This window comes from Echeneis naucrates, chromosome 2, assembly GCF_900963305.1.
Source record: "Echeneis naucrates chromosome 2, fEcheNa1.1, whole genome shotgun sequence".
Taxonomy (NCBI): Eukaryota; Metazoa; Chordata; class Actinopteri; order Carangiformes; family Echeneidae; genus Echeneis; species Echeneis naucrates.
In genome coordinates, this window is record NC_042512.1 from 15225765 (window position 1) to 15283826 (window position 58062).

Consider the following 58062-nt stretch of genomic DNA (forward strand, 5'->3'; position numbering starts at 1 on the left):
CGTGTTCTTACATGTGTGTGTGTGCGTGTCTGTGAGCATCCGTCTGGCAGCCACTGACACATACTGCTGCTGATTTCTCAGTTGGTGTCAGCAGCTCCACTTTTCATCCTAAATGTGTCTCTTGTGGGGGCCGAGAGCCTTTACAAAGATCTGTAAACACTTTAAACGGCCTCCACTGGTGACCTCATCGTCCCAGTTCACATTTCAATACCAGCCGGAGCAATGATCATCTCCAGCAGTCAGTCAATGAGGCCTCTCTATGCTCTAACTGTCCAAAATAATGTTGTCCACATAGATCCACAGCTTTATCTGTTTTTCATTTCACTTAAAATAACAATTAAGTCACATTACAGGCACCTATTGTTCATTTCAGAAGAAAATTTGGACCGGGACAAATATTCGGGGTTAATTTTATTCTGCAAACACAAAATCTGACTGATTCTAAAAATTTTTTAATATATATATTGTCTGCAGGTATTTCTTTGAACTGCAACAGGGCTGGTATGCTGGACGGAGCACAGATTGACCTCTTCCCCCTTTACAAGGTAAATGTGTTTTCAAGAAACCCTTTTCCCATTTTTTTTTTTAACTCATTTTTTTCCATTGTATCAGTTCTGATCTGAAACCTGCATCTGACATTTGTGTATTTGTTGCTGTAGAAATGGTCATTGCTTGTTATCTCTGACAATGCCTGCAGATATTGATACAGTGATTATCTAAGTGGCTCCTTTCAGCCATGTTATAGTCGAGGTATGACAACACAGTTTTTTTTATGAAGAAGTAGTGCATAGCTTCTCTATAAATGCACAAAAACATTTGTGCTGACAGCTGTTTTTGTTTTGAATAACACAGTCCCTTCTGAGGAGGGCCAAGTTAGTTTGTAGAGGACAGAAAAATCAGCCAGCACCTTAATAGAGGTTTATCTAAGCAGACAGACTAATATTTGTTTCCATGATTTCCATTCCATTGGCAGCAGTGGTGTGTAAACAGATGTTTTGTGTGTCCCTGAGGGGATTGAAAGAAAAAAGAAAGCCAAATGCACAAAACAACCATCATCCCTAATGAAAGCTTACAGCAATAGTTGAGGCTGGTAAAGCATTTGCTAATCTCAGTGTAAGCCAATCAGACGAGAAGCTCAGGAGCCGACAGCTTCAGGCTTCCTCCCACTTTAATATCTATGAATATCACAGATGACGTCTCCTTCGTTATTATGTTTTGTCACCATAAAGAATAGACAGTTTACCATCTCCACGCTAACTACACAGCAAGCTCACCATGCTTCAACAAAAAGCATATGAACTGCAGAAATGCTAGTTATAGGAGAGATTGAATATACAATCCATATTACATACATAATTCCAGCATGACAGCTGATTATAATTCAATTCATTCTAGATTTATTTCAGTTTTGTGTTTTTTTTTTAATTAATGTAATGTTTTTAACAATAAAAGGTGAGGACTGTGATGTAAAAAAAATAGTTATGGTAGTACTAAAAAAAAAACAAAAAACGAAACAAACAAAAAATTGCCCAGTTTGACTGGAGAGCAGCATCCAATGCGCACTGACTAAAAATGACTTCAAGCTACGGTGGAGCAAAGGACATTCAGGGAGGCACCTGTTTATAGGCTACAACACAACGCAACACATTCAGACAGGAAATCCTTTTCCAGATAAGTGTGGCCCAAAATACGTAGGTCCAGATTTGCTGCAAGTACATGTAGATTAAAAATACAAATTACAAATGCTCCATCTGCCTCTGCATCTGGAATTAACTTGCTCATGTCTACAAGTTTCAGTACAAGAGATATTCACACAAACAGGCTTTCTGTCAAACAATATTTATTGGCATATATGAGAACAAAATAGAACAGATTCAGAAATAATTGAAGACTTCCTTTTATGAGTTTCATTTGCTGTTGTGTGGAACACTGAATACTACTGAAAGCACCGCATCTCTGTTTGTTATAGCAATCTATCAGTCTCACCTAAGGTAATGCATTTAGACTGTCAGATTTGGCACTTTCCAATAAGGTATGTGACAGACCGGTCACGGGGGATAAAGATGTCTCTCCATTTGCAGTTTCCTTCAGGTAAAATAACAAATAAAATTGAGACTGGGCTTTTCAGACAAGTAATTCCACGTCATTTAGACATGTCTGTGTTTAAGAGGGAACAGGAAAGCTCAGGTCACATCAGAAAGTGGCACAATGAGAGACAGCGTTTGGCACTGAGGGCTTGGTGAGGATGAGCTATAACAACGATAAGGGCTAATTTGTAAATCAGCAGACATGTTAGCACTAGCTGGTCTCAACTGCTTCTTTTTTACTTATCTATCAGGGATAATATGCAGTTTTAAACATCAATGTCTCCGTCTGGTGTTCCACACCACGCTAATTCACATTATAACAAAAAGTTCTGATCGCTTGAAAGCTAATATGGCCTCAAATCACACTTCATTCAGTAGAAGAAGAACCACTGAATTATGTCCAATCATTCTTACATTATGCAGCAGTTTATACTCCAGGAGGATGAATAAAACTGGATGGTACACCACAGTAAAGACACCCTGCTAGCTTCCTCACCACTGTAAAGATAGTTGATTAGTGAAGGATGCAAATTTGTTGACTGAAATTCAGCAGAATTGCGCTTGCTGTTCAATCTGTGAACTTCACCTTGTGTGTCTGTCCACCAATTTGCCAATTCTGTTGAAATGAATACATTTTGCTGCAAAATGTCAGTTTTCAGTGCTGGTGTAATCAAGCTTGAAGGCCAAAAGCTCCTGGCTCATTCATACTCACTGAAACCGCTGATCTGACATTCATCTGAGATCTTGATTTAATTGCGTTTGCTTCAATATATTACGCACTGGACTGTATTGACCTGTGAGTCTGAAGGCAAACAGGAAATCTTCACCTTGATTTAAAGAAACAGAAATGTTACTGATATTACATTTTCACCAATGACGTCAACCTCCAGTTGAACTTAAGTATGAATAAAGAGATGTCTCACAAATTAAAGAGAACAAACAGTTGTGCGTTGGCACCTTTCAAAAGAAGAGAAACATATTTGACCGTATACTTTACTGCAAACAGGTTCAGTGGTGGGTTCTGTCCATGGACATGCTGCGGCGTGTTTAGTCGGGGTATAAGATAAAGCCGGAGAAGGTGCTGTACTTGTTGTTGTTGCCTCCATGAGCTTTGCCACCATCCAGTTTGACATAGACCTCATCTCCTGAGTCCAAGTGCAGCACAGCACTGTTGCTGGCGTAGTCGTAGTTCTGGTCTGCGTCCTGAGCTATGGCACTGGCCCGGACCTGGAAAAATACGGCACATGACTCCCTGCAGTGAGCACTAGTTTACAGGAGAAAGCAGCAGAAATAGAAACTGAGTTGCAAAGATCATGTGTACCTGAGGGGCAAAGTGAAGCAGCACCAGCAGTGGTGCAGTTCAAAAGAGGCACATGTCTAATTCTAAACTACTGAAGGGGAAATTACACAACAGCGTTATTGAAATCAAATAACGTTCCTTGTCAGCATCTTCAATGGACAATGATTAGGCAAGACTCGGTGCTGATCCCCTCCTCCAACTGGAGCTAGAAATGTCTGAGGAAACATTCATTCAAACTGGATTTACGCATGAGCGCCACTGCTAAACAGAGCATATAGGCAGGCTTTCATTTGGCCAGAAGTATCTCTGACGTTACACTGAATTCATTAAAGATACCAACAGTAAGAATATGGAGTTATGTAACTCGCATTATGGCGAGTAAAGGATGGAGCCTTGGGCCATGTTGTGCGCAATTTGTGCGTAAAATGCGCATTTTGCATATTGACTCGAGTTTGATCGCCTTATCTATCATACGATGTGGATATTTTTAATTTGCCTTCACAAGCAAGTGAAAGTGTGAAAATGTGGTGAAAAAATCAGATGAGACACGCGGCTCCTGATGTTAAACTGTGGTATCACGCACCTGTCCGTTTTTGCACAGGTCGGCCCACATGCTGGTCCCGTCTCCCCCCCGCATCAGCACGTGGTAGGTGAAGAAATAGATCCCGGACACATGGCAGGTGAATTTCCCGGTGCTCGGGTCGTAGTGGTTCCCCAAGTTTGTAATCACGTCGTCAAACCTTAACACCTCATATCCCTCATGCGGATTCTTCAGACCGACGTAGAAAGCGGTCCTGAAAGTGCTGCTCGTGGAGTTCCCGCCGTCCGTTTCTCTGTTCTCATCCCCCCCGGCGTGTTTGCTGTAGCCGCGAACTCCCGGTGGCCCCCTCGGACCCGGGGGTCCAGGTTCTCCCGGTGGGCCTCTTGGTCCCGGTTTACCGGGTCGCCCCGGCTCCCCGCGGCTCCCCTGCGCCATCGGCGGCTGCGGAGCGACACCGTTGACGTTCTGGATCACCTCCATGGCGGTGGCGTCTCCCGGTTTGGGAATGTAGGGGTCGCACACCATCCGACAGGTGCCCATCATCTCGTAGTACCGGGCAGAGGTCTCGGAGGTCCGGAGCAGGAGTAACGGGACAGCAACGGCCAGAGCCAGCAGGACCATCGCGACGGCGGTCACCAGAAAGACCACCGACCACTTCCTCTGAACGGGCCGAGGACCGACAGATGAGGGGAAATCCGGGGAGCCGCTCTGGGTGGGAATCGTGACCGAGGGCAGGAGCTTCAAGACGCTGAAAACAAATAGCTAAAGTTGATGAAGCGCATCCCTCAGTCCAGATGTGCTGGCGGAGTCTCTGAGCCCCTTGGGCAGCGGCTGTGACGGCGGCGGGGGCGCGTCTGGGCTGGATGGATGAGAGCGCGCAAACAGCTGCGGCCAGATGTCAAAGTAAGCAAAGTCTGGACCGGAAGAGGGGTTGTTTGGACTACAAATTAAAAATGCATTAAAAGGACTTTTAAAGCAGTTTTCTCCTCCTGCATCTCTGCATCAATAATAACGACTCTGCTATGTCAGCATCAGCATAGACTAATACTGCAAAGTGCATTTAAATGCAGATCTGTTTCAAATATAATTGGCTTCCCCTTCTGTCTCAGACCTAATAAGCAGATTTGCAGTATCTTTATCAAAAAGGGTTTTATTTTTAAAATGTCACCATTATGTAGTCGATTTTATTTTGACTGACTTGATGGGAAGAGCATCAGTCGGCATATAAAGTTGAGATCTACACAATATTTATTCAAAAGGGCAGGAACATGATGGTTGTCCAAAATGTGTTCATTCATTCATTTGCGTTTTGGGAACAGAGCTGTCAATTTTTCAATCACAATGCTCCAATGCTAATACATCTGGATTTAAGTCAGAGCTAAAAAATTATCTTTGACTGAGACCGTGAGGGGTCTTTTCAAAGTCAAGCCCTAATGGCTGAGAGCAGGATCACCACAGTGACATTAAGTGAGCCAGTGCCTTGGTCACTACACACAAACAGCCCGATGGGGGAGAGAGAGCAGGAGACAGGGGGGTGGGAGCACATAATGTATGCAGGAAATTGACCAGAAATGTCTGATGGCTGTCGACACCTCCAGCCCCAAGCTCCCCAGCTGCAGGGACATATTTGATGTCTTGTTTCATGCGGTGGAGAGCCACTGGCCTTGAATTTAGATTCTCCAGCCAATTAAAATTCTTGCTGTGTGCAAGCAATCATTACTCGACTGAATACAGATCTGTCTTAAACGCCTCCTTAGCCTCTTCCAGTTGGGGCACCGTGCACTTGTTGTAACCATCAGCTGCATTAGGCTGTTATTAATATCTGTCATTGGTTATTTTCGAGGAATTCAGGCTTATGAGACACTCAATAGAGAGAGCCAGTGCTCATTGAAAATATAAGCGTCTATTGATTTTGTCCTCAAGCTCAAAAATTCTCTCACAGAACCTAAAATAGTTGAAAACGGTTGGGTGGAAGTTAAGCACCTGGAATTGGAGCACAGGCACCACATCCACAGCGGAGGCTTTAGAGCTCAAGGCAACGTGGAGAAATCTTCAGAGAGCGGACACAAGGCTTAGCTGCAGCCCTTCAGAAGCCCCCCCCCCCCATCTTTCAGTTAGTAATTTCAGTTTGTGCTCAGCTCAGCTTTAACCCCAAGAACATGGCTCCGGCTGGGCTGCTCATGTCTGAAGGTGAGAGCGAGCATGAGAAGTCACGAGAGCTGGGTCAGAAAGAAATTGAGGTTAGAATCTGAGGATCCCACAGCCTTGGCAGAGCCGGAAACATCTTGCCATGTTTTTGACTCTTCATCCACCACCATCTGAAATGGATGAGGCAGTAAGCAAAGCAAAATGCTCCTCTAAAAACAAGCACACAGAAAGGCAACCCAAGCATATTACGCTCCACACTTTGCTACATGACTGCAGAAATGACCTTTACTCGTGATTAGTACAGTGAACTGTACCTTTTGGCGATGCTGAGCCACGCACGACAGACTGTCCACATTATGCACTGGAGCTTCTGGGATTATCCTGCCTGCAGGGCTGCCGTGCTCCTAATGAGGCTACACGTTGGTGCACTGCTGTGTAATAGGAAAAAAAACATATGCCGAGAAAAATGAATCAGACTGTTGCTGGCTGCTGCTCAGGCTTTACTGTATGTGACCAGGTGAACCTGGAAACTTCTGTCCATTAGTTTAGTGCCACAATACCACCACTGGAGAATAAAACATAAATATTCTTTTTTTTTTTTTTTTTTTTTTTTTTTTGCTGGTTCTCTGGAAATTCGGTTTTAAATGGGTTTAAATTGAAATATAGATTTTGATGATGCTTCTTTTAGTTTGCATGGATGTTATTGCTGGTATTTCCTGTACACTCAGCATTGTTTTACTTTTGTTTTTGTCTCATATTTATAGCCTTCTTTTTATTTGTATTGTGTTGAACTGTCATGGCTACCACAAGAAGTGATGAAACCCCTCTAATTACAAAAACAAAAACATGAGCTGTAAAGTCAGCAGAGAAAACACTTGAATCGCTGCGATTCTATTCCTAGATCACATTGTATCACATTAAATCTGTGGAAACCGTAATGGGGCAGCAATGAAAACATGCAGCATCAGCTCCTGTCTCAATTTGTGACCCTAATCCCTGATGAAGGGCACTGAAGACATCTCTGCCCTTGAAAGTGGAGAAACAAATGTCTTCTTCTATGCAACATTTTGACATTGAAGTGCTGTCACTTGTAAACATCGCTGTACCTGTCCGCTTCAGGCTAATCTTTTGTGACCTTGCCTTTACTGCCACAGTGTTTCACATCCAACCCATTTACACAGTAAATACTGATTAAACATACTGTGTCTTCATTTACTTGACTTGTTGCATACTGGTGAAACTTTGATTCATTTGAGGTTTCTTATTTGGAGGGTGAATGTAAAAACAGTCAGACTATAGTCAGATCGCCACTGCATTTTAAGAAGCAGAGTCAGAATCTGAAATCTGTCCCCTGTGTTTCCTTTTAAGATTAATGGGCTGACACTTCAAGTCAAAATCTTTGGATGAAGACTCTTAAAATCAGATATGTATGTTAAGGTCTGTGACTTCCTGCATTGTAAACAAACATGTCTGAGAGAGGCTAGGAGAGCATGCATTTGGTGTGTGTCTTTGCTTGCGTGTGCTGACACTGATGCTGCACTGTGAGCCGGTGGGGGTTCAACCTTTTGCAAGTGGCAAAGGCAGACATGATGAAGTCATGTTGACAGTGTGTAACCTGCAGTCAGACATCTTTTTAACACGATTTCGCTTTTGCTTTTTCATTCGAATCCCAAGGCCAGCCTATCATACACACCAGATCTACAGTAGCAGGGGAAAGAGGGGAATCTACAATTAAAAAATCTACTCACATCGCCATTAGCTGGGGGAGATGCAACTAACACTATTGTTATCATGAAAACATAGACTCAGTAGTCTGCAGCCACGCTGGCAGCACTGTGAGCTTATACTGTGAGCGACAAGCTTATGTCATCATCTTTACAATAAAAATGCTGTCTCCCATCTTATCTTGGCATGCTAATGCTAGTAAAAATTGTATTTACTGTCCTGATGATGGAGCCATAATAAAAGTTAATCCTGAGGGCGGAAACTTATCAATATCTAACTGAACATTTCACAGCATGAGGTCCGCTCTCTATGAAACAGATAGCTTTTGACCGTATAACAAATTGAGTTTCTGACCATGAGCATGTTTCACTCTTGGCATACCAGACAGTTTTGTTCAGCTCATGCAGAAATGCTGAAACGTCTAGTTTTTCTAAAGTAAAAACTAAAAATATCATCAAGCTTCAATTGCTTTTGCCCCTTTTAGTCAGGAAAAGCTTCACACAAAGCAGCACAGTGACTTTGAATAACTTCAACTTAAATTTACTATTTATTTAATATTAAGGTTTCTGCAGTGAATTCTTCCGCACTTCCCTTTATCTTTTCTCCTCCCTGCTCTGATCTTGATGTTATTTTTCTTCCTGCTGTAATCACAGCCCAGTTTGAAGTGCAGCATGCAATATATGTTATATTTGCTCTCACGTTGTTTTCGCTTTATCTACTCTGAACAGGCGGGGGCGTGGTCTGGGTGCGACGGCGGGGCGTGGCCTGGCCCAGAGCGTCATCTTATCAGGAAGAACCGTCCGAGGTTTCTGCAGGAGGCGAAGCGCGGTGAGTGAATTAGCTGTGAAAAAGTCCGAAATTGCGCCGTAGCTGCAAACAGAAGCCACATTTCTCAACAACGGAGCTCACTTCATCGAGGTTTAGCTCTTAGTTTGATGTTATTGTCCCGTGTGTGAACATTATTCATAACTTTATTTCGATGTTAAGTTTCCACGAGTTGGGCCAAGGACAACAAACAAGGTGGTTTGAATTCGCTCTTCTATATCTGAACAGAGTGCTCATGTGAATTTCTGTAAATTTAACGTTTAACCTGCTGTCGGACAGTTTTAATAGGTGATAAAAGGCAACTGAAGTTAGTTTCTGATGGGTGAAGGTTCCGTGTTGTAATCGTAATTAATCTGTGACATTAGAAATACTGCTTTTATAGAGATCTTGCATTTTAGTAAAGAAAAGACCGCTTGTTAACGCGGATTAGTTAATATTGGATCATTGGTTTGTGTTGTGCATATCTTCAGTGTCTGTTTGTGTAAGGTTAGAAACACAGTTGTGCCATTGAGCTATTAACGGACAGTCATTGCTTTGATAATTGACAGTAAAATATCTGGGACATGTCAGTTGAGACTGAGAGATAATAGCAATCCTTGTTCTGTGTTCTTAACAGGATCAGACAAATACCAAAATATCTCTTCCTTTAACCTCTGCCATCTATTTTTAGTTGTTATTATTAGCGTTTGGCTTTATTTTCTGTGCCTCTTTAAAGGCTGTAGGGTTTGCATGCATGTAAGTAAATACGAATTAAAGCCAGGATTCTTTTCTCTGCAGCTTTTTCAGTGCATCATGACTGATGAGATGTCCAGGCCTTTAATGCAAGACCGAGGCGAAAGAGGGGGCTCCAGACATCTTGAGGCCTCTGCGTCTGAGCCCGGGGCTCCTCTGATTGGCATCCTGGGTACAGGCGACCTCTCCCGCTCCCTAGCCAGGAGGCTGGTGGCCTCTGGCTACCAAGTGGTGGTGGGAAGCCGAAGCCCCTCACGCTCTGTTGCTCTGTTCCCCGAAGAGGCTGAGGTGATGTGCACGCACATACAAACGCACACACTGGTACTCACCATGTAATTGGTGTTTTTGTTTCACTCCTCCTGATATTTATATTTTTACTCGGGCTTTCTCCAGTCAGGATAATAACTGTTGTCACTATCCTGAATGCATGTATATATAATCTTCATTCAATTTGAAGTGGGAAAAGTCTAATCCATTCAATCCATCATTTTTAAAGTGCCATCTTGTGTATTATCTGTGTAAGTACCTGTTAATTTCAGCATTTAAAATAATTTCCTCCAACATTTTGTGTGTTTTCCAACATCCAATGAATTGTTGTTGCCCATTAATGCCCATCATGGCCTGACCTTTATATTTCATTTTCTTCCAGGTGACATCCCAGATAGAGGCAGCTAGTCAGGCAGACCTGGTCTTCGTAGCTGTTTTCCCAGAACACCACTCCACACTGGTGGAATTAAAGCCAGCGCTGTCTGGGAAGACGCTGGTGGATGTCAGCAATTCTTTGCAAATCAACCAAAGTGGGCCTTCGAATGCTCAACAGTTGGCAGATCTGTTCCCAGAAAGTTATATAGTCAAAGGGTTTAACACTATATCAGCCTGGACGCTCCAGATGGGCCCTCGGGATGGAAGCAGGCAGGTATGAAGCCTCAGAAGATCGTGATAGTTTGATTTAGGGAGGTCCAGTTGTGTTTTTAAATGTGTTGGGGTAAAAGCTTGTGACCTCTTTCCTCCTCAGGTTTTCCTCTGCAGTGACAGTCAGCATGCAAAGAGCTTAGTGATGCATCTGTGTCGCAGAATGGGCTTTATACCAGTCGATATGGGCGCCCTCTCTTCTTCTCTGGAGATCGAAAACCTCCCACTCTATCTATTGCCCTCGTGGCGCATTCCCATCATCTGCACTCTCTCCCTGTTCTTATTTTTCTACCTGTACAACTTCGTCCGTGATATCCTGCTGCCCTTCATCAAAGAGAAGAAGAATGATTTTTATAAAATGCCCATTGAGACAATCAATGTCACACTTCCCTGCGTGGCCTTGGTGATGTTGGCACTGGTCTACGTTCCTGGTTTGTTGGCCGCTTTCCTCCAGCTTTGGTGGGGCACCAAGTACAATCGTTTTCCCAACTGGCTGGACCTCTGGCTCAGCAGGAGGAAGCAGTTGGGGTTGTGTAGCTTCTTGTGTGCAGCCCTGCATGCTGTCTACAGCCTATGTCTTCCCCTGAGGAAATCTGCTCGCTACAAACTCCTCAATGCCGCTTATAAACAGGTGAGAGGAATCCTGAATTTCTCCACAATACTGAAAATTGATTTTAGATTTATTTATTTTTTATTTTTTTTTTATTTTTTTTTTTCAAATTCTGTTGACAGACTAACTAATTTAGTCTGACACTCTCAAAAGTAATTGGTTTTCTCCTCCTCCTCCTCCCTCTCAGAAAAAGCTATTCCATACTTTCATTCACTCACTTTTATGTTAATCATGTTAAAAAATGAAGTCATTTTATGTAGTTATAAGAGATAATTTATGACATATTAATATGTATAATTATTGTAGATAATTTATACATAGTAAGTTGGGTTGTACCAAATTAGTCGAGTGAGGGAGTTGCAGTTGAACAGATTTCTGGCTTTTTCTTCTTGATAGTAAACAATTTGAACAGTGAAGATGTATTTCAACATCCGTTGTCATTCATCCATCTGTGTGTTTGTGTATCAGCCAAAGATCTTTTGGCACAGCATCGTAAACTTGATTGTTGCACTTAATCAAAAGCGAAACAGAATTACTGGAGCTAAATCCATGAAAATGATTTCCAGGTGCTTGACAAGGTGGAGAACCAGTGGGATGAAGAGCAGGTGTGGAGGATGGAGCTGTACCTCTCCGTGGGGATCATGGCCCTCGGGATGCTCTCTCTGCTGGCTGTCACCTCTCTGCCCTCCGTGGCCAACAACCTCAACTGGAGGGAGTTCAGCTTCATACAGGTCCGCACAGTCACACACACAGAGGCTGCATGTTCATTTATGCTTCTAAAAGGAAAAAGGTCTCTCATTATGACCGCAGGCTTTCATTCATTCATTTATCTTCTACTGTTTATCTGTTTCCGGGGTGGGGGGGCTAATGGAGGCAGTCCATCGCAGGGCCAACACATAGAAGCAGACAAAGACCAACAACCACTCACACTGAGTCACCAGTTAACCTAAACATGATGGAGGAAGCCCACGCAAGCACGGGAGAACATGCAAACTGCACAGAAATGCCCCAGACCTGGGAACCTAACCCACAACTTTCTTGCTGTGGGGCCATAGTGCTAACCACTATGCCACCAAGCTGCCCTCCCACAGGCAGGACAGGGTAAACAACAGAGTTGAAACGCAGACAGGTGTCAGGCTGATGTGTGACAGCTGGAGGCCATGTCTCCCATACTACATGCTCACATAGTCCTGCAGTAACACGCATCCAAACAGTGTGACTCCAAGTGTTTGTCCTCCTGCAGCTAGCCCAGATTTGGTGTTGGACTGTAGCTGAGCCATCAGGAGTGTTGTCACTCCCCTCCCCTCCCGTCTCCCCTTCTCTCTTCTCCTCCTTGACTACCCCTATCTTGGCGCCCCTTTTTCCAGGACTGGATGTCCGTCTGATCTGTTATTTTTCGTGTTTAATCTTTCTATAATCCGGTGGCCGTCAGATTAGTCATGTCCTGACAGCCTGGGTGATGAAAGCCGTCTTTCTGCTCAGCACATCTCCCTTTGCTGCCCATGGCTGCAGGACAGTGTGTTGGCGAGTGCTGTTTACTCCCTGTCCCTGATTGTTGATAAGGGAAGGAGTGCAAAAATAAGTATGTACGCTTGTGTGTGTTTGAGCTTCACTCAGAGTCATGATATAGCAATTACACACTGAGGTTCAGCCTCAGCCCCTGAAGACAGAACATCATCCCCAGTCATGACTGAGACTGCTGAAGAGATCGGACACACACTGGAACACACAGAGTATGGCAAAATTTGAATCAAATGACAATGTAATCCGGAGTCTTTATCAGTGGATGGACATGGAAGTAAAATAGTTCAATTCTATTAGATATTAAAAAATACAGGATGTTAAGATAAAATATATTCAGGGGAGTTTTTAGCCATGTAGTTCCAAGTCTAACTGCGTGGCCATTTCTGCTATTGAAATTCTCACCATTATCCTCAAAGTGGAGAGTTGCAAAGAAAAAAAAAAAAAGAATTGAGATCCATTCAGTCAAGGTTGAACATGGATTTTATTTATTTATTTTATTTATTTTACACACCTGCACCCCTTACCTGAGTTGGCCATGGAAAATGTTGTGCTTCTTGCACCCTGTATGTACATTGTGTACACACACACACACACACACAGATGTACACTGGTGGGGTTCATTGAGTTCATGGGTGGTAGATGAGCTTGTTTCTTCAGTTTGCACTGGAACTGAAGCCGAGCCATTTCAAAATCCTTGTTAATTTCCATTCATATATTTGGAGCACAGACTGAATGTAATAGAGCATTGTTGTCATTTTCAAATACAACCCTTGAAACAACTTCTATCACCTCCTCCAGTCCACAGTGGGATATTGCGCCTTGGCCATGGCCACCCTGCACACACTCTTATTTGGCTGGGACCGTGCCTTCAATCCAACCCAGTACCAAGACTGCCTGCCCCCCACCTTTGTACTGGTCATCATCCTTCCGATTATGGTCCTGCTGGCTCGCCTGGCTCTCTTCCTGCCCTGCATGGCCAGGCAGCTCAGGCAAATCCGCCGCGGCTGGGAAAGGAATCGGCACATACGCTTCTGCCTGCCGCGCAGCGACCTCCACAACGGACTGGAGGATGTCAGCAACGTGTGAAAAACACTTCGCTGGATGTGTGTATGAAGAGCCAGACAGAAAGGTCAACAGCACTCACACAGAGGATAAAATGTATTGAAGTCTGCTCTCTGGTCTGTGGAGAGACTTCAGTGATTGATTTTTTTATTGTTGTTATAAACTAGTAGCTCCTTAGAGGTATATTTGACCTGGACGATGGTCAACCTTTTGCACTATGCTCCCAAATAAGAATATATAGTACTTATTTATTACTTTGACATTCAGTTGGTAACTCTAACCTAGAGCTAAAAGAAAACATTTCATATTTAAAGATACAAAACAGTCACTGGTATAAGTCCAGTGAAGCTGGCAGTTGAGAAGCAGTGCAACTGACATTTGCCTTTAACTGAGTCTTTGGATAAGGCTCCTTGAACTTATTACTGAACAGTATTTTTCTTCCTTTGGCGTATGCTAAACATTTTGAATATGCTGATAAACTGTTGGGCATGTATGATTGATTTTTATTTGGGCTTCATGAAGTACGTTACGTTACATTTAGTTACCCTTAAATAACCTAAAGGAGGAAATTCGTGAAGAATTTCCACTTCAACATTGAATTTCTTCAGATAAATTTTCACCACCTGCCACCCAAATATCATGTGATAGAAATGGAAATAGATATTGCGAAATGTATGGCAAAGAAATGGTCATAATACATTAAAACATGGCATGTAAAATATAGGAGCAAAGCTTTAAATGCCTAATGTCAAATCACTCATGGAAGAATTGAGAAGTGCTGCTGAAGTCCATACCAGACATCCTTCGTTACGTACGTTATTGTCATACAGTTAATAATATATGCTCAGGTGATGAAGCAGTTGGCTGCCTTTCTTTGTAGTTTAAGATTGTTTTATGGTAGTTTGAGTTTTCTTCACATTTCTTTTTGCCAAAGATGATTATTTTACATGACGAATGTGTTTTCCGTCTCAAAATGAAAATATTACAGTAGTTGAGTGAAATTCAAGTGTACGTTGCCATAAATGTACAAATGCTTGTTTCTTCAAATGGAAATTTCTAGAATGTAGAATAAAATCCCTTTTCTACAGCTATTTTCTTCACTACTCTACATATATATTTCTTGACATCACTGTAAAGGCAAGTAAAAGCTAAACTAGCTCTCTGCCTGACAGTTGTGGTCAGCAGTCATGAGCCGATCATATCAGATAAATTGGTGATGCCATCTTGTGGTGGCAAGATAACATTTTATCCCCTTCTCTAAATTGAAAACATTTTCTCATTCAGAATGTGCAGGAGGAGTGATGAGACATCAGTGTACTGCATGAAAGTAGCTTCAATTTTTACCAAAAATATTTTTATTTTATATATTATTACTATATTTTATTTATATATATATATATATATATATATATATATAATATTTTACAAGCCTGCAATTGTAACAAGAAACCTGGCATGTTAACTAAAGGTAGAAGTATGATGAAGTCATGGAAAAACCTTAATATTCAAAACCAGAAAAAAAATAAAAAAATAAATAATAAATAAAAATAAATATATATATATATATATATATACATACATATATATATATATAAAAGGCTGGAATTCATGGTCACGTGTCTTGAGCAACTGTTGGCAATCTGGCAAAGCCTACATCCGGTTTTATTTTCCTCAGCAGCATGCAACGCAGATCAGTCACATATTTGCAAGACAAGTTGGACAAGCCCTGAGCCACAGCTGGGAAGTACATTCAGCAGCAGAAAGGTGTTTCTCACTGCAGCCATGACTGTAAGTATGACCTCCTTTTCTACTATATTGCATAAAAGAATTACAGAAATGTTGAGTGATCTCTTGAGGAAGTTGACCAACCCAAATTCAAAGCTACTATCTCAAACTTGTGACAGAGCAGAACTCGTAATCAGCAAGTTTAAACTTGCTGCTTATTACTGAGCACATTCACAGTGCATTTCATAATTTTGATGGAGAAGTAACTTGGAGCTGTTTCACAGTGATTTCAATACCTTTTCTCACTTTTCACCAGGACTCCTTTAACAAAGCAGCAGAGGAGGTGAAAGTACTGAAACAGAAGCCAAGCAATGAAGAAATGGTTGGACTTTATGGTCTGTATAAACAAGCCACAGTTGGTGATGTTAACATAGGTAAGTTTCTTTCATGTAACAGGTTTTTAATGCTGTAGAATCCATCAGGAAACAGTTAAAATGAGTGTTTGCACAGGAGACGCCCAGATGGGTGGAGTCAAGACTAGAATGTGGTCTGACAAGTCCAGTGTCGTTTTTTTCAATGATTCCAAAACTGATTAGTTGATGTATGTGTTCAAAGCACAGAAAATCTCATGTTCTTTTTTTTTTTAACCAAATTTGATCCAGGATCAGTTTTCTGGCAGAAAGTCTATTAAACACTGTAAGGTACAAACATTTAATAATTATGTGCATGTTTAAAATAATTTTATGAATTAAAATTATGAATAAGTAATGGTTCCATTTCAGCAGTTAAATCATATGGCTCAGGGGTTCAGTGGAGAATTTTTATACTGTGGTATTGCAGACTCAACTTCAGAAATGGATTTGCAGGGAATTGAAAATTCAACAGTGCAACATTTAATGAGAGGATGAATGTGTTGCATAGTAACAATTGTTACACTGTGGTTGATTTTACTTCCACAGAACGTCCAGGGATGTTTGACTTCACAGGAAAAACCAAATGGGACGCATGGGATGCAAAGAAAGGTTTGTTTTATAGACATGAAGGGAAAAAACATTATCACATTTTAAACATAATTACAAAATAGTGTACGTTACAGAAAACCATAACCTCAGTTGTGACATCATTTTGTACATGTTTTTCCTGTTAAAACCAACCGGTTTGTATGTTTGTTTCTAAACCGACAGGACTTTCCAAAGATGAAGCCATGGCTGCCTATGTTGAATTGGTTGAGAAGCTAAAGTCAAAATATGGAATCTAGAGTTGTTGTTTTTTTTTTTGCATATGCTGTTGTATGTTCAGTCTAAGATCTGATATATTTTGGACACCAAACTGATTCTTGATCCCAATTCACACCATGTACAACATTATTGGTTAAAATGCTAAAGAACCATGCAGTGACAATGGAAACACAAATAGACCTTTTTAGTTTCCTGCCAAAACATATTTATATATCTTTATTTGAGAGCCTGCAGGCCATCTGCCTACATTAGCATAAGAAATAAAAGCAGAGGGAAACAGCTACTTTCTGTCAGACTATCCGTTAAGGTACACAGAGATGATTCACTGTCATTAACACAGTCTCAGCTGTCACAAATAAAGATTTGTCCTTCGGGTCTCAGACCTTTTTCTGTCTTCAATTCCACAACCTGCAATGCCAAAATGTCCAACATTCATCTGATCCACGGTAAGAAAGCAAGTCAGTGTTTCTCTTCTCTGAAAAACCAGCTCTAAATTTAATTATTTCATCTATGTGAAGTTTTGTAGTGTCTGATTTTGATAAGTGCCACATATATATAAAATAACTAATCATTACCACATTCATTTTGAAATATTTGTGTAGGTTTTGGGCCTCCACATTGTGACTTGAAATATGACGTTATAAAATGTTTTTTCCTGTACTGTAAGTATTTACTGACAGTCTGCACTAAGACAGGCTCCATCATGTATTGATGAGGAGTGAAAGAAATGAAAGCAAGTCTTAACTGTAATCATATCTCCACAGTATCGATGGGGAGTCCACTGTGGCTCGGGCCGCCTGCAGGGCAAGGAAGGAGGGAGACCTGTGTGTGAGGAGACCCGCTGTGGCTGATGGAGCCGTGGTGCTGCCTGCGCCGGGTGGGCAGGTGCTGGGTGAGCCTCCACCTGCTCCATCTCCTCTGAATCTCTTGCTGCACCTGGAAGAGCCAGGCAAAGATTCACAGCTTCGTCAAAACCCAGTTTACATTCAGAAACCACAGGTTCTGTCTTCAGGGCTTACCTCTCCGTTCATAAAACAGTAAAGGACAGCAACCACGAAACCCTTCAAGGTGCGAAGAGAGAGACGTCAGTGAGTGCAGTAACTTTTAGCGGAGTTAGCTGGATAATCAGGCTCTCTAATGTATACATATATCTACCTGTGTGGATGAAAGAGCCAACTCTGCAAAGGTCCATATCTTAAACACCATGCTGCTGACTTCAACAGGTAAGAAAACAAACAGGGTGTAATGCAGACCAAACAAAGCCACCAGAAAAAATGTGGATTTGATGAGTCGCCTGGTGAAGGAAAAATTAATGTCTCTCATTAATCATGAAGTAAATAAATGAATTGTTTGTCCAGCTGTGATTGTGCATAATGTGCTCAAATATTTTGGACTGTCGGCCACAAACTCCCATCTCAGTCTCTTCAAGAATATCTAAATCCAACATGCCAGACCAACATCATATCATAATGTAAAACTAACCTACTCCCTGTCTCATGTGTAGTGCACAGTCTGTTCCCCAGGGAAAACAGCAGCTGATGTTAACTTTAAACATCAGTTATTGAAACAACAGAACAGTATGATCGCTACTCACTTGTACTGGCTGAATTCGTTCCTCTGTGCCACAGTCATTTTCAGTTTGCCCACCAGAATCCTCAGAATTCCCAAGAAAAAGAGGATATTCATCTGAAATGATAAAGACCTGTCAATGCCATTGTTATGCCATCTTATATATCTTTTTTCTTTTAAATGCGTTCATTCACTTTCTTGTGGAGAGTCAGATGAGAAGATCGGCATCGCTTTTGTTATTCATCATTAAATAGGAAGCTGGTTAGCTTAAACAGGAAACAGACTCTACTGTGACTTTGTTTTTATGTGTACAATGTGTCACCTAACTATTGAAAATTAGGTTCTTCAAAAGTAAAATTAATAATTTTCTTTTTACAGATATAGTCAGAAGAACTGGCACTCGAAGTATCCACCAAATCCATTCATGGCTCCTGGTTTCCCAACAGCTGTGGCAAAGAAATAAGCGTGAGATTGCATCTAAGGATTCTGTTCAAATGGAGGAGAGCAACAGATTTTTACCCTTCATCTTCATAAAAATACTTGGCACATCCCCACGAGATGATAACAAAGAATGGCACACCTGTGTGATGAAATAAAGCTTGTTTTTTAAAAGTTTCAGAGTCACTATATCGACTGTGAACATGTGGATGACTGAAGAGAGAGAAAATGTGAGCTGCACTTTTTTGTGTGTTATTGTTGTTTTTTTTGTCCCTACCCCAGCTCAGGACGATGTACCAAGCGAGGTGTTTCTTCAACGAGAAGAAGGAGTGGCTCACCAGGGTGAAAAGGAAGTGTCCCTCCGCCAGCAGCCAACTGTAATTGGCCAGGATGGAGTAGTTGGAAAACATCAGAACAACCTTACAAGCCACCTGCCACACAGAGAACAGGTGAGTTATTGCCTCAGGTTCAAATAAAATCTCCTGCATCATTAACAAAGCACACCTACAGTTACCAGAACAAGTCCTGGTTACGACAATAATATATACATATATATTATTGGTACCGGGTAGTCAACACAGTGGTAGAGCTGTTCATTGGTAAACAGCAGCGCGTCTCTGATGAAGATGAAGATGGCTCTCAGGATGAAGGAAATGAACAGCTGGATATGAATATAGTTCCTTGTGCAGTGCAGCTTCCTGAGTGAATAACAATGCTTTTATTTGAGGTTGTAAAGCAGAGGAGTTCTTCACCAGTGTTTACATGTGATGTGCAGAACAGGTCAAAGGAAGGAATGATGAAAGAAAAAGGAGGTCCCTACCTAAACAGACAGAACACGGTGATGGCAATGGTGAGAGAGATGAGTGAGAGAGTGTATCCAGCTGTGTACATGGTCTTGACATGGGAGAAGTACAAATGGGAATCTGAGGGCTGAACAATTGAAAAACAATGCTAATCACTTCTAAATCCAACACTGAGATGATAGTCTTACTTTATTGATCCCGAAACAGGGGAGTTCCTTATATAACTAGCACCAACCCTTTGGGGCTGCTATTAATGCACTTTTTGTTGAGCTATTAGGTTAGAAATTTAGGCTGAAGGCAGTGCAGTAGAAATACAATTAATAGGAAAACAGAGCATCGCTTCAGTGAAATGACATATTGGATAAAGATGTACACATTGTATGCAAGATAATACTAACCTCTGCAAGAAAGTGGAGTGTCTCGTTGAAAGGGTAGCCACATGCATCCTCATATGGGATCAGTAGGTCTGTCCAGCCACTGGCAGTGCAGTTGCGATGCACTGCCCCTGAATTTTGCAAGTAAATCATAAATGTTTTTCTGTTACAGTTTATAACATGTGGATCTGGCTCCTTAGACTCACTGGGCAGGGAGCAACCTGCTAAAACAACCCTACTCCACTTCAGGTGCTCCAATAAACCTGTGGCTCATCAAGTAATTTATTTTAAAATCTGTTGTTATCATCTGCCTACGTAAATGTTGTCCTCAAACATGTTTCCCAGCATCTCTATGTACACGCGCACTTTAGAGCCAAATGTTTGGATAGAGAACCTAAGAGGTAGAAGCCGTCTCAGTTCCTTGTGAAAACAAAAGGTTTCCTGGCAAATAATTAACCATTGACAATGTGATATGTGTAATGGCTGTTTAAATATATCTGTTGTGTGTTTGTGTGTGGAGAGGAGCTCACCTTCTGAATTGAAAAACTCTGGACATGGTTGAGAGACAGTTTCCCCAAGAGAAGCGTGTGGCCAGCAGTTCAGATCATCCCACATCCCCTTACAGTGCACACTCACATTGGTTTCTTGAAGATGGAAGTACAATCAAACTTAATTTTTAGTAAGTTTTGCCATTTACTTGCTGATGTACCCAAACTGGAGTCAAAATAAAATGCACTGTGTTTGGCAGCATTATGTCTTCTGGCCACTAGGTGGCAGGAAAGGTCTATTCAACTTCTGCAAGTTGACCACTTCATTCATGACAGAGCAACATTTTTCTCAATGGAACTTCTCAATGAGTACTAACCCACTTATTCAGTATTTTAACTATAAAAGCTAATTTGGTGAAGCTGTAATACACAGAATTGGGAGATAGTGTTTTACCTTCTGTTTGTGATTTAAATATCAGCATATTTTTCATGCATTTTTCCTCTTCCTTCACAAGATTAACATGCGGCTGACACCCATGTGAGGATTTTACCTAAAAAAAATATATATATATATAATAACAATAAATAAATGCGCGGACATAATCCACTTTTTTATTTACATAGTGAATTCAATTGTGAATGTGTTTTCTCACCTGTGGCAGAAGTAACACTCCTAGAGGTCCAACTTTTTTCATGGTGTCCAACAGCTTCCTTTTTTCCATCAATATAGCCATTTACATCCAGACCTCAAGCTGTATATCTGATCAGAATGAAAAGCAAGCATCCTGCCATGGAACAGATATATACGAGCTCTGAAAACCAAACACAGGCCTCTTCAGAGAATCGATAGGTTTACTCTGCAGTCTGCAGGGATCTCTGAGAGCCTCTCTTATCAAGGTAGATATCATTAAATTGGGGCGTCCTGTTGCTTTCAGAATAAAGTATTTGTCCATGAGCACTTATAAGTATTCTGCATCTGTGTAAAAAGGCCAAGAATATTTTCTAATTTATATGCAGTAGATTAAGTGTCAGTATATGTATTTTTTTATGGTAAATACATACAATCAAAGAAATGACACGGAATATGTCAGTTTACAGTACAAGCTTTTATTTTGAAGGCTAAATGACAAGCTTCCGCTTGACGGAACCTTCCGACGAATCAAATTCGCCCACCCGACTGTTGGTCCCGCCCCTTCAAAGCGTTGTCGGTGTCACGTCGCTATGGCAACGACGGAGTTGACGACGCCAAACGCTGCTGCAACAGAAATAAATGGTTGTTTTTGCTAAACAACTAAGAAGTCCGGGCTGAAACATAAGCAGGTTTTTGTTAGAAATTCAAGCTACACAGCCTGTAATGAATGAATTTAATTATATGTCTGCTCTGGAACTGCTCTGTGTGGATATTATTACATGGTGTTAGTGTAGCTGTAGATAGCATGTGCTGCCACATGACTTTTTCCATCTTCATGTGTCATGTTTTTGATTTAAAACAAACAAACAAACAAAAAAAGGTTTCTCAGTAAATTGACTAAATAACCTCCTGCCCTTCCAAGCTGTATGAAATATTGGTGCATTTGTTAGCCGGACATTTCCAAGAACATTGACTGTCCTTTGTTCTTCTGTCGTTTCTCTCATGAGGACCCAGAGCAGACCCTTTCTGCCCCACCAATGCTCTGTCAGACCCCGAGGAGGGGGACTCCTCTGCCCCTGAGCCAGCTGGTGGAGGAGAGCACAGGCAGAGGCAACATCCCCAACCATCTACTGGACTCAAGTACGGATGAGGAGCCTGTTCTTAATCCTGTTGTCTTACTGCCAAAGTGTTGCACTTCACTGATACACTGCTGCTTGTTTTAGTCTGGTTATATCATTCAGAAAAGTTGCTCCAGTTTTCTTCCTTGGTAACCATGTTTGCATATTTGAATAAGCGTGCTTTCAAAAAAATGTCTAAGAGCTGTTATTTGTTTTTTATTGTTTTCTTTATAGAAATCTATGCCAAGCTGAAAAGCAACAACCTGATCCAGGCAGAGCCAGCAGAGCTTCACTTCAGTGGGTTTGAGCTTGGAAGTGATTACCAGAAAAATTTGGTAAAAGTTTTAATGTCTTTTGAGTTTTAGTCATTTTTATTTCCCATTCACAGGGTGAATTAAAAAGCTAATTTACTATTAAAAGAGTTATTTATGAAATGAGTGTTGTCGTGCCAGTTAGATTCCTTTGCTACACATTAATTAAAGTGAATATGAATACCTTCAGTGTGAAAAGAATGGTGCACAAAAGCAATAAAGACCAGACAATAGGTATAGAGTATATACCCCAGTATAAAACAGTAAGTGCCATTTGCCACTGTAAAAGGCTGATTGTTCATTGGGCCATCAGAAAACCTGATGATTACAATTGATACATGACTGGTGAACAAAACTTGAGTGTTTGTTTATCAGGGTCTACTTCCTCCCTTAATGTCCTTTTAGAGCTATAGTTGGGCTACATACCAGAAGTCATTCTGCAGCTTATAATGCTGACTGGGGCTTAATGTTATTGTGCATGATACTGGAGGCTACTATGTGGTGCGAGGACAGTTGCTAGTAGTGTTTGATGAAACTGTCAAAAAAAAAAAAAGATATATTAGATACAGAATCTGTTCTCTGCTTGGATATGAAATCCTGTCTGACCAGAAGTTTTAATGAAAAAATAAAATAAAAATAACGACCGAAGCAAATCAATCAAAAGCAGATTGAGTTAGTAACGTTTAGAAAAATGAAATCTAGAAATAATTTTAAATAACCTATCCTGTCGCTATTTCTATTGATTTGTTTCATATTGTGGATACAGTTGATTAAATGGGCACTGAATTTAGTGTGTGAGAGTCAGTGTAGGCTGCATGTAAGCATGAGGGACATGGAAATGGCTTTGTCAAGTGCATCCGCATAAAACATGCTCTCTTCCTTTTCCTCAGAAACTAATCAACGTCTCTTCTGAAGTCATGAATATTCATATTATTTCTACCCAAACCAAGCACTTCCAAACAACCTACACAAAAAAGGTATTTTTTCAATACAAATTGCTGACCTTAATGTAAAATCATGACTCAACTCCATCAGTGCGATAAACATTGTTTCTGGTGATTCAGTCTTCTTTATGCTTTCTCTGTAGTATCGACTCATCCCTGGCCTCGCCTACACACTCAAGGTCCAATTCTGTCCCGATGAATGGCGTTACTTCTATGACTGCATTCGGGTTCACTGCAAGGTTAGCATCCAAGTTTCCCAAAGGACATTACATTGACATAAACGGTTAGGAGAAGGACACAATTATCTACCAAAGCTGGATGATGTATGTCTCTTAATGACGCATCTCCATGTTTACTTTAGGACCTCTCTTATCTGTGTGCATCTTTCACCCTCCCTATCTTCGCTCTCACCTTTCTCATCTCCTCTTTGTTCAATCCACCTGCACTCTCTCTAAGGGGGAAGAGAACCTGTTAATTCCAGTTCATGCTTACCCAGTCATCGATGACCTGCGCATTCCCCCTCACATCGAACTATTAGCCATTCCGCTTGGACAAAGGTGTGTGTGTTTATTGTGTATTTTGTGAATCCTGTGCACTTTGTGTGTTGAGGTCTGTGGCAGACAGTTTTTTGACCTCCTGTCCGCCTGAAGGCCCCTCTGTCTCTTTGTATTCTTCCATACAACCAGCCATATTTCCACTCACCCGTTGGTGTCAAATCATAAAAAAAATCTCATCTTTGTTCCTGCTCCTGCTTCTAGTGTAAGCCATGCTATTCCTCTGAGATGCAGCTGTCCCATTGACTTCGAATTTCAGGTGTATGTTATCGAGCCCCATGAGGCCTTCTCCATCCACCCCCTCGCAGGTAGGGATAAGCGGCATCATTAATTTCACCATAAATGTCTTCAATTATTGTTCGTGCATTGTGTGGCTGACTTTGTGCATTCTAAAGACAGACATTTTATATTTTTCTCCAACTCTTCAAAAATAGCGTTACCTCAAAATTTCAGGACTTGCCTTTGGGGTTAAACGGATAAATGAAGTTCTTTTTGCAGTGGTGGTACTATTTTCAGCTACCAGGTTATGAACACTTCAAATTTGGAGAACAGACAAGCTGCTTTTTCTCAAAACCTTGCATAGCTATGTTTTGTGTATTAAACAAGTCACTGCAGAACTTGAAGGAGGCCTCCAGTTTCCGTACACTGACATAAAGCAGTATTCACGATCTGGGAAGCATCATAACACAAGATGGAAAAAGCACTTGGGATTTGAATTACTGCTGCAGCCTTAACTTGGTACAAACTTTGAATCAGAAGAAGTGACACAAATGAGTTTCTTCTTTTGGAAATGTTTTCTTCTAAAAGGGGAGCTACACAGACCAACTGCTAGTTTTTTTTATCATTGTTCTTGCAGGTGTGATACCAGCCAATGGTGAGGTGAAGCTTGTGGTAACTTTCACTCCTGTCCAGTACGAGACTTCTCAGGTCACCATCCAGCTGGTCATCTCACAGTTTAACACCAAACCCTACCTCTGCACCATCACTGGGAGTTCTGCCCCTCACACAGCCCTCTGGTAATTACAGCAATTGAGTGCGCTGTTGAAAAAGTTACAAAGCATTTAGCAAATTTGTGTTTTCATTCATAGACCGACGCTGTGGTGCATTCAAGGTGAGACATTTACCTTTACCTTGCCCACACTGGTGCCAGCTGAGCAGCAGCCACTGGAAGCTATTTGCTCAGGGTGTGGAGATCTTTCTTTTATCATGTCATCTGATCTTACTGTGATTTCTCATCCTACAGATGTAGCTTTTTCTCACTTCGTGACAAGTTCACATTCTGTCTTTGTGTTTTATTGCATATGTTTGTGTGTGAATATAGTGGGGTCCAAAGTTCTGAGACTACATTTCCACTGTCAGGTGGGTGAGAGAATTGAAGGAAAATAGGAATGAATGAAATGATAAACAGTGAAAGCAGTCGTTTCCACACACCTGCACAGGTATAATTTAGATCTATGATTGGCAAGAACAATCTGATAACAATTGCATGCAGTGGGATGCGCATTTGAGAGTTTGGTTGTCTGAAAATCATCAGCACTGGTCTCCAGAGATGGCAGAGCAAGAGTTACGGTTGGATGACTCATCCTTTAACATCTTATTGACAAGTGGGCGAGTGCATATGTGGTGCACACCATGAAAAAGATAAAGGGCCTTCACCTCTGTGATTCGGGGGTCAGCTCTTAAGGATTTTTTGATGTCGTGACTTGTGATCATTTGTTTGTACTGCCAAATTCTTGAAGTCTAAAGACGTGTACCTAATTGGATTTAATGAAAAAGCCCCTGTGTGCTTATTATAAGTTTCCATCTGTTTCTTTTTTTCAGCTTGTATAATGTTTAATTCTGTTCCCATGGGAAAGAGGGTGCTATCCATCACACAGCAGTACTTTCATCCACTGCTTGGTCTTGGCGTTATCTCGGCCAAAAGTTAATAATTCATGAAAATAGCTGCGTAGCTGGTGCAGTGATATCAAGATTGATATGGCCCTCAATGGATGTTTAGCATATAAAACATTTTGTTTGTTGTTCTTCTCAGTGGAACCAAATACAAAAGGCAATATGTGCAAGTATCTCATATCTGAATTAACTGACATAGGTCGCAAATATTTTTAATCAAACTAGCGTTAATCTAACCATTATTGCCTCTGCTGACTTGTCCTTTGTTTTAATTTTTCCACCCAGCTTTTTCTCTCAGTAATGAGTTTGTAACCTCAATTACTTAAAGAAATTGCCCTTAAATAAAGGCTTGGTGTTTCGTGTCCCTAATTTTCTCTACTTTGATTTATTTGTTTGCTTGTTTGATAGTCAGCTGGACAGGAAGTTGGGTCATGGGGAGGCAATGCTTGCAGAATACAAAGTGCCACCTCGAAGTAAAACCAAATACAGGTCAACCAAGGAAGCTGACAAATCAAAGGTATTGTGTCAGTTAATTCGTTGGGGTTTTATTTTTAATCCTGACACATCAATTCCATTCCATTCCATTTCTCATTAGTCATGCTCATGACAATTTTTAAAGGTCTTTCTTCGTGAAGTATAAGATGTGCCTATTAGTCTGTTACAACACTGAATAATCATTATTCAGGAATATATCCTCAATTTCTTAACCTGAATTATTTCTTTATTTCATCTCTCGCATGTGTCCTGTAGATTTTGAGTAATCAACCTGGACTGAAGCTGCCAGAAGACATCTTTACTCCCGCAGGTGTAGCCAAGGTGCTGATCAGAGACAGCAGTAAACTCAGCTCTAAAGCCCTGAAGGAAGGTAGAGGCAACCCCATAAACTGATTTACTCTTTCAGTTTTTTGTATTTTTTTTTTTTTTATACAAATTAGATGCTGTGTTTGAATGAAGTACATTGTATTAACGTCCTGCTATTTTTTCCTTTTGCATGACCTGCTACCGTGAAGTAAACTGCATTAAAGACTATTCATATGACAGTTTAACTTTAATGGTGTCCCGTTCTCTGCAGTCATGTCCTGTGGCAGTGGGAACATGGCTGGTCTGCAAAATAAACAGATGAAGGAGGCACTTTTCATTAAAAAGGTTCAGCAAAATGTGAAAGAGGAGAAAGCAAAGCATATTAAATGGTAGGTTAAATCAAATTTTTACTTTGTGATATTTGGATAGTTGCATTTCTTCGTCCTTCTGCACCAACTTCCAACTAACTGCCTTATATACTACTGCTGCTACAGTCATATAGTTGTACATCTTTCCTCCATTCAGGCAGGTCCATCTGGGTAAGGACCCTGTGTCGGAGCAAAGCAGGCGGCAGATTCTGGAGGAGAGGGAGGTTGCGCTGCAAGAATACATGGTAAGAATTGCCAGTTAAATTTAAAATAAACAAACACACTATCTAGCTATATTTTTCAAGTTCCTTTGCAGAATCTGAGACTGTGAAGCCCCATCAGATAAAACTGACACAACTGCACCCCCCGACACTTCTCGCCCTATTATTATTTATTGTCTTAGTTCAGTTTGGGTTATAATTATGCTCAAGTTTTTCCCACAACTATGGGACTTTGTGGATGTAAACAGTCAGTAATTGGTCAGCTACAAATTTAACTGTCTACACTCCATATTGTTACCACTGTTTATAACTAATCTGTTATGCTTGACTCAACTAGTGTCATAACCTGATTTTGCTGGGGCATTATTTGATGGTGACTTTCGCAATTTAGAATAAATCACATTGTGTCTGTGATTGATTGTGTTGAGTCAGTGAGGGTATGTGCAGAGTCAGCCAAAGTTACGTCACATTTTAAAATACGAGTCTGTCTGTGTTTGTGTCCCCAGAAAAGTTATTTGAATAGTTGACAGGACTCTCACAGACACTTAACAGGACTTCCTTCCGCACACACACACGCAAAGAGAGATCTCTATTTACAACCTCATATCACCACATTGATATTTTATGATGTTTTTATGATAGGGATGGCAACTATGCTCTTGTATAGGTCACCTTTGAGATCTTGACTGACAGCCAAATCTTAAATAAGATAACTGATAAACCTTGGATTATTGTGAAAAGATCCAGAGTTTTGAAGATAATAATTTTATCAGATGAAATGAGACCATGCTACAGATGATTGGGAGCATTTTCTTGATTCACAAATAGTCAATCAATCTTATTGCTTCTTCAGCAAATGTATCTATACTGTGGAGGATAAACTTGAGATATTCTTTTTTGGTCAGCCTTGTGCCATCTGTCAAAGCCAGAAGTGAAGGATTTATTAGGAATAGAGAGACCATCTATTTTTCTGCATCCTTGGCCTGGCTGCATATTGTTTGTTTCTTTAGCTAATAATCATGATGTTAACTGTTAACTGTGTGTGTTGTAGGTAAAAAGGGGAGATATAAGGCAAGAGGAAGACCTTGCAGCTGGACCACCTAAACTTTCCTCGACACGAGTAATTTGTAATGCTGGACAGGTAAATTTCTAGTTTTGTGTGTTTACTCAGACAATGATCTGTCACATATCACTCAGTTCATTTCACTGGGAACATGGAAATATATAGCACTCTACATAAATCCATCACCGTTTTTGTAATTTGTTATCTTTAAATTGCTGCTGCACTAAATTGAGGTTCCCATCAGCACAAGATTAATTGAACCATCATGGTTGGCAGGCTGACTTGCTGATAGTATGTATGATATAGTATCATGAGTTTGTGTATTGATTCAGCCCTCAGTAAATCCTCAGAGAGCACAATATACCTCCATATTAGAATTTAGAATTTTAAGCTCCTTCGTTGCAAAACCTAAGTAGGCAGAAAGTCCAATTCATTCTGAAGATATCAATATTTTGTCCATTAATTTATGCCAATTCAGGATGATTTGTTTGTTATATTTATCGTTTTACTAAAACCACTCTCTGGTAGGAGATATAAATTTTTTGCTTCCAGCCCTTCTCTGCAATTTAATTCAAACTACCATTGATGTTTTACACATCCACTATTATTTGTCATTTAAATTCTATCTGCTGAACCTTGTGAGATTCTATTTCATGCCTCTTTCCATATGAACTCAGTTTAATCAGGTCAAATGAGAATAAGAAATGAATAAATAAATAAATGTCTTTATAACCTCTTCCAGGGCCCAGAGGGAGCCCCATCGTTCCAGTTTTACAACAGTTTTTGCTGGGAGTTCAGACAAAGAGCCCTCAAACTGTTCCAGCAGGCAGCACGCAAGGTACGAACATCTAAGTAATCTAAAGTCACTGAGGTAAAGCACACAGACATGAGCATTTATAGAGATGCACAAACATACACACACACTGGCTGCATCCCTGAGGAGACGGCTACTGTCCCTGCGGCCATGTCCCTTTAGTTCAGCCGTGTGTGAATACACACTAAATATATAATATTCTTTAGCATGCTGTGGAGTTTCCTGGTGCACTGCATTCCAGTAGAAGCAGAGACATCTCACATGGCCTCTTGAAGCCACAGGAAAAGCATGCTTCTCTTCTCCCAGTGAAAACTCTGGGAGCAGCTGAATACTTGAGTTCTGCCTTGACAGCACTGACACAAGAAGGACAAACTACTTGTCAACACAGCTGACACTCTTCTCATATATATAAAATATTCATAGAAATATAAATATGTTTCTCTTTATAGTTTTAAGATTTCTAGAAAAAAAGCTTTGTTCCCTTGGTTCTTCTCACATCGCTTAACCCGGATTCAGACAGGGAGTAGGAGTCTCTTTGTGGGTCATTATAGGAAAGTCATACATTTATAAAGTAGTGTCACCATTTTGTGATTGCAGGTTGTGATCCAATGTCGCATGAACCACAGACTGGTGTGTTTGAAGAAGCTGGCAGAGAGTTTGAAGAAGCCGCCCTCGGCACAGAAAGGTTTTTATTATCCTATGATCTCCTCATTCAGAAATAATCTCATCATGCCATGTCAGTGAAGCGTGCTTAATTCATTTTTTTTCTGGAGGTAAAATTGAAGTGAGATCCCTTCTGGTTATTATGACGTTCTTGGAACATATATGCATGCCTCAGGAACAGAGCTGTTTATGCTCCTCTGTGCATTAAGTTATACTTTGAATACGGAACGTTTCTCACTGACCTTAACAATAACAATTTATGTAAAGCCTTTTTTTTTTCATTTTATTTCTGTCTTACTTTTTTATGTTTACTTCAATCAAAGAAAAGACACCATGTGATCTGAAGATCCCTCCAGACAAAACCTTCCCATTTTCCTTTCCCATTTTTTCTGATGAAGATGACCTGCTGGTGAGTATGTTACAGATTGAAGTGGAGAAGTAACTCTCCTAATTCAGATTAGGGGTTGTTAGTTGTGTTAGAAGTACACCTGCCCAACTATATCAAACAAAGAAAGCAACCTATCAGCAAAAGAGTTTCATCATGTTGTCAAATCCAAAATTATCCAAGAGGGAGTTAATATATGGAAGTTGAGAAATTATTAAACTGTCCTGAGCATGGAACAATTTTTATTCATTATCCACCCCAAAAGATGTCTTTGATCTAACTGCAGAATCAAAGAAAAGCTCAGTTTCCCATATTCTGATTAAATCTTTCAATGCTCTGATTCCCTGCAGAGGAAATGCGTCAATGTCCAACTCAACAAATAACGCCATTTGTCTCCTTTCCAGGCTCGAAGTAATTTGCTCCCAGTGCCTGTGGACCCTATCGATGTGACGATGCATATTCCTTTCTTCAAGCTTCAAGTAAGTATTTCCTGCATCAGCGGCTCATCTGAGCATCACAATTATAAATCGACATCCACCAGCAGCATTGGTGAAGAGTATCCATTTTATGCTTCTTACTCAGCAAACCATGAAAGGAATCCTGTCAGAAATCATCCAGAAGTTTTGAAACATATCAGATCAGAAAAAGCTAAGGTTAGAGTAATATGAAACCAAATGTTAATTTTCTTCTTAACCTTCATATGATTCGTCAATCAAACTGCACAAATTGTTAAAAATGGTGCCACCTTGATCATTTGAAATGCTAGTTACGCTTTCAAAAGTTTCAAAAGTGTGACTTGCAGGCAGGACCTGTAAGGTAATGTAGTGTGGACTGCTGCTAGAAAAAGTTTTTAAATAAATCCAAGAAAGCACATTTTTTGTTTGTTTTAAAACAAATAAAAGGACATATTGGCATTGTGGTCCTCCAGTCAATTACTACTATTTACTGGGACTGTTTTCCCTCCAGGTCTTTCAGCACTATAAGCTAATGGGTTACCAACCTGTGCCAACCTGGGATGCATTTAATTCTTACATCCCCACTGCTCTGGCCAGACCTCTTCGCACTGGAGCTCTGGTAACAAAACAGCATGCTCAGTCAAACATACAGATTCAGCCAGTATTATAGGGATATGCTTATTCATTACTCTCATGTCATGTACTAATTTCTTCTTTGTTCTTTTAAAATGTCTCCAACTGACACTTTTCAGGATGAGTTTAGAGCCCAATCTCACCCAAAGGTGGAGGCCAAAGCAGAGACAGAGGAACATCAAAATGAAGAAGATGTAGAGCTCAGCTTCACTGCCCCTGAAGCTCTGCTCAAACCTTTTCCTGCAAACCCACTCAGAATTTTTGTAAGACTTCTCTTTCAGTTTCCCAACATGATACATGTGTAGAACTGTATATTTAAGCTGTTTATCTCATGATGTTGTGGTTTAGAATCCAGCACCAGGCCTGCAGACATACAAACCAACCCCTAAATACTTGGAGAGTGATCTGGAGTTCCACCTCTGCCCTCTGCCAAGGTAAGAAGACACAAACTCGGTCACATTTTACTTTTATTACTCTTGGGCATCCGCACAGAAATGTGATTTCCACCAACAGGTACACAGTTCCTGAAAGCACTGCGTGTGATCCAAAGACACACACTCAGAGGAAGTTTCTGGATCGCAAGGTCAGAGACTTTGTAGTTAGTAAAAAGCTTTTATTCTTGTTCTTACAGCACTAGAACCATGATTCAAGTCCATTTTTGTTTAGACATCCTAGGAAACATTTTCCTGCTGGACTCAAGTGGTTGATGAGTCATTATTGAAAATTCATCCCTCTTTACATTGTTTAATGAAGCCAGTGTTTTAAATCTGAAGTGTTTGTTCTTATGCACATTAATATTTTATTTGTCTTAAACAACAGGAAATAATAGAAGGGTTTATGACGTGGAAGAACTTTGATTCGATAATGCTAAAGTGTCTATCCAGCCGACCCTCTCCTACTGAAGGTTCTGCCATGCGTAGGTAAGTCAGAGAAATGAGATTGTGCTTTTCTTTGACTGATTTATAAACTAGATTTTACTTCCACATTTGACATTAGCTGCTGTAGATCCTACCTGTTATTACTCCAACAATCCTGTGTAAATTGTCGGGTTGTGCAAGTTCCCACATTTTTTACTGAACAAGGCAATAAGAAAGATTTCAGAGCAGCCACCCAGCAGCTAAAAGTGAGGCTTCACTAAGCCTGAGGTTCTGTCCTAATGTGGGTGTCGTTGTTGGGAAGCTCCAACTATCGGGTCATAGTGCAAAAGCTCATGTCTGCACTTCCTGTTTACAGAGTAGAAAGTGGCTGTTCTAATAGTATACAAAAGAATGTGAACTTTTGATTTCTCATTACATAAATTATAGATAGATGTTTTCTCTCTGCCCCCTGACAAATTGCTCGGACACAGCATGAGTACTGAATACTTTGTGAACGTACTTGAAGACTTTTCGGAAACATGACTTCTTTCACTCTTAAAAAAATATTGTGTAAAAGCGCCCACCAGGTTGTATGGCTGTCAAAGTGTCTGCCTGAAACATATCCAACAAAACTCATGTTACATTCATGGAGGTGGTGAACATGCAGGTCTGCACCTGCAGTAGCCATTTTTCCATTTCATTTACAAAATAAGCTTCTATTATTTTAATCCCCACTAGGGTTTTAAATTCAGTATCAGTGTTTCTGAAATCAAAGCATAAAACAAGTATACAACTGGAAATTTTGAAAGTGAGGAAACACAAACTAAATTTAACCTCAACTATTTATTCATCCAGCAGCCAAACACACTCCTGGCTTTATTGTAAAAAGGAGTCTAGGTCATGCACTGTCACCTCTTCCGCTGATATATGATGATTTATTCAGTCTTTAGAATAAATGGAAATTGAATAAATTATAATATTTTGATGAAGTGTGCTGGTGAGATCAGCTTGCGGCCATCTTGCTCCATTTGTGGCAGTTTTCTCTATGCATCCTGTCAAGAAAACTACAACTCAGGTGTGCAAGACACTTTGTAGAGACTTTGTACTGTCTACCGAATGTTGCCAAGCTAATAATGCATTGAACCCAGAGAGATCTGACTGTCTGTGTCTCATCTCTCTCTTCATCTTCCATCTTACATAATCAGGTGTCTGGCAAGGTAGAATATTCTCCTTATGCCTGTCACCACTGATCTGCTGGATAACTGAAGATATTTTCTTGTTTTGTCATGCAAGAGATGACTTTCCCCCATCCTCCCTGCTCAGTCTCATTAATTTTCCAGCACTGCCTCACCGGTTACATCCACATTTTCTCTATTTGTCTTAGGCAAGCAAACAATATGATTTATGTCAAGTGATCATGTTTGCAGATGTGTATAATATTGACAGCATTTTGACAGCAACAGAGAGAGAAATTATTTTTTTTGAATGATTGAAATGACTAAAAAGGTTTCAAGCCAAAACTCTCTTGCTTGACAGGCTCCTTATTTTACATCCATACTACTGTGTGCCACACAATCGAGAATGAATCAATGAATTAGACAAAGTGTTTGAAAGTATTTGCAAGCACATCGTACTGTTAAATAGGACAGAGAAGTTCAACTTCTCAGGAGCCAGTCTTTGTAAATTCACTAGTTTTGTGTCTGTTTGTTAATGTGACCATGTACTCCCATAGCTCTGTCAATATAAAGTGTGTGGTTGGAATAAAACCACAGCTTAGAGCATAGCTGTGACCAAAAGCAGGCTGTCATTGCTTTAAATTAGTTTTGCCTGTATGTGGTATCAGCTTTCACTTAGAAGTATCTTTTAGAATTTTTGTCCTGAGATTTCAAACAACCCTAAGCAGTCCTTTTATCTAGGTAAGACGGAGGAGCTATCTGACTCTTATCTTGATTTGCTCATGTTTGGTCTAATCTCCTGGGAAAAACTGTGAATAATTGTGTGTTTATGTGTGCCTCCTATAGATCCATCGACTACAACACTGACATACTTCCACTCACAGCACCTCCTCCTCTTACTGCCCTCCCTGATGACTTGACACCAATAATGGACAAACCGTAAGCATAAACCACACAACTGACCATATTAACCTTCATGTTGGTAACGTTTTACGTTAATATGAAAAAGTACATAGGAACGCTCTGAGGCAAAAATGATTTTGCTTATCTGTGAGCAGATCTGAAGGCTCAGAAATCAAACTGATACCAGAGATGATCAGAGCAGAGTTCCTGCATGGAGAACCTCTGGTCTCCAAAAGAGCAACAACAACCAGGTATGTCTGCCCATAGAAAGACAGAAATTATAACACAGCATTTAAAGTTTTATTCAGCAAATGTTTATTTATCTTCTAGAAGCACTTCTCATGCAATAAATCGGTTGGTCATTTAACTGTAATCATTAACAGACACACAAAAGGCAGGTAGTGCTAATAAGATAGGACAATAAATATGTTGCACTTCCAGTTTTCAAAAGGGCAAATCTTCCGAAATTGAACATGAAGTTAATGTGAGTTCTTTCTAACAAATCCTCCTTGAAGCGGGGACAAACTGCATGCTGCAACTTTTTTATTGTAAATATTTCAATTAAATGGTACAACTGATAAGATTTCTACCTTCAAATACTTCTGATTAAAGATGTTTTATGCCTCAGTCTTGAATAATTCCATAAATATACTGTGTACGTGATACTATTATCATTCTAGGATATCCCATTATACAGGTTCAAATTGTGATTTTGCTGTAAATAAAAATTCACTTGCCAAAAACGATAATAGCTACTCTGTATGTTATTGAAAATGTCAATTATAAAAGTTATGTAAAGACGCCAATTATCATACTTTGTTAAATTTTCCTATGCTGTGGCCTAGATTATTGTAATGATTTATTTATTTTGATTTATTTTGCAAATGTTTCTTGCTACCAGTCTTTCTGTTGCCAGTAAATCTATGTAGTTCTTCCTTTGGTGAAGTTGAACTTTTCTGTAACAGGCACCAGAGAGAGCTTCAGATGGCAGAGAGATGGCACAGGTCTGAATTCAACCAAATGGGAGAGAGAGTGATGACCAGACTGAAGCAGCTCGGAGACCCCAGCGGAACTTCTCATTCACCGGCAGAAGGATGTGAAGAGGCAAATCACCCACACACACTTCCTCAAAAGACACAAAACCCTCCAAAGGTGTGCACACGTGCTGAAAAGTATAATTGTACGAAGAAATAGATTTGCTGCGCTGAAAATAAGTAGTACACCCATCCTACTCATCTGTACGAGAGTCTACATTGTCTGCCATGCCAATTCTTTAAAAACCTGGCCACTTTCTCACCCACCTCTAAGCTGTCCTCCCACCCACTCAAAATATCCAGTAAGCTTCCCTCCTGCGCTCCTACAAAGCTTGGAAATTCGTTATCCCTCCACCCACTCAGAATATACTGTGGCTGTGCTTTTGTATGGATTTAACAAGCTGCAGCACATTACTGACAGCCACATCCAATTTAAAATGATATCTGAATTCTTAATTTGAGACTGTTCTTAGTTTCCGCTGTCATAGAAAAGGCGTGTAACAATACTAATTGCTATTAAATCTTAATATGTAGCAAATAACAATGTTATACTTGACCTTTTGTGCAAGTTAAATATTGTTGAACCTTTTATGATGTAAATTCAAGTGCCATGAAAAACGTGCTGATTTTCAAGCTGTGCTGTCAACAGCAATTCAGATGTAAAAGGTCAGAGTTAGATGTTAGTAAAGAGAGAGCTGCTGAGGTCATAATTTAATTTACATGGAAGCTGACAGGTTGTGACTCACCTCTAGAGGGAGCTCTAACTCTGTCATCTTGACGGGAGTATTTCTCTTTTGTTTGTCCATTTGTTAGTGTGCAGCTGTTTCATTAAATCATAAGGAATATTGCCCCCTTTTCAGTGCAGCTGAAATCCAATGAGATATTTTATTTTAATGCCTGTAATTACATCCATTGTACAGGTTAAGGCCTAATATATGTGCTTCATGGGAGTCAAGACAACAGCTACATTTTTAATTAATGCCACAGCAGTGATATACATTTAATAAGTCATAGACAGTGTAATAATAGCAACAGAAACGTGTGAGAGAGTGTATGTGGGATGTGTGTGAAGGGACAGAAAGAGGGGAAATGAGGAGATACAGTACAGCAGCACTCTCCTATTACACTCTGTTTGTATAATTTATTCACACAGCAGCCAGCATCTGTTTTATACCATTTCGAGGAAAGACTATCACATCAACCACGGTTTCTTCACTGATACAGTGAAGCTTACACCACGAAAATGCAATACGTCCTATTGTTTTCACTGCCCTGTTATAAAATAAGGTATAACACTTCTATAACAATGAAAACAGGAACTAGTCCACTTGCTGCTGCTCAGTTTTGTTGACATCCCATGGCATGGGTAGCCTTGCACAGTTGAGGTGTACACCTAAACAACCCAACTGTCCTCAACAACCATCCAAAAGAGAACAAAATAAAAGTAAAGACATCATTTGTGAAACAGAGTGTGTCGCTGCTCTCCATCAATGGCTATTTACTACTCCTTCGATAAACCAACAACCAGCGACAACAGATGAGATTGCAAATTTTAACACCAGCATTTTTTTTTCCTTCTGTCTGTTTCTCTCCCTTGAACAAACACCATTTCTGGCTCAAAGTTAGTGCTTTTTCCTTGGTCCTCAGAAATACTACGTTTTCCCTGAAATTCTTTGGACTGGCAACTCAGCAACTTCTGTCAGAAGCTGAAATGGATTTGGTTCTCTTTGAATAAGCCTTTTGCTTATTCTGTGTGTTTGGAAAGGCTTCAAGTAGTGCTTTGAATGGCTTGAATGCCTTGAAGGCTTGAGGCATGCAAGATGTATTTATTATCAAATATGAAGCCCTGACTCGTAAGACTATTTGAGTGAAGAGTAAAGCTATTTCTGTAATTTTTAAATAGTTTTGAATCAAAATCATTTAATTCACACCTTAAATCAAAGAGTCTGGTCACCGGTTATTTCAGAGTGGCAGCTAGAAATAACGGTGATAAAATCGTCACGTCAGCTATATGTCAATCACAAACAACTTTGCTCTGAATCACAGTCCTGACATGTTCACTGACTATTTATGAACTCAGCTGAGGGTCGTGGAAGTGTTGAGTCTGCCATGCACCTTGTCCGTAGTGATAAAGCAGTAATAGCTGTGGCAGTGGCAAGGTACCCTGAACCATTTGTGGAGTGAATGAAAGGCTTCTCTAAATTAAGCAATGCTCTTCTACTACTGACCAAATCTGGTGCATTTAAGTGCAGGGAGCCACCGTGCCACCACAACAAAGTCATGCCTGTCGCTTGCCCTGTCAAACTGTCTCTTACTGGAAGCGCTTCAGATAGGCAACAAGTGAATGGACTTCTTGGTGCTGTAATTGCAGCAAGTTTTGGACCAGATCAAAGTCAGAGCCCTGATATTCTTTGATATCTTGTACATGCATCGCTCACATCAAAAACTCTTGCAGAAACTAGGCGATGTTATATCTTACGAGTATATTTACAAAAGATTTGTAGGTACTGGCTCAAATAAGTTTTGTAAGAAGTTATAGGTTTTGTGCGCGTGTGTGTGTGTGTGTGTGTGTGTGTGTCTGTGTCTGCCTTTGTATAAATATGATTGAGATGGACTTTTTGCTTGCTGAATGACACAAAAACACACACTGAGTATTGAAAAAAAGCAGTTGGTGTCATAGGTTCTTGCAAAATTGTCTACCACTATCCCAAGAACTGATTGTGCCCCATAATATCATCCTTTGAAATGTTACTTCACTTTTTCTTCAGTGCGTCCAGGACAGGGTGGAAATCAATACCTGGAAATGCATTTCCAAAGATGAACTGTGGAAGAATCTGAATTTGGTACACTTGTCATTTTGATCGTTGGTGAGTATGGCTCTGTACGTAAAAAGCCATGCTTTCATTTCACATTGTGAGGAGTGTGCACTGTAGCATTAAATAGGCCATCGACACAAAACAGGGACCACATAAATCCCCTTGACATTCCTGTAGACAGAAATACAAATGTTTATTTTTGATGGGGAAAAAACAAAGAGCAATAAATCTTTTTTTTTTTTCCAATGAGAGTGGGCAGGCCTTACCTTGGATTGGGTATTTGTGGAGCCTGAATTAAAATAAAATAACAGATGAATAGTTTGAAAATATCTCTTAGTAGCTAATTTAATTCATTTATAATCTCTAAACTTTCACTTCTATGTGTACAAGGCAACAATATAAAAAAACTTTTGGTTTATATTTCTAAGCGGGATGCTATCTGATTTCCACATGGGATGTAGGACATGACAAAAACATAATGAGCATTGATAATAAATTGTCACATCCAGGCTGTGTGTGTAAGTGTAAAATGCAGGTGATTTAAAAATGGACATCATGTTCTGTTGTGGAATATTTGAAACTAGAGAGTGAGACTGTGTAGCAAGGAGGAAAACCTCTACTGCAGTAATAAAATAAGAGAGAAGTTGGACCATCTTTACATGGACTTTGATCCAAACAGACTTCTTTTGGTCATTACATTTAGAAAGTTTAAGGTACTTCTATGTTGTACAGTATGTACCGACTGGGACGAGCAGTATAATAAGAGTCGGCCTTGCTGTAAAAAGGCACATTAATAAGTTTCATAGTGGTTTGTTTGTTTTTTTGCAAATGGTGCACTATCATTGCCATGCTTTTATTATTTGCTTGATACTTCTATTTAATTATGGCCACTGTAAAAACTTGAACCTATGATTCCAGCACAGTGCCTCAAGGGAAGAACTGCTTCATATTGTAGGGAAAGCTGTTTTCATGTAAGACACAAAACAGCATAAGACAATCAGCAAGGTGGTTCCTAGATTTTTGTTTTCTGCTAATTATCTTAGTAATCAAAGCACAAACACAGTGCAGTAAGCTTCACATGCTGTTAGCAATCTATCCAATTACCAAGCTAGAAATGCTGCTTGTAGGCAACAGTATTCACAGCAAGTGTTTCATTTTACAAATAATCTGTCTTGGTTTTCATTTGATTTAATTGTATGCAGGTTAGTTCCTTTGAGATTGGACTTACATGAAGGATTTGGCCAAGACAGGGAGATGAGAGACATTACTGTAGTCAATGGTTTATAGACAGAGGATTGATCGAAACAGAAAGACTTTCCCAGAGTCGCAGTCTTGCCTTGTGATGTTTTGAGTTATAGCTATAATTGTTTCAGCTATCTAAAAAAGCAAGAAATCAGAGGTAATGAGAGAGGAAATTATTGACAGCTTCCTTCTGTGCAGTTATTTGGGTATCTGAATTCACAAAATGATGAAAAGTAGATTTCTAGGGGAGGGCACGTAGGGAGAAATAGCTTAATTTGAATATTAATGTTGTCATATTACAGCACTACGCCGCGGTCAAACTGTTTCCCCTCACAGCTTTACTTAAGTGTTATTTGAAATTTTGAAATATTTGAAAATCCAGTTGAGTGTGTGATACAACTCCCTCATTCGGCTTCTTTGGCTTCTATACAGACATATTTCTTTTATCCAGGATGCCATGACGCCAGATTTATGACTCGCTTTCCCCTTTTTTAATTTATACACACCAACATTGAGGAGCTGCTCACTTTTGCAGATGCACAACTTTTCCTTTTCCTCTCCTTTTGATGTCTCATGTACCTCCACAGCCCTGTCAGATGAACCCAATCACCTCATCCAGCTGTCTGTTTCAACTTTGTTTGTCAAATGGGGTTTCAAAGTGTTTGGATAAAAACATCAGTCTAACCCTACTGTTACTAGTTTACAAAAAAATCTTCATTTATTATTATTTCCTCATTTGTCAAATGAGATTATTCAGAAAATTGTAGATGCTTGAATGAAGTGTCAATATGTGAAAATGTTTTCCTTTTTCACACCTCTGATGGAAGCGCAGGTCGTCAGAAGGACAGATAGCTTGAGGGTTTGGCTGTCCTCCGACTGATCACATCACGAAGGGCAATTATTCCTGCACGTTATCACCTCCAGATATCAACCATGACTCGGTAGCTTTCATTTAAGTTTGGCCTAGCCTCCCCTGTGCTGTACTGCATTTTCCGCATGCTGTCACAGCAAGAAAGCTCATATCGCCAAGGTCCACAAAATCTTTTGCAGAAATGTCTGCTCCTCCATGCCATGACCAAAAATGAATGCAATTTGCATTGCAATTATAAAACTACTTAACAATTGACACAGATTTATGCAGTCAACAAACAGTATATTGAAAGTGAATGTCAACAAAATAATAAAACAATAAAAGGGCTTTAAAGTATGGACCTTGCAAAGGCTGAAACATAATCAGGAAAATCTTGCATTAAATTCAGGACACTGAAGTAAGAAAGGTACATTCTCTTATAATGTAAAAACATCGTGTAGCATTTCGTATGTTTTTGTCCTTTATTTGTTTGAACAGGGAAGAAAACAAGATAAAGCATGAATAATCTTCAATTTATAGCAATCCAATAAGCTTTCAGGTGAGTCCTCCAAAGCTGATGCTTCATTCTCAAAAATGGGACGAAAGAGAAGAAAGCTGTCTTCAGAAACGGACTGAAACTGCTTTTTGACAGATTACAGTTTGTTGTGCCGGTGCAGCCAGTGTACAGTGATAAGACACACCTGTGCCATTCAGTGTTAATGTTTCAGGTCATGTTTCTTTAGGTTCCCTCTCTGCTCTGTGTTAAATGGTATTGTGCTCTCAGCATTTTTCGGATTTATTAAGACATACAGGGAATGTTGCTCATGAGCTCCATCTCTGTGGCCTCAGGCTCATGTCGCACGGCCGCTAACAAGCCCAGCCAGCCCACAACTTGATTTACCCCCTGCAATCAATTTCCATATTGTCTAATCTGCGGAGTCAGGTGATGACGGGGAACTCATTCTTGTGATGGGACACAGCTAACGGGGCATTTCACTGTTGGAGGGGTGAGCTTGGGGGTAAGCAGTTAGAGATGTCGTGAGGAGGTCAGAAAAGATCAAACAGCCTGAGGGGTAAAGAAGAAGAATGAATGAGTCCAGGGTGTCATGACTCAGAATGTCCTGATCCATCCTTAGGCCCTCTCCATGTGTCGTTGATTTGGCCCATTGATGGAAGCTGCACTGGGACAGCTGCCTTTTAAATATGTGGAATGCTTTCAATTAAAGCATGCTTTAGAGCTGTCTAAGTGGGATTTATGTCGCACTGCTTCATCAGTGTGTGTGTGTGGGTGTGTGTGCGCACTCAGAAACTCAGAAGGATTAAGGCCCATAGCACAGTTTTAATCTCAGATGCAGATTATTACTCTGGTTTCTACGAAAGGCTTCTCCACTGTCAGATACAGTACCAGTGGTCGGAGGAGACAATCGCTGCATTTGGGATTTGACATGTTTACTTTTAATTCATGGCTAGTGTATTTAACATGCAACAATACTGACTCTAAAAATAACTCCTCCATATTTTCTTTTTCCCCAACACCCACCAACAGATGTGGCAAATATGTGAGGAGTGAATTAAAAGAGACATGACTAACTTTAACCCTCGTTAACGCATTCCTGTTACACAGCAGCCTGAGGAAGAGAAAATTCACAGATTCACACTCTCATAATTATAGACATACATAATTAGCATTTTCCAACCAAGTTAGAATTCTCTAAATTTCTCAATGATGTATATATCCATCTGTCCATCTTCTCCCGCTTTTTCTGTTTCTGGGTCGTGGGGGGTGCTGGAGCCAATCCCAGCTAACTCTGGGTGAGGGCGGGGTCAGGATGTATCTAGATTTTTTTGTTTTATTATTTTCTCGCTTGTAATGATTTGACTTATTGCAGTTGTTTCCGAACATTACCACCGTTTTCTCTTTGCCGCTGCTGAGCAGTTTGCACTCTCCCTAACTAAACGACATGTCAAAAGTGCTTGCTAAAGCCACAGAGATTCTTATTCATTCCCTCCACTTGCTCAGGTTTACAGAGCCACTCCAGGGCTTTGGATGGAAGTGTACTTTCCTGACTTTCAGCACAGGCTCACTTGCTGGCTGCTATTGCATGGGGAAGAAGTCAAGGTACTGATGTGTTTGCCGAGCCAAAGCTTGGATAACGTGTAGTATATGTTATTTGTATTATTATTATTAAAATTCAATGAGGTTAAGGCATTCGTTGTGCAAATAGGATGACTCTGAATAATTTGAGATAAATGCACTGCCTGCTTCAGTTTGTTATTACAGTTGATATGCAAATATCAGTAGCATGTTTACAGTGACATTGAAAATGCCAAACATCAACAGGTGACAATGCTGAAATAAATATTTGGCTCAAGCTATTGTTGCAAAATCTGGTTTGACCAATCCAATGACAGATTCTAAACATAGAGATAATAATCTCATTCAGATTATTCAAAACTAAACTGAAACAGCAATAATTTTGAGGTGTCTGCATGCAGTTAAATGTAGCAAAAGTCCCAATTCGAATATTTGTTGCAGAATGTGATGTTGTCATTTAGGCTTGCTACAATTGCTCCTCTCTGGCAGTAAAGATTTGAAACCAATCACAGACTCTGCACTTGTCACATCCACCCACGTAATCCACCCATGTCAACAGACATCCACCCACACCCCTGCACTCACTCTGACACACACACACACACAGGTTGTTTGTCATCTTTACACGTGTTCAGCCAGTTTTATTTCTGTCCATCAATTGACTTTCGAATCCCCCCGGGTTCACACCAACACACATGTGCGTGTACACTCAGAGGCACGAGGGATGAGTGACATAGCTGCTGGGGAGAAACAGAACAGGCTGGGGATTAAGTTAGGGTTATCCACTGCTGTTACAGTATGCATGTTTGTTAGAGTGTGTCAGTATGTCTTTGTGAGAAAGGACTACAAGTTTGGAAAGTATGGAAAATGCTTTTTAATAGTCTTAACTCGTCTTAACTTTCTTTCTGTCTATTTTACCTGCATGTCATTATGCATGGAAGCCTCTAGACATCCATTATCATATTAACTACCTGGCTCTTCTGAGAAACACCTGATGATATAAAATATAGATTTCCCTTTCCATGCTCTCTCACACACCAATACCCATCGCCATCCCAGCAAATAAAACTCTGAGCTTACAGCCTGTGTGTTAAGATCTGTGTACTTAAGAGCCATAGCATATGCAATTAAAAAGATTGGTGTGCTGTTGGCTGTGCTAATTCATCACTGGTTTAGAACTATATGGATTCAGTCCTGTTGAATAACAGAAGTGGTCTTGTTGTGTGTATGGGTGTTTTTTTATGACTTTGACATAAAAAGGTCCAAGTGAGAATCGTCACGCTGAAGTGAAGGCAAAGCACATTTGAAAAAGAGAACAGACTCACTATCTATATTCTTTTCTCTTTGTGACATTTAATAGGTCTGAAAGGGTAGCTGATGTCTGGGGAGGGCTATTTGCATCCGGGGTCTTTTCTGCTCTTTGGGTTCAATGAATCGCTACATGCTGCGGAGCACTTCCTGCACTGAGTGTGATCTGCATTAGCACCTGCAGGTCCAAGGTCCTAGTTCTGAGTATGCAGGCTACACTGTGGTGGAAATGGTGTTGCTGTTTGAGATGTTGGGAACAGTAGTTTTAATCGGTGGTGCAGTGACTTCAGCAGCAGCTTTTAACTGCATGGAGCGTATGAGTCTTGATTATTTTAGTGAGAAACACTGAAAAGTTTTATTTATATATCAACCTCCCACCTTCTCTTGAGCAATTTGCACTCTCTGACACCAGACAGACACAAGTCAAAATTTCAGTGTGGTGGGTGTAAGGCATTAGCATTTATAAGGTAAAGATAGCAACAATTTCTTTAGCCTTTCTGTGAACACCACTGTCAAAAATCCAGTGAGGATTTTTTTCAACAATGATCAGTGGAAGAGTGAAGTGCTTGGTTCAGACCACATCCATTAATCCCCCTTTTCTGGAGAGGAGCTGTTCAGTCAGTCGCTATCGAAGCCATTTGTTGAAATATTAAAGCATCTCCAAACCAAACCCATCCATGGTTACATAAATGGAAGTACACTTTGAGAGGAGGATGGAGTGTGGTATGTGAACACTACAAGGTGTTGCTTTGTGACACCAATAAGGCAGACTGTTGCTCTATAATGAGCTGAGAAACACCACCACCCAGTGCTCCAACAGCCTGAATATCACAGTTCTGCAATGGTTTTATTTTTTGCCAGAAGCTAACAGTACATGTCCATTCCCAGTGACCAGCCTGCATGCTCATCACCTGCACTGGGTCATCCCAAGAGCTCATTGCTCAAGTTGATATTTCTCAGGCAACACTTCCAGTGACTATTTTTTGTATTCCCATGCAGATTCTCCCAGCTGCTGTTTACTGTCTCGTATTTTCAACAATGCAGTATTGGTTGGAGGATTCAGCAGCAACTGGTCAATTAACTTGAAGTGTGCTTGAAATTGAGCAGCTATATTTCAAGTATGGAAGGCATGTGTCGCTCCAAAGTGATTTTCTACAATTATTGTTATAGCTATTCAGAACCATTGAACCTAACCCTCTTTTTAACTCGTCACGTTCTGTGTGAACGCTGGCGTCTTCAGTAAAATAATTGTTTCCTGATGGGTTTTTTTTTTTTTTTGTCATTTAGCAAAATGATTTTCATTTTGGACATTTAGCCCCATGTTTTATGATTGGGCTTGCTTTCAAGCTAAGCATACCAAAGAAAAAAAGGAATTTCAGCGCTGTGTGAACAACAATGAGTTGTGAGAGAATTGTGCCAGCAGAAGTGAAGCTCTGCATGTCAGTGATGACTGCAATCTGTCTTTCTGGTTATGTCTGCTGGCTATAGATCAGCAGCTTGTGGCAGCTGGTGGAAGCTGGTGGGCGAGTGTAACACAACAGCTGATCTTTTCATGATGCAACCGAAGCATAAAGTGGGTAAGGGCGTCATCGGCAGCTCAACAGCCTCTTTTATTTAGCTGTTATTTACTCAGCTGTTCAGCCTGTGGGCTCATGTTCATGCCTCTGTGGCATAGGCTTGGATGGCTGAACAAATGTGATCTGCACTGACACTGTAGGCAGCTAAATCCTGTCATATCTAGTAAAACAGTCAAACCTGGTTGATTTCTTTAGAAATGATTAAATGATTGCTTGTATGGGTGTAAATTGAAAACAGTAGGCCATTTTTTTTTTACTGTTGAGTTCCTGTCAGTGGCAGCTGCTGCTGTTAATTTTACTTCCATGTTTTATTAATTTCAAACTGGAAATTTAAAATACATCACTTCCTGTAAACTAGATGATTCTTCCCAGCAAACAAAGGGATGATTATGGTGACTGTTTTATACAAGGTAAAAAAAATAAAAAGCCTGATCTTATAAATACTAAAGCTGTCACTATTTAATATTATTAGTGAATCTAACGTAACGGATGTTTATTTGTCTGAAATAACCATCTCCTCTTCTATGAGTGCTTTAGCCTCTTTCAGATCATCATTTTTGCTTTTGCAGTCTCCAGCTTTAAAGTTTCAGTCTCACCACTGGAGTGAAAAAATCCTACGTGCCCAGCAACAGAAAACCAACAGCCTAGGTTAGCAAACAGCTGGTTAATTACAGCATATTATTAGCTCAATTTATTCTGATTTAATTGGGTTAGTTACTGTGCATCGGTTGTTGTTGGTTTTTTGTTTTTTTTTTTGTTTTTTTTTTGTCATATGCTGATAAACAAATGCTCTGAAATCAAACCTCAGAGTTGAACCAAAATATCCAAAGTGGTGGTGTTGTTTGTAAATGTTCTTGGTTGATGCTGCATTAATAGAAAAATCTGCTTGAGTAAAGCAAGCAGGGTTGGTCAGGAGACTAAATTAATTGGCATTAGTGTTTCCACAAGAACCAAGAGTGACACATGGAGAGCAACCAGTCATGGCTCTGCATTGCAAAGGTTCTCCACTGGCATTTCGATTTGCATGTTTCCTCCTGCCAACAAATATGAGCAATTAAGGCCTGTTGCACCTGTGGAAGATGACGGCACTTGGAAAAATTGCCGACTGTGTCTCAACCCTCAGAAAATGAGCAATTAACACCTGCCTTTCCAACCTCACATAACCCTCCTGACTCTGAGTAATTATTTTCAAAGCTTTCACAACCCCGTTAGATCCAGAGATATAAACATGTCCCTCTGAATCACTAATTTTTAACACATAAACACCCACAGAGGAGCTGAATAAATAAAAAAAAGAACCCTTTTCTGTTCACCATCTGGCATATTTATTCATCCAACAACATAGAACATGTCAGAGCTATATGTTCTGTCCTGTATTTTATTTATAGTCTGAGGAAAAATTCTCAGACTCAGACACACACACAGTGTAGGAAGGTCTCTTAGCTATTCCTGCTTGTTCCATTACAGAGTAGCATCATGGTGCATTTGCTGATGGACTACACTAAGTGGCAGAAAGGTATAGGCTTGCTCTGTTTTCAGGAGAAGCTTTGTGAAGACATAGAGTTTGCAGCATGAAGTACGTAGAGTGTAGACTGTTGCTGTTTTGCTGTTTTGTGATGGAAATGCATCAAGAGTCAGAAATTAACCAAACCAAGGCACTTATCAGTTCCCTGAATCATGTAATAATGCTGCCTAAATGGGGCGCCAATTATGCAATTCCTGTTTTTTTTTCCGTCTTTTCATTCGACACAGAGTTGTTAGGAAGACTTTTCTAAGAAAAAGACATTTGTGAAATACATGTATTTGTTTTTTGGCTCAGTGGCAGATAAGTACAGCAATAGCAATCTCATATCTGTAACGTTAACTGTGAGGTCAGCTTGGAGATTGGTGTCTCAGCTTAGCAGATAGACTTCATCAAACATCGTCTCTAGAGATGCAACAACTCACAAGTTAAATCTTGTATTTTTAATAAAAGTTAAACTCTCTCAGTACTCCCAGTTAATGTACCAGACTGTGTCTTGTCCGGGGATGGCTGACTTGTGTAAATCTTGTCACCATAGGTTGGCAGGAAACCAGCAGAGGCTCCGAAGGCCTGGTCTCAACAACATTAAAATGACAAAATTATGCAGCAAATCAAATTAATTTCAACTGAATTGCTACAATCAGTGTATTCCTTGGAGGAGGTGAAGTAAATAGCTTATTTGCTATTTGATTTTGCCTCCTCTGTTGCAGTACAATCTGATTCACAAGAGTGAAATGCTTGCTGCGAACAGACTAACTAAGGTTCTCAGAAAGATATCTTGGAGAAGTCATTGCCAGGAGAGAGAACATGACCCGGTGTGAAGAAAATAAGAAAGAATCTCTTTTCAACCTTTGTGGAAAACCTCTGCTTGTATCTGCAGTCTTGACAGCAGATGCTCACAAAGCGGACCACCCTTTGTGGATTACTGGCCTTCAAGACAGCAGTTGGTTTAAGGTTGTTTAACTCAGCGTCTGGTATGAATGGAACATGAAAACTCTCATCTACTCGGCCCCAGCTATTAAATTCCTTTTGACTACAATAAACTGCCCACTGCCTTTGTTTTGGGCAGCCTGTTCTGGCAAAGGATTACCATTTTCCTTCTAGTTCCTCTGGGACAAAACAAAAACAGAAAAATGGAAAATTAAGGGCAAGGAGGAACAGTCTTAACATTTTTGTCTCTGGTGTTTGCCATTGAACCTCGATTTGATTTGATGTGGAGACAGATCAATACAGTTAATGGATATAGCCAGATAGACAGAAAAAGCAAGAAAGAGCACAAGAGATGGCCCTTATTGTCCTCCCAGTTGAAGCTTGGGTAATAGCACTGAGACTTTCAGAGGAGACATGATTTATTTAAACCAGTTTACATCAGGGAGCAGAATCACGCAGTGTGCTTCTCCTTTAATTCTTCTTCCTTACTTTAAAAACAAGTCAGGATAACGCCCCAAAAACTGCTTTCCAAATAAAGATGTCCCAGGCCTCCTTTGTCAGTCCTCTGCTCCAGAAGGAAGACAAAGGAAACATAAATCATGAAAACAATCAGAATGAATTAAAATATAGAATGATTAAATAAATAATTTTTAGTGAAGGCAGACAGATGCAGGTCTGTTTTGAGTGGGAAACAAATCAAATATCACCTCATCCGATGGAATTTAGCTTGTTACAAATTAAAAGTGTAACCATTTTGTGTAAGAAGTGTAGTTGCAGATGACATCCCTAGCCTTGTCTAACGATCCACCTAGCTTGTTCACTCCAGTTCACTGCATTTTCATTTACTACAGAAGAAGAAGAAAAAAAAAAGCAAGACCAGACCAGTTTCACACATGAAGTCAGTTCACAGAAACTACTTCCCAACTGTGAAAGCAGTTGCATCTAGGTTTGTCCTATGTGGATTGGCAGGAAACAGAAAACAAGCAGGACAAGCCCAGATTATATATATAGATGGAGGTCACTGAGAGGCTGCAGGCACCGCCATCTTGTTAGTGTGTGACCTCACCAAACTCCCACATGATCTAAAAATGGGCAGAGGAAACATTCTCATTCCCATTTATATTAGTAAGTTCATGGAAGTGAAAATACCTCTTTCAAAAAAAAAAAAAAAAAATTAACAAAAAGTAAAATGATTTGTTTGTCCCATAGTGCTCCCACTCCATTGTGTTCTAACATGATTTAAGTTCTATGAAGCACAGCATAAAACACCTGCAGTAAAAGTGTCAGGTTGAGGTATCAGTCCTCAGAGCAGGCAGGGCTACCAATTTCTCTGCTGTCAGCCTCAATTGACCAGAGTGCACTGCACAGGACTGCACAGCCACAGCTATTGTGGCAGGCAGGTTCTTTAGGTGACTTGACGTGGACATTTCCTTCCTTTCCATTTTTCTTCATTTGGAAATGTAGTTCCTCTCTTCATACATGTTGGATTGTGTACAAACAATGGGGGACGCAAATGTGACTGAATGTGGTGTGCAGAGTTATTGCAAGTCTTCCATTTCAACTTATCCACAAACAGCAGGAAGACACACACACAAACACAACAGGCGTCTCTGCTCATTATCCTCCTTTTGCCACTTAGAAGTGAAGCCCGATCCACCCCTGCTTGATAAACGCTGCTGTCTAAACTCATCTTCTTTTAACTGCTCCTTCTTCTATCCAATAGCTAAAACAAAAAAATGCTGCCAGTGGATTCATTTATTTATCTGCCAATAATGTCCTGACAGAGAGGTAGGGACTACTTTTTTGGCCTCTAATATAGATTTTTAAAATTTGTTTTTATATATATATGTCATGGCTGAGGTTAAAGCAAAATTTTATATAATATGATAGAAATCCTGTCAGCAGAGAAACATCCAAAGAGATGCTCCCGCTCTGCCTGTAACATCTATTTTAAAGTGCTAAAGAGCTGATGCAGGTCCCAGCAGTCAGCCAGTCAGACTTTCACCATTAAGCAGCAGAAAGTCTCCAGACATGGCTCTGGTTCTACCTCTATGTGTCCCACAGGCAAGAAGTCGATTTGAATTTAAAAAAGTAATTATAAAACATCTGGAGGAAAAGCACCGCTTCTCTCTTGTCTGGTGTTATTTACACCCCATTATTTTTCCCTAACTTTTTTCATTTTTTTGCTAACTTTTCCATCTCAACCAAGCGTAAAATTTATTTTGACTAATTAAGTTTTTGTTTTTTTTTTTTTCTCAAATAGCCACATTTCTTTTAAACATAATCATTCTGTAATATTAATGTTACATACCAATAAGCTTGGAAATAGATAGGTAGAAGCCGTTTTTGGTGACATCAGTAGAGAGGAAGTAGTAGGACAGATCAAACACAACCTGTCAGGTTTTTGATGAGCGGCTGAGAGGAGATAAGATCTTTTAACACATGGTGAATAGATTTGAAGTCACCCGGGGGTGTGTGGAGGCCGGCTCTGAAAGGATTTTATTGCTTACCGAAAGCAATGTGCGGCTAGAATAAGTGTTGAGAACAGAAAATCATAGCTGCCATTTATTATCCTCTTCTTTCTTTTTTCTTTTTTCTTTTTTATTTTAGCCATGGCCACCTCTCAGGGATTGATGGGGTTTTTTTCAGAATTGATTCCCCTCAGCGGGGGAGTAGCTGTGCTTCCCCCTCCAAGATATGCACAACAACAGACCAAGTCAGCTAACCGCCAGCCCTTATCTCTCTCTTTCTGTCCTTCCCCCTCTCAGCATCTCACCCCCTCCGTCTACCCCACTCCATTATCCTTCGCTAAGATTTTCACTCTCCCTCGCTGCTCCCTTCTCCTCTATTCCAATTTTCCCCTTCCCATTTACCCAATTCTTCTCACTATCACGCCACTCTCCCCATTTACCCTCCTAATTCATCCCCCCAACTCACATACACACCACCCACCTCTAGTATTTTGCCAGTTATTTCCATCACAGCAAGAAATTATTGTTCTCAAACTTTCTCAAATCGAACTTTCAGTGATATGGTGGGCATCATCCTTTTTTTGATAAATACAATAAAAGTCTCTAATTTCTCATGCAAATGACTTGGTGCTGTAAGTAATTAATTACTGAAGCATCACGCTGTTTCCATCAGTGTGTTGGTGCAGTTTGAAGTATCAGAGCAGAAATCTGTGCCTTGTAGATGCAGGATATATTTTTGGATTAAAGGAAACATTTATAGAAAGCAGGCACAATAGGCATTTGTTTCTTCAAAACTGTTCATGTTAATTTATATGTGAAGAACTCCACCTTGTGTTGATTTAAACTTGCACAATCATGGAGAGACAAGCTGCATTTTACCATCTTTGACGGTAATGTGGACAGCTGAAAAGATGTAGCTGCCTTCCATTTTTACATGCTGTCATTTCTTCAGTTTGACTCCACATATTCTCTCCCATCCTTTGTTCACCTGTGCAGCAGGTTATCATGACCCTTTAGGTTTTGTTGCTATGTGACATCTAGTGGTTAAGGTAATTATGACAGAAGAAAGAAGTGGTGGTTTGGTTTATCAAGCAGAAAACTTTTGGGCAGGAGGAGGTTGGTATGGTGGCCCTGAGGGTTCAACGCACTGCAGCTTAGGAAGCACAAACATAGACACCATCAATTTCATGAACTTGTGCTGCAAATACTGAGAACAGGAATCGGTACCAGGGGACAGTGAAAAGTGATGAGCCTGGCTATGAGCCATGTGTTTTTCCATTCTTTGTCCCTTGTAGATAAAGGCATTGACTGGCCTTAGTGCCCCACTCTGCTTTTTAACCTCCCAGCAGGGAATCCTTGCACTGAATATGGATAAACTAAAATATAAAATTCACATGGGTGGTGTGTATTTACCTAACTAGACCAGATGACTGATGACGACTGGTTCACTGTACTGAGTGTAAGAAACGCAGCAGGTTTCATTGGATTTACTCATCACTGGTAGTTCCAGTAAAGCTCGTATACAGAATCAGGATCAGTGAAGGCTATTGGTGATGTTCTATTTTTAACGTAATATAATGTATTTTCAACACTTAATATTGTTGTTATAGATTTTTGAATAGATTTTCTGTTTCGATACTCAGGTAACAGTCAACGCAGTCCCCTGTGTTGGCTACTGTAGATTTTGAGGTTGACCTTGAGTCAGGAAAACTGTATCCTGAAGTTGATTTCATCTAGCCAGAAAGAAATACCTTCAAGAAGACACAGCTGCTCTTGTCCTTTTCTCTCAGTTTCATTTATGACCTGTGGTCAATTCCACTAGCAGTCAAGAGAAACGAGATGATAGTGAAAAGACACGCTCAATATTAAACTGCAATCAGCCTTCACATGAGCTCAATCTGAACAGCGCTCTCCTTGAGAGCTTCAGCTGCCAAGGCCTTTATGCAAAAGAAAATGGGACTTTAAAAGCTAGATTTAAACGGAATAGTAGATAAATTTTATCAATGCACACTGAATGTGCCAAAGATGTGTAGAACACGACTATGACAGCCATATTAATAGTAAATGGTACTTTGACCATAAATCTTTCAATCTCACCTTTAACTTATGTTTGAAAATAACCAGAGCAAAGAGCTGACAGTCACTCAGCTGCTAAATGAATGTGTGTCATGATAAACTTGGTTACAGGGGGTGTCTGGTGATGTGGGAGGTGGTCTTTGAGTCTTTGGTCTTTGTGTGGACAGATGTAGTAAGTGTTACTAGTATACGGTGTGTAGTTTATACTAAAAACAGGGACTTGTTTGAAGATGGGGTTGGTCTGCCTGTGGTTAATATTACGTACTCAGTAGGAATAGTCAGCAGGTTTCACAGTTTGAATGGTCATCTGAGAAAATACTTGATAATTATACTTGGAACAAAAGATGGAAGATTAGACACCAGGCATTAACAGCCTGACAAACCTAACTCAGTCACTGACAGCATGATGCCTGTACAGAATCCACTTTCCTTGGATATGTAATTTCTCAATGGATCAAATATTACTAATGCATTTCATTTACAAGCAAAAGACTTTATTCTGAGAGGTGAAAAAATCTCCAGTAAAAGCAAATTGATTCATCCCTTATATTAGTTTCATGAGCAGGTGAATATTACATTATGTTGAGGGGTTGAAGATAAATAAAACGACAGAACCTAAAAAGAAAATGTATCTTTACCTGTGTCATTAAAAGCAGCCCCAATAGCTGCCACTTTCAATGTTCCATGTCATTCAGAGGCTGCTGTCAGTGAAATGAATGAGGATTTTGCCAAAGCCTAAACCTTTAGAACGCATACACACACACACAAGAACATAAACACACCTGGCATTGCAAAGCCTTTCAAACCAAAATGGCCCACAAACTGTAGCAGCAAAAGTAGCCAAGCAGCAACTGGAACTACCAATCATATGAATTATGGATGTAAGAGTCTGATGGAAACAGGGAAGCAAGTTGTTCTTGGTGTTTTCCTGAGAGTCACAGAGAGGAACGCCTCACAGCAGGACTCCTACATAAATTTAGAAGGGTACCGTACAGGATTGTTCGAAAGAGATTCAAACGAGCTTTAAAAGCACTCAAAAGAGAATTCAATCAGAACAGTTAGCATCTTTATTTTTTTCTGACGTTGTTTGTAACTAGCAGAAGTTGATTAGTTGTGCCAATTCAAACAGCTGTTTACTGTTCTGACATGGTTTGGGGTTTATTTTGAATTGACCTGGTCCCTGCAAGGTGACAGGATTGGTTCTGTCAGGTTAGCCTGTATGATGTATGCATTTGGACCTTCTACTTGTTTGTTTCACTCATGCAATGACTCAAAGACACTACATAGTCATGCCAGCACATTGCTTAAGTAATTGTTTTCTATTGGTAGACAGTCTAAGTTGTGAAATATTGCCATTTTTAGGCCATGATATTTTGCAGAAAGCTCATGGGGCTCCATGTGAAGCCAAGCAGCACCACAGCAAGCAGATTAGCTCTTATAATGAATGGAAACATTATAATGATTGAAAAAAGCTTTGCAAATCCCAACAGAAAGCCTTGACCTTTGCCGTATGTCATCTGTTTCATCTCCTGTCTTACACCACCAGTGAACTCATTAACATTCATATAACCAATATCTGAAAGAGTGTGAAAAGAGGTGCCTTGCTGTTGCTTTTAATTTTTAATTTTCATAATTTATGTTTATCTCTTGCCCCTGCACATTTTCATAGCATGGTGTTTATCAGCGACAGCACAGCCAATTCCAGATGCTGCTCTGTTTTCCCCTTCAATATTCCTGTCTCATTCAATTTTAATTACAGCTGCTGGCATTTATACTACCCCTTCCCTCAGATCAGTTGTAACCTCCTTGTTTACAGTAATGTTTCTAGATGTTGCCCCAAAAACTGGATCAAAAACTATAAATCAATCCATAAACAAAAGTTTGTCATGTCTTTTGAATGATTTAGCATCTGAGAACAACCACACATACTGTATGTTACGCCTGAGATCCTGATTGAGCCAAGCACGCACACACACACACACACACACACACACACACACACACACACACACACTCACACACACACACACACACACACGCACAAAGCTAACTCATTCTCCTTGTTTTCCAGTGTATTCTCCCACAGGTGTATCTGCATTATGTGAAATTCAGAAATTAGTGCAAAATTGATGTGCAGTCTGTCTACGCTGTCACAAAAGTGTTTGATTGATATAGAACGCCAAGGAGGTAGCAGCCGGGTGTTGACACCGAATTTGGTTGTTATGCAATAGAAAGACGAGTTCTGCATCTGACGCAGGAGTGAGTGACCAGCTTTCTGTTTTGCTTTAGGACTTGATGCTGTGTGACACCCTCAGGAGAAATGATATGCTACTTTAGTCTGTAATATCGCAGCCTGTGGCGGCTGCCTTAACATGTGATCATAGGGTCACTAGCCGGTGCTGATGACAGTGGTCAATTTTGATGCACAGCTTGCTCAACTGAAAAGCCACTTTCTTGTCTAGCTCACAACTACACTGTGTTTTATGCTATGTGCTGAGGGGAAGCAGCTGATCTGAGAAGAGGCAAGCCACTCTGCAGCCCCAACCTCCCCCACTTCACCTGCGACTTGTAATTTACAGATGATCACAGATCTGAATTGAACAACTCTTCAGGAAAGATGGATGTTTCTTATTACGCAGGTGCACACTTAGCCAGCAGTCCCATGTGCCTCACAGGTCACCACCCAAACGCTGTGAATGAAAGGAAATCATCTTCTCATAAGAGCGTTCTTATCTCCTACTTGCCTTGAGTATTTTTTCCCCGATCACATTAACAGTGAAACAATTTTGCCTTATTGAATGTTCCCCCACCCAGTCCATAGATCAGACTTTCAAAGATTCATCAAAGGTGTGATTTTAACATCGCCAATCACACATAAATACACACACACACACACCTGCTTGTTCCAGTCACTGAGCACTGACAAAATAAATAGTAATGCAGGGGCGGTTTCCTGGGAAATAACATGCATCCAGCTCAAACTCTGCCATCTGGAGTCACACATCTTCAGATTATTGGTTGAAAGAGACGCAGCACAGGCTTTCCACCTTTCATACACATTTGCAGTTGGACAAGTTTCAGTTTTAGTAGAAGCAACAATGACAATGACTTTTTAATTGGCTTTTCTTTTTAGGAAGGCCACCTGCTGTTCAATGCACATCCAGGAAATGCACGCGCGCGCACACGCACACGCACACACACACACACACACACACACACACACTGACACACAGTAGGGCAATGTGGATCTCATGATGATGTGATGATTTAGTAGCTTTAACGTTCATACACAAGCAAGCACTGAAACAGTGAAAAGAGGAGAACAAGGGCTGAATACCGATCTGATTGGGTTATAAAGAGTCTCAATGAGGTGTCTGCCTCATGAGCATTATCTGTCGCACACAGAACACTGCAAACAGTGTACATTTGTGGCACTGGAGGGGCGAGGGGGTTTGAGTGTTTGCCTCCATGCATGTGTATGACAGAGATACAGGGAGAAAGCCGAAGTGTGCATTCAGAAAAATTCCATCCGGAGTGTCTTCGGCTTGCGGGGATGAAGCCTGAATATTTTATTTGACTAGAGCGAGTTCAAAAGAAGACAGCAAAATAATATAAAAGCGACTCTAGCTACTGAAAGAGTTGGTGGATCTAAAGATTCTCCCCTTCACATGATTGCACCCTTCACACGTCTCATCTATGGGTTTTGTGGCCTCAGTCCAATTATGCAATCATGAGCCTTGAATGAAGACTTTAAGGGCACTCCAATCAATATGGTGGGCATTTCAGCCCAAATGTCGGTGCGGGAATAGTATTTGTGAGATCACCTAAAGCTGGGTTCACTTACACACACAGCCCAAAATGCCTACTGATGCATTTTACAAATCTCGCAATGGAGATTTTGATAACTTTCCAGTGGATAGATGGTGTCAAGGGTAGGTTTTCTGGATCAGTACATGGCCTCCCTATTTAAATTATGGCCAGGTTTCAATTTTTTCCTGGATGGTTTTTACCAATTTGCCCTGACCTCTACCAATATAAAGACATTTAAGGCAGGTGTGTCTCACAGTGACTAACTATGAACAACACTCATCAAACATGAATTCAAAAGTCAGAGTATGACACATGTTAACTATTTGTTGGAAATGACTAATTATCTAATTGATTATTGATCACCAGGGTCCATGGACTAGAAATGACAGGCCTGCCTTCATTTAAGTGGCAAGTATGCCTCAAGTAGCACTGAAAAGATTTTGCATTTCTTGTTCAATTTATTTCCCTCAGCTTGCCTATTTTTTCAGCATTATGCCCCACAGTAAGTGTGATATAAACCCAAATTATCTGCAATATTCCATATAGACCCCCATCTTCCACCGAGAGAGCTTTTCCACATGCATGCTGGGAGCAATTCTGAGCTCTCTACAACCCTGAATATGTTAAGGTGAAAGGTGTAATGCACTTCAGTTCCAAGATAAGTCACTTTCAGTATTGGTCTTTTGAGTCAAAAAAATATGAATTAATAAATAAATAAATAAAAAATCTTTATGGCACAGGATTAAACACACTTTGCGCAAAATGTAAAAGGTATCCTCATAAAATAGGAAAATTAGGTGTGCTTTACAAGGTGCCACTTTCTGGCCCAGTTTGCTGCTCCTCTGAACATTGCATCTCTCTACTCTGACAGCATATTTGTCTCAGGCTTTTCCTCTGGCATTTGGCCTGGTCCTCTCCTGAATCCAAGACGAGCACTCTACCAGGGAACAGGTGCCAGAAGATTGGTGCTGATTCTGCCTCAGGTTTATTTTATGCTGCTTCAAATGGAAATACAAACCTCAGTGCTGGGCAAAACATCACAGCATAGACTGGCATTCCACCTGACTAGGTGCTTTAAATTTCTAAAGCCATTTCTGTGAAAGCATGGCGGAGTCAGGGGGTGGCGCGTAACAGAGGGTGGGTGTAAAGCCTGGAAACGTTTTGTGTATCACATTGTTTATCCATTAAAACACCCACTGTACTAGCTGGTATGTTGTTTGCGAAGGTCTGTTGTATGATGTAGATGAAATCAAAACAACATGTGCCCTTAAAATCCCTTCACTGCCATATTGAACATGAAATGAGTGAATGGATAGCAGGTCAGTACAGTCGTAGAAGTATTTGGCTGAACTGATTTTTAATCTAGTTTGAACAGTCAATTGGGACATTTTCTTTTAAGTCCTGATTGTAAAGGCTCAAGGATTGTGTTGTTATCATCCTACAAACTGAGAAGCCAAAAGTCTGAGATGTTTGCTTGAACTTAGTGGCGATAGTAAGTGTATGAAAATCATCAGAATAGCTCAGCTCAGCAGTGCAGTGGTAACAGCTGGTGGATGTGATGATTTTGACTCAGGTTCCACCTCACAGGATCCAAAAAGGCATAGAGAGCTGTCACAGATGTTGGCATGACGCCTGCTCATTCCTCTTAATCACTCCCCTGTAATGATTGCGATGGTCAAAGGATTTCCCTCGAGCTGCCGTGTTGTGCTAGACAGGAGCAGAAACTGAGGAAATGCCAATGATTGTCCTCACACTTGTTGACTTTTACCAATTCAAGATGATTATTATAATTACTGATATTGTCTTTGACTATATTTAACACTGAACAACATACCTTTATTTTTTTTGGGACAGGGGGTATATTTAGGTCAAATTTGTTTGCATTTTTAATGACATTATCAGTGGCTGTGTTTGTGAAATAAAGGCCGATATCCTCTACACCCTTTTCTCTGCACTGATGAGTAAACATTCTACATTTGGCTGGAAGTCAAATAACCTGAGCTAACAAACAGATTTCCCTTGAGATTCCATTAATGAAAACTCAGTTTAGGTATAAATGTCTCATGGGTAGTGATCAGTCATGTTTGTGCATGCAACACTTTATTTTCATCATACAATTTGCAGCTGTCCTCGAAGTGACCTACTGAGTTTTCATTTTTAAATCTTCAGATTATAGTTTGTTAATGTAGATGAGCAGGTTTTGTTGATCTCCGAATCACAGACAAAATGTAACACTGCCACTGGGCAGTCTGCAGTTAACAGCCTTGACCAAGCATGAATACGAATTGGGTTTTTGTTTTTCTATTAACAACTACATATTCTCTAACCAGTTCAGATTTGGCTGAGTATTTGAGGCAACAATTTTCTGTGTGCAACGCTCAGACTACCACCTAACTTTCTTGCCTTGATGGTGTTTTTCTAAGAATTATTTTAGCACCACA

General features: G+C 40.3%; 4 protein-coding genes across 6 annotated transcripts; 3 read left to right on the forward strand and 1 right to left on the reverse strand.

Annotated features, from left to right (window-relative positions):
- Window positions 1–1953: 1953 nt before the first annotated feature.
- LOC115054904 (complement C1q-like protein 2) lies at window positions 1954–4766 on the reverse strand. The gene is made up of 2 exons (XM_029520271.1): window positions 3971–4766; window positions 1954–3314 (listed from the first exon to the last, which is right to left on the reverse strand). The coding sequence occupies exons 1-2, from the start codon at window positions 4547–4549 to the stop codon at window positions 3135–3137; spliced, it is 759 nt and encodes a 252-aa protein (XP_029376131.1). The 5' UTR covers window positions 4550–4766; the 3' UTR covers window positions 1954–3134.
- Window positions 4767–8589: 3823 nt separating this feature from the next.
- LOC115052183 (metalloreductase STEAP3) lies at window positions 8590–15251 on the forward strand. 3 transcript variants are annotated; one of them, XM_029516177.1, is made up of 7 exons: window positions 8637–8821; window positions 9404–9646; window positions 10008–10274; window positions 10374–10901; window positions 11447–11611; window positions 13203–13533; window positions 15145–15251. In XM_029516177.1, exons 2-6 carry the CDS (start codon window positions 9419–9421, stop codon window positions 13488–13490), a joined length of 1476 nt encoding a protein of 491 aa, XP_029372037.1. In that variant the 5' UTR covers window positions 8637–8821; window positions 9404–9418; the 3' UTR covers window positions 13491–13533; window positions 15145–15251. The 3 variants fall into 3 exon arrangements, with proteins under 3 accessions (XP_029372028.1, XP_029372037.1, XP_029372018.1); XM_029516168.1 differs by lacking the exons at window positions 8637–8821; window positions 15145–15251 and adding an exon at window positions 8590–8629 and having other exon boundaries at window positions 13203–14565; XM_029516158.1 differs by lacking the exon at window positions 15145–15251 and having other exon boundaries at window positions 13203–14565.
- LOC115052195 (acyl-CoA-binding protein-like) lies at window positions 15148–16811 on the forward strand. The gene is made up of 4 exons (XM_029516190.1): window positions 15148–15254; window positions 15508–15625; window positions 16151–16213; window positions 16376–16811. Exons 1-4 carry the CDS (start codon window positions 15249–15251, stop codon window positions 16447–16449), a joined length of 261 nt encoding a protein of 86 aa, XP_029372050.1. The 5' UTR covers window positions 15148–15248; the 3' UTR covers window positions 16450–16811.
- A 1826-nt stretch (window positions 16812–18637) lies between these two features.
- On the forward strand, window positions 18638–51053 carry cfap221 (cilia and flagella associated protein 221). Its single transcript, XM_029513475.1, has 26 exons — window positions 18638–18885; window positions 21740–21872; window positions 22085–22185; window positions 23052–23138; window positions 23249–23344; window positions 23562–23662; window positions 23864–23967; window positions 24516–24675; window positions 25961–26069; window positions 26303–26417; window positions 26625–26742; window positions 26879–26966; window positions 27994–28083; window positions 28748–28843; window positions 29417–29504; window positions 29806–29891; window positions 30272–30346; window positions 30834–30941; window positions 31075–31218; window positions 31304–31389; window positions 31469–31538; window positions 31775–31875; window positions 33834–33926; window positions 34046–34141; window positions 34856–34986; window positions 51031–51053. The coding sequence occupies exons 1-26, from the start codon at window positions 18640–18642 to the stop codon at window positions 51051–51053; spliced, it is 2745 nt and encodes a 914-aa protein (XP_029369335.1). The 5' UTR covers window positions 18638–18639.
- Window positions 51054–58062: the final 7009 nt, after the last annotated feature.

What these genes read in the sequence shown, in the direction of transcription:
- LOC115054904 (XM_029520271.1), bottom strand. Translation starts at nt 4,549, where the DNA reads ATGGTCCTGCTGGCTCTGGCCGTTGCTGTCCCGTTACTCCTGCTCCGG. An exon ending in ACCTGTGCAAAAACGGACAG is followed by an intron (nt 3,315 to 3,970) that starts GTGCGTGATACC and finishes GTATTTTTCCAG; the next exon opens with GTCCGGGCCAGTGCCATAGC.
- LOC115052183 (XM_029516168.1), top strand. Translation starts at nt 9,419, where the DNA reads ATGACTGATGAGATGTCCAGGCCTTTAATGCAAGACCGAGGCGAAAGA. An exon ending in TGTTCCCCGAAGAGGCTGAG is followed by an intron (nt 9,647 to 10,007) that starts GTGATGTGCACG and finishes ATTTTCTTCCAG; the next exon opens with GTGACATCCCAGATAGAGGC. An exon ending in GGGAGTTCAGCTTCATACAG is followed by an intron (nt 11,612 to 13,202) that starts GTCCGCACAGTC and finishes CACCTCCTCCAG; the next exon opens with TCCACAGTGGGATATTGCGC.
- LOC115052195 (XM_029516190.1), top strand. An exon ending in AGTTGGTGATGTTAACATAG is followed by an intron (nt 15,626 to 16,150) that starts GTAAGTTTCTTT and finishes TTACTTCCACAG; the next exon opens with AACGTCCAGGGATGTTTGAC. An exon ending in CGCATGGGATGCAAAGAAAG is followed by an intron (nt 16,214 to 16,375) that starts GTTTGTTTTATA and finishes CTAAACCGACAG; the next exon opens with GACTTTCCAAAGATGAAGCC.
- cfap221 (XM_029513475.1), top strand. Translation starts at nt 18,640, where the DNA reads ATGTGGATGACTGAAGAGAGAGAAAATGTGAGCTGCACTTTTTTGTGT. An exon ending in AAAGCAAAGCATATTAAATG is followed by an intron (nt 26,743 to 26,878) that starts GTAGGTTAAATC and finishes TCCTCCATTCAG; the next exon opens with GCAGGTCCATCTGGGTAAGG. An exon ending in TTCCTTTCTTCAAGCTTCAA is followed by an intron (nt 30,347 to 30,833) that starts GTAAGTATTTCC and finishes TTTTCCCTCCAG; the next exon opens with GTCTTTCAGCACTATAAGCT.